The sequence below is a fragment of the Aulonocara sp. 'chitande type north' Nkhata Bay genome, linkage group LG16 (assembly GCF_057382095.1).
Source record: "Aulonocara sp. 'chitande type north' Nkhata Bay isolate Kocher_YH1m ecotype deep benthic linkage group LG16, A_spYH_male_GT1.1, whole genome shotgun sequence".
Taxonomy (NCBI): Eukaryota; Metazoa; Chordata; class Actinopteri; order Cichliformes; family Cichlidae; genus Aulonocara; species Aulonocara sp. 'chitande type north' Nkhata Bay.
In genome coordinates, this window is record NC_141359.1 from 35973212 (window position 1) to 36045300 (window position 72089).

Consider the following 72089-nt stretch of genomic DNA (forward strand, 5'->3'; position numbering starts at 1 on the left):
ATGAAACACATTGAGCCAGAAACAAAAAAAAAAAAATGCAAACACTGGAGCCCGGAAAGCAACAGAACAAAAAACAGGCTCATGACAGGCGCAGGCAGCCAGGAAAAAACAGTTCACAAAAAGCTCAGGGGGCCGGCCGGGAGGCTGACAGCACAATAGTCCAAACCCGGGCAGTTCAGGGGGGCGGCCCGGAGGCTGACGGCCCAAGAGCCCAGAAAACAGTTCAGGAGGCCGGCCGGGCGGGAGGCAGCGACGGCGACCGAGCAGGTCAGGAGGCCGGCCGGGCGGGAGGCAGCGACGGCGACCGAGCAGGTCAGGAGGCCGGCCGGGCGGGAGGCACTGGTGGCGGAGCAGTACAGGGGGCCGTCCATGATGGCGGCGTAGTTTAGAGGGCTGTCCATGACGGCAACGGCGTCCAGTCATCGGCCGGACAGGACGTGCAGGACGAGCAGGCCGGGCAGGACGTGCAGGACGAGCAGGCCGGGCAGGACGTGCAGGACGAGCAGGCCGGGCAGGACGAGCAGGCCGGACAGGAACAGACAGATTGGAGTCCTCAGGGGCAGACAAAACTGAACCCTCGGAGGCTGGACCAGGCGGAGCTGCAGAGGCAGGTGGCCGAACGGGCCCCCCCTCGGACCCTCCAGCGGAGGCAGGTGGCCGAACGGGCCCCCCCTCGGACCCTCCAGCGGAGGCAGGTGGCCGAACGGGCCCCCCCTCGGACCCTCCAGCGGAGGCAGGTGGCCGAACGGGCCCCCCCTCGGACCCTCCAGCGGAGGCAGGTGGCCGAACGGGCCCCCCCTCGGACCCTCCAGCGGAGGCAGGTGGCCGAACGGGCCCCCCCTCGGACCCTCCAGCGGAGGCAGGTGGCCGAACGGGCCCCCCCTCGGACCCTCCAGCGGAGACAGGAGGCTGAAGCAGTCCCTCGGACCCTCCAGCGGAGGCAGATTGCTGGACGGATGACAGAGGAGAGGAGTGACGATGGCGTCGCTTCCTTCTAGATGAGGGAACTGAAACTGGCGGAGATACGGAGACCTCCTCCTCATCCGACCACATGGCCGCCAGGAAAAAGGCAGGCGAACAAGGTCCTGGCTGGTGTGAGGAAGGAGAGGCAGTCTGAGGTAGAGACGAGGCAGGTGGTGAGTGTGTGTTGTCCTGGGGCGGCGGTGAAGAAGTGGAAGTGAAGGTAGAGAGAGCAAGCTCGCCAGCCCTGACTTGCTCCCTCCAGGCAGCTATGGAGCTGCCCAGCACAGTGTCCATAGAAAACTGAGTAAGCCGAGGGTTGCTCCGAATGATGGCATCCACAGCACTTAGCCCAACTGCCATGGTCCTCAAATCATTGGCCTGAGCAATGCAGTCAAGCAGGCGCACCAGCCGCTCCATCTCGCCGTTGAACTCAAAGGAAAAAGAGTCTGCAGGGTCCATTTTCTGGTCGCGATCTTCTGTTAGGCGGGGCTGTGTGCAGGCAGGAATAGGACCCAAGGTGCAGACTCCGGAGACAGACGTGAACTCAAAAAAGGCTTTAATTCTGAACGCAACATGACATAACTTGAAAAACTCAAAATAAACTTATACCGGTGGACAGACAAAACACACAGCAAAATAAACGGTAGATCGCAAAACAGACACTAAGAAACACAGGGCTTAAATACACAGAGGGAGCAATCAGGGAATGGGTAACAGGAGGGAAACACAGCTGGGGCAAATCAGGCCTAACGAGACAAGAGGAAGCAAAACCAGACATATTAACATCACACATGGACTTTCAAAGTAAAACAAGAAACATAGCAGACTCACGGGCAGGCACTATAACAAAGGGAACAGAGACACTGACTGGATGTGGGGATACAGCAGAAAGGGGAGACAGCAACATGGAACCCAGACAGAAAACCAGAACACTAAAACTCTAACCAAACCCCACCCAGAGAACCTAAACTAAGAATAATCCTAAAACCCATAAAGCAAAGCTAGAATATAATGAAATAACAAAATCAAAGAACCAAAAACACAAAAACACTGGGTCAACGACCCAGGGACCCTAACAATATGATTCTCATGCTACCTTCTGTACAGATGCTTTGTCACATTTTCTTCTTGCCGAATTTGGATGTTTGTAACAGATATAATACCTAATAATTTTAAAGTGGCTGTCAGTGTGGCTGTTTCACCTTGCAGCATATGGTAAAAAAATATATATTAATATCTCTATAATTGTCAACTTAAAGTCTGTAAAGATATCAAGTTATGCATCATAAACATTTGAAATCCTGTTCTTTGCTACCCAACGCCCAGTATTCTTTTCTTTTCTCACTTAGGGCCTCCTTAATTTCAAGAAATATGTCTGACATGTATGTATGCATCTACACTTCCATCTCAGACTGCAGGCTTTCTTGTGTGTCCTCCAGTTTTTGATAGTAAAATGGGACACGGATCCCTCAGCAATCAGCTCGCAGTTTGGCTTTATCAGATAGACAGCCTTATTACTTTTTTTTTTTTTTTTTGCCTGTCCCATTTGGCTCTTTTGCCATCAGAATTATTGTCTAAAGGCGAAGAAAGATGCCCAACGTCCCAGCCTTGCCGTAATGGTCTATTTGATTCACCTTTTATTGTTTATTTTATTTTATTTTCACTTGCTAAATATGGGACAGACTTGACTGGGGGAAAGAAAGGGGAGAAAGAAAGAGGGAAAGAGAAACAGCGGAGAAGAGGGACGGGGGCAAAAACCAACAAAATAAGCAGACAAAAAATACATATATCAATCACCTGGATTACCTGTTTAGAAAGAAAAAAAAAAGTGTGTACACCTGTGAGCATGAACGCGCTTGTATTTAAAAGGTTCCTTTATGTAATGATCTGCTAGAGGGTGTGGGGAGCCACAGCCCCGTCCTCCAGGGCATGAAGCAGGTATGGAGGAGATCAAGACTCCAGACATCCAGAGGCCCCCAGAACACAAGAGACCAAGGAAGACCAACAGAGGGGCAGTCACGCCACTGTCCCAGAAAGAGCTGAGGAGAGCCCCAGATGAGGGCTCACTCAGCAGCCGCGGAGCAGAAGCCAGGGGGGTTGCAGTGATGTGCCCGTGAGCTATAACTCTTGAGCTATAAGCCTTATTACTTTTAAGATTAGACTTCAACCTTTAGTTTTTATAGGAAGGTCAGGTGACCTCAAACATCCCCAGTCACAAGGGTCACTAGTCACTTGGGGAAAAAACTATTTTATTATATTGGTGGCTGTGTGTAAAATCGATTGCCAAATTCCTTGTGAACTAGCAAAGGTTATCAATGCCTGTGTGACTGCAGCCTCATGCTGCTACAGGGTCAGAGTGTTTGGGATGCATGCAGCAGCTCTACTCAGCTCCGCTTTTTCAGCACCCGTCATTTATATGCCACTTTTAGATATAATTATCTTTATTCCTAGCATTCATTCACTCTCATCTCTCTCTTTCACATCACCCTCCATAGTACAACCTCCTGCTGTAATTGGTTGAAGGGAGATTAATAGGTTGGTGAGCTGTACTGAAATGAAAGGCAGAGTTTTCAATGTCACGCAAGTGGGTCTCTTACCTGACCAACTTTTGCTGAACACATAACCTGTTCCTGACCATGACAGCTTATGTTCAGAGTTTAGATTCAAAATCAGCTCTAAATGTTTTCATTGATGCTGTTATTTAAAATGCGGTTAAAGTGAGATTTGTATGTGCACGTTGTTACAGCGTACCTTACTAGCATCACAAATTAAGACCAGCTGTAAAGTTACAGCAGTTTAAACTGTGCATCACTTGGTCATTTGGATGTTCATGTATGCACTTGATGATTGTGATGCAGATAATGTATAGATGGTTTTAATGCTTAAATGTTTTAATAGTTGTTAGTCTCTTTAACTTGAAATTACTAGAACACAGGAAACAGACCAAGAAAAGTTAATGTTATTTAAATGTTAGTATCCCATAGTAACATTTGTCCTTCCCATTGTCACTAGAGTGCTTGTTCATAGGGGTTCATCTGTTTTTCATAGGGGTTCATTTTTTTTTTTTTGAGTGTGTCACCAGCTATTACCCAGAGTAAGGTGCACTGAAACAGTCAAGACTGGAGGATATAAAAGGATGAGTGACCTTTTCTAAATCAGCAGGGGGAAAGAAATGACCTGATTCTAGATGGATATCTCACTCGGGCAAAACACAATGTACCACTTTATTCACCCAAGCATCAAAGGGCAAATCAAAATCTAAAATAACACGAAGGTTCTGGGCAGACAACCTGAACCTGAAAACAATCCTACAGGAGCAGTGAGAGTGAAAATTGTGGAATTAGCTACAAATCCACAGTAAAGAGAACAGCATAGATGCATCGTTCACATCGTTCACAGCACATTTTAACCTAGTGTACCTGATTTAACAGTAACATTTAATTTTAAGAACAACTCTAAATGTGCTGCCTTTTTTTTCCAGTCTTTAAAGTACCTGAAAATGCGCGCGCACACACCCAAGGTTTCATTAATCATCCATCTGTTTAACTGAAATTAAGCATAACATGATAAACAGGTCACTGTCAACAAACATCCTTATCGAAACTAAAATCATAAAACTGAATGTCTGTGAAATTTTTAACCAGAACAGGCTGCAGACAGGGTCAAATCCAGGCTCTTTACCGAGCAGTTCTTGTGACATACATCAGTTCCAGACCTGTGTGAGAAACAGCTGCTCTGCATTTGCAACCGAGCCAAATAAATACCGAAAGAGGTTCCAGAAAAACTTTATAAGGAAATCTGGTGTTCTGTCTGTGCAAGAGGGTATGTTTGCATGCATTCAGTTCGCTGTGAAAGGCTCAAATTGCACGTCCACTATTGTAAATCAATTGGCCGTTTTCTTAAGGCTTGAAGAGCGATCAGCAACCATCTTTGATCCACCCTGTCTGCAAAGCACATGTACCATTTTCTATTGTTCACAGACAATCACAATCCTTTGGTCTTTTGAAATAAATAAGCATTAACACAATCTGGGATTGTGCAGTCATATAATTACGTAATGAGAGTAGATGTGCTGCCATGTTTACAAGTTTGTAGGCATGCTAGCTGTGTGGAGTAATGTGGGCAGCTCTGTCAATCCACACTGAAATACCTCTAAAACTCTCAATACTGATTATTTTTTCTTCCCAATGTAAGATTAAATTGTTTTTGAGATTACATGAAAACTATCAATAGGTATTAGTTAGGTCGGAGATCTCAGTTGGCCAATGAAATACCTCCACAAACTTAAAGCAACATAAACTTTTCTTCACACCCTCCAACAGCAAGTATTAAATTCACTTTGGTGAAGAGTCATAAAATGATAACTTACCCTAACATCAAATATATGCATGTTTGTCTCTTTCATGTTGTTGATTCATTGAGAATCTGTGTTGGTCAAAGGAAGGTGTCTCTCTTCTCTTGAATACAATGGAAGTATTCAGCATCTGGTGCTGTGAGAAGTACAATATCAGTCTTAACAACTCAACAGCAGTGTCATGACATGGTTGCCAAAAACAAAAATCCACAGGGCCTGCTGTGAGCAGAATCAAGTAGGAATTATTTGCTGTATAAAGCTCTACACCCACCAGTGAAAGCAAACATGCAGCTAACATTACTATTCAGCCTTGGCGGATGCCATTGATTTTTACATCCTGTCAAGCTTCCTCGTTCACAGTGATGTAGTTGGAGTAGTTCAGTAGAAAGTTTCTAGAAAGAGACACTGCTGCTGAGTTTTTCATATCTATTCCTGAGCAGAACAAAGCCAGTAACATTTAGTTTCATAACAAGAAAAGGCAGACTGCTAATATCTCCAAATCAATATAGATGGATGAATCGCATGATAGGCCAGAGAGAACTTAATTTTAATAGGTCCAAAATTTCAATTTCAGCAATATTTTAGGTTGAGTGAGGCTGCCTCCTACCATCATTTGAACTAAGGGAAAAAACTAGTAGTCAGCAGCTTATTTGTGTTTTGTCAGCATTTTTCTCTTTGTTTCTGTTCCGGGCTATGCTAACTGTAGGAGGATCTACTGTCACCTGTCATGACCCCTGTCATTTTACAGCTTAGAAGACTGAACCTTGAAATGATTTGAGGGGCCAGTTCTGGATGAGACTGTGATGTGTCAAAGTTTGATAATTGATCTTAAGGTTTTAACAAATATATTTAGTTTTAAAATACTAGGAATAGTTTGTTTGTTTTTTAATTGAGTTAATCAGACTTTCACTTTCCATAGGACTTATCAAGTTTATTTATTCTTCTGGGGTTTTTTTAAGCATTTTTAAATACCAAGACATGGGTGTTGCATATGAATCACTAAGTTATGCGGTTACCTTTTCGACTTTGCTCTTTTTGTCAATAAAAATGTTTTTTAATCATAGTTTCTGTTTGTTTATTTAACTCCGTGTCCAGGGATACAGTTTTCAATGTAAAAGTCTGCATGTACAGAAAAAAATTAATTGTTTTTACATAAATAACACAGAGGCTAATTAAGCTTTGAGCAACACTTTGTAGGTTCCTCTAACAGGTTCCCTTTATTATGCAAGGGTTAGCTAGAGGGTTTACGGTAATTGCAAACCTAGGTGAAGCCAATAGATGGCAAAAACAAAAACCTCTATGCCTTCATGGCTACATATCAATATGCGACAGACAAAAACTGTTGGAAGTGAAGTGACACTTCAGACCCAGCAGTCTGCCAGGGTATCCATGTCTACCCCTTCTCAGCCGCAGGCTAAATCTGAACTCATTTATGCCAAGCAGCTCTATTTTGGGTCAACATGGTGACTGGTGTGCACGCAGAGGAAGGCGGACTGTGTCACGATAACTCCAAGAAACATTAGTCAAGAGCTCCAGATGGAGATGCGCTGCAGGCAGGGAAACCTGTCAATTCGACTTATTGTTTCCAAACCCAACCACGCTGCACAAACCTCTTTAAATAACAAACTGTCAGCTACAGCTGAGATCTGTTAGAAGACAAATAATTACTCTAAGCATGTGGCTGATGTATGCTTTTAAAATGTTCAACATTGAGAAAACACACTGACATTGTAAAATATAATTTCTCTAACGTATATTTAATACAGGTGTTGTCCATTTGGTAGCTGGGCTTTAAAATATCTTCTGCTTCAGCGACTCAGTATCTTACATGAGGAAAACGGGATTCAAAGGCAGTAGGAAGGCGTAATAGTATTGTATTTTAATGTGGTAATTATACTACTGACAAGGAGTATAACAGGCGTTCCTTAAAAGCAAAACGTGGGATAAATTATTAATAACAGCAAGGTTTAATTTATGAGAAGCACATAATGTTTTTTGGCTGCAGACGCTCATGAACATTTTTGAAAATTTGGGCCATCTGTTGGGTGGTGGTTTTGTTTTGGGGGTTTTTCAGGGGCAGCACTAGACATTGACATGTTAATACATTGTCAAACCACGTGAATGCTTAGTAAACAGTTGCTTACCTCTTCAATGGAGAAGAAACTGAGCAAACCAGAGTGTAGATCATGTTTCTGATCATCGTGGGAACACAAGTCCAATATTTACTCTGTTTTACCTCTGCTGAGGGAGGCTGCAGAGTCAGGCAAAAACTCTCTGCAATTTTCAGCAATTCATTGTGAAATTCTTTGGTAAAAGATTTATTATAGCTGCTTTAATATAAAATATATATATTGCAGCAAGTTTAGGGTTGCCATTAGTCTTTTGAAATGAATTTAAATGCAGTAATTTTGATAGGTATGTAAAATATTAGGCTTATCAGTTATGTGAAGTAAATGAGATTAAAAGCAGTTTTTGTGCTTTCTAATATTTATTTTTTATTCAATCTTTTAATTCATTTGACAAATAGAACAACATCATCTGCCAAATCCTAATTACAATAAGAGCAAGAGCAAACAGAAAGCACAACTCCCCCCAAAGCGCCAGACCTATACTAAAACTTTGAGGTTTTATGATGTTTTTGCTGGCATCAGCCTGTTTTTAGTACAGTATGATGACATCAGCCTGCTATAGCACCATTGTAACGTCATAGAGCATCATATAAAAAAAATTTAAAAGTGTGTTGTACAACTCTCTCAATACCCTTTCATGTGATATATTACTTCATACTGTTTCTTGACATTTTTTTTCCAATGTCAGCTTTGACCTTGGGCCCTAACAATGTAGGTCAAGGTCAAATGCTTAGCCAACCTAAGTAATCATGTCCCCCAAGGCTTTGTAGTTTGAAGATAATTCATTAAAGTTTTATTGATTTTTACATTTGGTTGGAACTTAACATTGACCCATTTTACCAAAATTAAGTCATCTCGAGCTGATATTATTTACGATTACACATAATTTCAAGACTATTAATATTATCATTATGCTAAACTGCTAACAAACAGACACACAAACAAACAGAACCAATTACATGTTTTCTTTCTTCGAGGGAAGAATAAAGGATTTCTATTCCATTCAACTTAACATTCCTAACAATCTTTTACATGGTATTTTTGTATACTAGAACCAGGTTTTTAGCTTATATTATTGTTTTTATTCTTGAAGGGTTAAAAAAGAACAAAAACAAAAAAAAGTTATATTCTGAGTCTTAAGATGATGGCTCTCAAATCGCTGTCACGTGCAGCTTGGTCTTCATCTAGTACAGTCTGTAACCCTGGGTCTCTACAACTAGAAACCCGTGTAAATACACAAGACAAACATTCCTGCTAATAGCCTGCTGTTAAAATAAATACTGTTGAGCTGGCCTCTCGCCTATGTAACAGATATACCCTTTTCACCGCCCGGTTGCATTCATTGTCTGGCTCAGCGGGGGTTCATATTTCGAAACCTTGGCAGTGCAGTGGCATGTGAAAAATGTCCCAAACGCCAGGAGGACAGGGGGAATACAGAACAATAGGACATGCTAATGTTTAGCGTTTGGTCCTCTATTATCATGCTAACATGGTCCATGAATGTCAGGCTTTGGTTTCAAGGGCGGTATCACTAGAACTGATGTTATTTGGCGAAATTAGTGCCGACAGCATTACGGAACAGAAGAGGACCAAGTAAATTCTTATATGGTCAAATTTACTGTTAAAATAAAAAAGTTTAAAGAAAATAACAAGTCTATAAAATTGACTGACGATGTTTAAACTAACACACAAGGCTTGCTTTACCTGTATCACGTTCCAAAGTTCAGTCAAACTGAATTAAGTGTGGCGTTAAGTCAGAGCTGACTCTTCAGGTGGCTGCTCACTTTTTCTTGATGCTAGCGGCTCAATGCTACATCAGTTGCCACTTGTTTATCATATCTACATTTCTTCAGTCAGTTGTCAACTTACATTTTCAGATGTGTGAGAATCTGGTCTTAAGAAAAACAGTCAAAAATCTGAAGAAACAGAAATGGTTTATTTATTTATAAACCATTTCTGTTTCTTCAGATTTGTTTTCAAACTGTCCTTTATTAGTTACAGACTGTATATAACCACCATGACATTAACATTTGGTTTGTGAAGGATTGATATTTGTATTGTGGTCAATGCCATGTGGGGTTTTTGGAGGCAGAAGTGATAACATTTGGATGGAGGGTGTATTGCTAAAAGCTAGCTAGCTTGGTTAGCAATATGTATCCATAAACTGAATGGAGCCTCACACAGACACAGAAAGACAATTAGTGCTAAAACTTACATACAAAATACTAGAATTCAACTCAGCAAATCATTAGTAACCAGATAAATAAACCCAAAAAGGTTGAGTAATCCAGTTTTGTTGGTTGAAATAGCATAGTTAATAACTTTAAGCCTTAATGAAATTCAAATTGATCCTTTATAAGAACATCAGCATAAAAGATTATATTAGCAATATAGACAAATAGTTTTTCATGCCCGGCTGTCAACAGGTTTATTTCTGCTGTAAAGTTGGACTTTTTTCCAGAGTCTGTGGGGATTGACTCACTTTTAGACCCACTCCCAAGGGACCCCTTGAGGAAATGCAGTTTTTGGCACCAGCTCACTTGGCTTAATTTTTCAGCCACAGATGTTTATCAGACAGTATTGCACATGACCACAAAGCTAAATCACCGGAGGACCTTTGAACAACTGTCTGACAGCCAGCAAAGAACATGCCAAATGTGGTTCACTGTAAATAGAGAAAAGCTTTTTGTCATGTGATAATAGTTCCTTCAACAAATCACTCACAGTTGGGTTCTTTTGCCTCAATAGAGGCTAACAGCCATAAAAATGCCAGAGAAATATACTGTGGTGAGGCAATCACACAGTTCACATGAGGTGTAAGAGTGTGTCATTCACTGTCCCCCATAGGCCGGCGATAATCCCGTTGGCGTTTTATGATCGCCTAAGTGCGTCAGACTGTTTCCATTCCAAACGGATCCTCCAGCCACCTTGTTTCTGTACTCTTAATCCACATATCCAGAGCTCTTTGCGTCCTGGAAAGAGACAGTCGATCATTGGCTGTTGACCAGAGGCAGGGGGAGTGTCACTGAGTGTGAGTCTGCTGAATACTCATATTCAGCAGAGGCAGTTGGATAGGATCCTGTCCACATCTATTTGCTGTGATTACAATTTACACTGTGAGGTCTTGACTGTGAAGTTTGGACGGGGTAAATGTCACACACCCTGATCTGGAAGCTATTGAAATAAATGTATTTTTCAATGAAATTATACATACATACATACATACATACATACATACATACATACATACATACATACATACATACATGTTTTCTGACATTTAATCATTTATTCATGGAAGCAGCAAGGTAAACAGCCAGAATCGTATCAAACTACTTGCCTGGGTGATGAAATTGTTTAGAAACTGAAATTTTAATTCATGAGACCATAAGTAAGCAGGGTGATTGGATCACAGCAAAGTAAATGTAAAGCAAAGGGATGTATCGTGTAAAACATGACCAAACTATGCAGGTTAAAGGTTTAGCATTGATCATAAGAAGAACAAATAATCAAAATTTTTATTTAAATTCAAGTGGAAGCTAAGGTTTGATTGTAATCTAGTGTTACTAGTATCACTCCTACTTGCTTGTCCACTATTTCTGCTGCATTGATTGTTAAAACAACTCTTATTTTAGCAGATGATCTCTGCTAAACACCTCTGGGTTTCAGTAAGGATGTTTCCATAAGCCTATTTGAATCACACGCTTCTTGTGAAACTCACAAGTTTTAAACTTAAACCAGTAAAAATGTGGAACATTGTCTCAGTGTGTGCTATGTAGAACAAAGCATGCAATGCTGTGTGATCCAAGCAGACTTAACCACCCTGCCTATATGCAAGTAAACTCAAACTCAAAAACTGTGTAATTGTGACCTCTAGTGGCTCTACATCATAGCATAGGCTGCTTTGAACACTTGAAATGTGCATCAGTATGTTTTGCTACACTTAAAATTCCAAATAGTTTAGAAATTTATTTGAAATCTAAATTTCTAAACATCTCCAAGCTTAATTTGACCAACCAGCTGCTCTTTGTAGGCACCTGTAGCATCATCATGCAGGTGTAACACAGTCCCTGATCAATAACCTGAAGAAAACTGAAACTGCAGAGTTTTAAATCTTCAGTTTCCTCCAAGTCTGGTTGCGGTGGGATAAATTCATCCATGAGAAATCAATATATAAAAACTTTCAGCAAAGAGGTCGTCAACACACATTTTGAACTCTACAATTCGTCTGGATGGTATTTTCCTCTCAGCTTCATATTAAATTATAAAAAGTCACTAAACAAAGGACATTAATTATTTTCCTCTGTCTGGTTAAGTCTTACTGTTCAGCAGCATAATTCAGTTAAAATCTGTAACATGAAGTACTACTTCCAGGTAATAAACGAAATAAAACAAAAAAAACCATTTACTACAACTGCGATTAATATCATTTGGTCACAGACACACACACTGACTGAAGTCACCTTTTACAGGGCTTAATTTGCTCCGTCAGTTATGGGAATTAATTTCAAACAATGTCTAAAATTCAGTCAGAGTGAATAAACATTACACTTCTTCCTCTTTCAGTCGCTCCCTTAGTGGACACCACAGTAGATCACCATCCAGTCTCACCCCGTCCCTACTATCCTCCTCTATCACACCAACCCTCTGCATGTCCTTTGTGTGTGACATATACTTACTAACTTCGTAAGTCTCACTTAAAACCCTGAACAAGCAAATTTTCTTTCAGTGCAATTTTCCAGAATCAAATAATGGAAACTTTGGTTGGTTTCAACCAACCAATACTCCTACTTGTGCTTTTTATCCAGTTTTTATCCAAAAATATTATTAATTGTCTGTATCTTTGGTATTTGGTAAGATTGCATCCAAAGAAACAGAACATCTCTTGTTGAACTATATTTTGTGAAGGATATGATCTGAAAACTTAACAGTATTATATTCTAAAACCTCCAAAACTGTAAACAAAAAACATCCATAGACCTTTTATTTAGAATTGCATTTACATCTACATTTTATTTTTCATATTTCACACATGATTACAGGCTATAATTCTACCAAGTTGGAAAAGCCATATTCTACCTGATGCTAGGCAATGCCTTCACACTGCAGCATCGGGAAATGCTGCTCTGAGGAGATCTTTTAGTGAGTTTAAAATCCAAAAAGGCGTGATTGGACATCAGCGAGGAAAGAGGTTATCAGAAAAATGTAAACCAAGCAAAAGGAGAATTTACACAGCAGCAACTAAACTTCATGATGGTACAAAAACACAGGAGAGATGCAAAAATGGAAACTTCTCCTTGCAAGTGTTCTCTGGTGTACAGTTAAACCTACAAAAGAAACAAAAGTCAAAGGAGCTTGCAAAGTCCATCTGCATCTTAAGGATAAAGGACACTCTTTCGAGGATGCCAATGTTCACATTTTGGACAGAGAGGACAGATGGTTTGAAAGAGGAGTGAAAGAAGCCATCAATGTCCACTGTGAGCGACTATCTTTGAACAGAGGCGGGGGTTTACGACACCAACTCTCTGCCATCTATAATCCAGTTTTGAGATCCCTTCCCAGACGCCTTAACGCCCACTCACATCCTGGGCCATCTGACCTCAGGAATTTGCATGATAAGGTGGGGCCAGGTTTCACAATGAACACACCCGAAACTCTGGCTGATTGGGACCCACGCCCAGTTTCCCACCTTGGCTCAGGCGATTAGAGGATCATCAGGGGGTCCTTTTGTCCCTCTGTGGGGGGTCACTCCCACTAGGTTTATATCTGGGACTCTCCACCATTTGACCTTAGAACTGAAGAAGCTTCTCGGATGAGAGGTGAAACGTCTTCAAGCAACTTAAAGAAGTCCAGACGCTTTTCTTTGCAAGCTCCTTTGACTACGATGACCTGGATGACTGAGAACCTTCACAGACAAAAGAAACAAAAGTAACCTGGAAGCACCTGTCATGGTGACAAATGTGCAAGTGTAAGGATTTATGTGAGTGTAACAAGGCCCAAGTTGTAATGGAGTATGGAGAGAAAGTTGCCTCAGAAGGGTTACAAATGGGTACAGACGAATCTGCAAGCATGAACTAAGACTTATAAATGTGTGCAGTAATTTGTGTGTAACTTTTGAGGACTCACAAGCACGCACTTCAACAAATGTGTACTTCCAAATCTGAATAAATACTGATTATTTACACAATTTATTAAGTTCAGCTTCACGAATTGTGTCAGTTGTGTTTTGGCAGCAAAATAGGGACCAACACAGTATTAGGCAGGTGGTCGTAATGTTGTACCTGGTGTATGATTTAAATATAGAACAATGGTTTGTATCATAAAAACATAAAATACGTCTCAGTTACAAACAATGTAAATAAGTGTTTTTGACAGTACAGTACAAGTGACCCAGAAACTCAATGGAAAAAGTCTTTGTCCTGGAATTTTAAAAACAGCTTTCACCATATAAGCATATTTGATATTTGACTGCATTGTACAGAACAGTTTTTGCTATAATATGCATTTTAAAACATTAGTTTACTTATATATAATTCATTGTAAAACAATTTTAACTCATCAGAAGAATTATTTTGAAGTGACACAATCTTCCATTCACTTTAATCAGATTAATTTGATCTTGTCTAATAAATTTCTGCCCTTATTGACAGGCTACCAACTTTGATGTTCACTGCTCAAAAATATTAAAGGACAGCATCAAACTATGAGTGGCAGTAGAAGAAGTCTATGAGTAGAGACCCTGGACACTCATATTAAACCCCTTAAGATTGTGTTCTCTCCGTGCATGTCCTACTGGGAGGAGGCCCTGGGGTAGATTATGAAGAGTCTCCACTATAGCAGAATACAACATTACCCAAGAGGGGAAAACTTGTAGTGATGGATTACTGTTTCAACGGGGATGGAAAGCACAGTCAGAATAACCAATGTGTATTCTGCTATTAAATTAGAGCTCAGCAATTATTAATGGATAACCTGGATATTAGTAGGATACTTTTAAATGGTTTGAAATGCTATGCACTGAAACTACAGCAACATAGTTTTATTATTACTGAAAGAAAAATGTTTAAAAAGCAGTGTGAGAAGTAGTTTCATTTTATTCCATTAAACACTCAACTTTTGTGAAACTTCGTGTGTGCTGTAACATCTGTGTTCTCTTCAGTAGTAGTTAAAACTCTACTAACAATATAAACATATTTCATGCTGTCACCTGGTGCCCATACATAGCTATAACACGTATACAACCAATCTCAGTGTATCATCTACAAACTACCAAGACAAAATCATTTCACATGCTTCATTTTTAATTCCTTAAGATTTAGTATGAAACTCTGAGGATAGTCTTTACTTCAGTGCCCTGTTTTGAAAAGCAGAAGGGTATATCTCACACAGTTACATCAAAATTGTGGGAATGTACAAGTGTGTATATACACTGCTCAAAAAATTAAATTCCCTTTACCATTATTTAATTTCATCCTAGCTAAAAAAAAATTACATATGATCTGATCTCAGTTACTTTATAATGTTTTTCAGTTGTGGATACGTTGCATCAACTTCAGGATCTTTAAGAATCTGGAGAAACTGATCGGAGGTCTCTTCACCTTTACTCATCAGAAGATCTATCAGGTTGGTAACAGTTTGTTCTGGGTTAGAGGAGTGCTTCAGATTTCCATATTGTCTGGGAGAGAGGATTCCTTTGGCATGCACACACTGCAGAATAAAGACATCCCCCATCAGGCAGTTAATGAGTTCCACCTTGTGCTCCTTGATCTTTCTCACAGCAGGACCCTGAAAAAGATGACAGTGTATTGTTGATTAGTCTGAAGTAAATGTATTTTTTTTCTAGGCATTTGTATAAATTCTTGATTTTTTTTTTTCTTTTTTTCACTGGTGCCATGTATTCCTCTTTTATCCATGCCAAACTACATTATTAATTACATTTAAAGGAAAATATTTTTCCAGCAAAATACTGAAAGACTGAAAAGTCCAGGTGAGGAGGCTTAATTCACAAAACTTCAGTCCAGAAAAAACAAATTCACCTGTGTGATTAACTGTTTTCACTATTTTTATTATGGAAATGTTATTTATAAAATTTATAAAAAACTCTATATATTCACTTGCTGAATACAGAAGGTGTTCCACCATGTTGTTGTGTTAAATCAAAAGTCAAAACAGTCCTCTCCCAGGAGATTTTAGAGCATGCTTCCACCTGCTGACAAGCTTTATGGAAATGACAATTTCATTTTTCAGCAGGACTTGGCACCTGACCACAGTGCCACAACTCCTATTAAATGACTTGCCAACCGTGATACTATTGTGCTCGACTGGCCAGCCAACTCGCCACACCTGCACCTCATCTTTGGGATAACACCAAACGGAAGTTGAGAAACACCCAAATCAACAGAGAACTGCGAAGGTCACTACCAGGCTTTGGGAACACTCAGCTGAGCTAAATGTCACCCTGCACTGAGCCACTTATTTTGAAGCAGCTCCAACCATGTACCGAGTGGATAAATGCACTCTTTTGTAACAAATCCTTTGACTGACTTTAGACAATATTCTAATCATTTGAGATGCTCTAATTTGTGATTCTTAATGAGCTTTGACCTAAAATTATCACAAAAAGCTTGAAATGTTTCACTTTACATGTTATATCGGTCGAATTTACCTTTTAGAATGAAATGACAAAAATGAACATTCAAATTTTTATATGTTTACAATGATACACTGAGGAGGGCAAATCAGTCTTCTCAGGAAGAATAAACCATGCCCTATAACCATGCCAGTACCGTGGCACATTTAGGAGAAAGAGCTGCATAAGGTAACAAATTCTAAAAACAAAAAATACACTTTGACCTCACAAGTGATTGTGTGCCAGATCATTGGCCAACTAAGAAAATATTACAATTGTTCATTTGAGGTAAGACCTACTATGTGCAATATTTACTAAAACTGTAGGATATCCGTTTTTTTCCCCTGTTTGTGTAGGAAGCATAACTTTAACTTCAACTGACTTATCCCAAAACCATCAATACCATCTTGTGTCAGTGAACACCTCTATGTGTGTTCTTGCCAGTAACACTATTCTTGTACTGTACCTCAGGAGGTGGCTGTGTGTCCTCTACCATACCTGAGAAAAACCATCAGGAATTACTTACTTTCCAAAAGTCTTTTTTTAATCTTGCATAATTTGATTTATGAATTACAGACTAACAAAAAGCAACAACAATAATTACACATTTAAGGTCAAAATATTACCTGTGTTTTCTTGTGGTGCATTCACACTCACTGAGAAATTTATACACTCATCAACATGGACACCTGATATTTTATCAGCACATATAACACCGCCGCCACTTGCAGTGAGATCTGCTTGGGGTTTAATATTTCCTGTAAGAAGCAGAAAAAATAAGAAGAAAAAATTAATTTCCAGCTTGTTGTAATAAAATCTATATAAAAAGACTCAAACTGAAAACAAACTTGAAATATGTTTGAAAATAGCTACTGACTCAACTGAAATACAGCAAAATAGCTGTTTCACTGCTTGTATAATAATGAACTACTACCAAACCAAATTAACTTCAAATTCACTCAAATCGTTTTTATTCCCTATCCTGATGCTTGGTTTGAGCTTCAGCAGCTTGTCTTGAACATGTCTACTTGCCTTAATGCACTGAGATGCTGCCATGTGACTGGCTGAGTAGATGTTTGTATTGACAAGCAGTTGAAAAGGTGTACCTAATATAAAGTGTTAATGAGTGCATTTAATGGTTTCCCTTATATGATTCCACATAGAAAAAAATATAAAAAAAACCTCTTACCAGACAAACTGCTGTCTGCCGGCTGGCTTACTGTTTGAATGTTAATTGAAATGTTTTTTGCAGTTGTGTTTGTAATTTCTCTGCAGGACACAACACTGCTACCATCAGCAAACATGCTTGGAGTGGATGAACCTGGAACTATAAAATAGACATATATATGAATAATGTAATCTCAGCTTTCCTTTGGTGGTAATCTCACAGGCCGAGGCTCATTTTCGGCCCAGACCACACGGGACTTTCACACACCTTCAGCTTCAGTGACGAAAAACTGCTTCAGTTGTGGGAAGTGTCCTTGGTGCTTCCTCAGAGTGTCAATAAAGTTCTGACAGGTATCTTCTCCTTTTTGAATGATTATTTCCAAAAGTTCTCTCATCTGCTCTGAACCACTGCTTTGCTTTATTACCTTTTTATATTCATTCACGGATAGGATATCCCCGCAGTGCTCCAGGATGTACTCAGGGTCACTCGAAAGCCATACGCACAGTCTGTTGAGCTGTGAGTTTAGTTTGTCCGTGGCCTGAAATAGTGCAGACATACTTTGTGGAATTCAACGTTTTTCTTGAGCATGACACAGACTTTAACGCAGTTCGTGTGAGAGACTCAGACTTGTTTGTCCGGATGTGGGTCTGCGTGCATCATACATAGTGAGCTTTTTTTTTTTTTTTTTTTTTTTTTAGCGGTGTTACTATTTCCGAACTTTGAACGGTTTTATCTTTGGCGTAAAATGAAAACTATTCAAACGGAATCGAAAGTGTTTTACTGGGTTAGCCTAATATCAAGGGTCACGTGCTCTGCCCGATTTGGTACTAAATGAATAAACTCAAAACCTCACAAGTAAAGATTCTGGTACCATGCTGGGAAGAAGCTTCTTCTGCTATAATGGTGCCTTTAAGGACTTCTCTTAAAATATGTGCCACATATGGAATAGATTACATGGCAATAGATTGCGTAATTTTCTGTGCGTAAAGGACCAAGCCGTTTACGCCTCTGTACATGCAAACTATTTACAGAGCCTTTACAGAGTAGTGTCTGTCTGTCTCACTACTCCACAAAAGTGAAGGGAGTTAACCCCGAAGGAGGATAAACTTCGGCCCTGGAGGAAGCATCTCCCCTCGCGTCTCCCGACCACGGTCAGGGGACTGACGGCGAGGAATGGTTACAGTAGTATGTATAGGCTAAAATAAAACCGATGTTTCTTAATGCATATCAAGTCGAAATAATATCACTGGTAGAATTACATGGACTGCATTACATGGCAAATACGTGCTGCTTACCTTTGTTGACAGAAATTCAGTCATGACTTGACTCTAAAGCGAGCGATTAAAGTTTAGCAGGAAAAGGAAGGGCCAGGGCTTTTTGTGGTTGTCGTTCTGTGAAATAAAAAAAGTTTCGTTACTTCCTGATTCTGTTGACGTGGCATGCAAACACATCGACAGGCATGCGAACTACAGTATAATACTGGTAACACACAGGCAGCATACTCACATGCCCAGTTAGGATCCCAGCTGGCCCATCTTTAGTTTTCCCCATTGTAAATAAGATGTGAGACAGTTTAGGTTCAGACTACTTTATGAAATCAAACTGAACACAACTTAGAAATCTTGAGAAAATAAACAGCCTGCTTCATCAGAATGGCCTTGTTGATGATGTGACCACATGCTGTTTTTGGAGTTTAAAAAATGTCATAAATGTGCTTAACTCCGGCTGAGCATACTCAGAACTGACTGAGCTGACTGATCAGCTGCTCAGAGTGAGGCTGGGTTTGTTAAGGTGCTTTCTGAAAGTCCAGTTTTATTCTAATTTTACATTTTGCAAAATAATCCAAGAATCAGATTGTGCTGTGTTTGGCTATTGATTGATTTATTGCGTAGTGTTAATTACTCGTTTTTGTTGTTTTGAGGTTTCTCTTCTTTTAAGGTGAAATTAGAATCAGCAGACTAACTGGTGGGTTGCAACTGTGGTCAAGGTCTCTGTTGCTCAGACTGGTATCGAATCCTATCAGAGCTCAGCTGCTTATGTGAATTATGAAATGTACCAATCACGCTGCCTCTTTCTAACTCCCTGTTTCATAAATGTAGATTCTACCTTATGTCAGGTACATGGCGGGTTACAAAGGTGAGCTTCATGAGTCTGATCCCTTCTCTCGGTGTGCATTGTTGCTCCTTGTTGCAAATATGTGCAGTGTTGAGCCACCTTCTCTTTCTTTATATGTTGCTAAGAAAATGGGAAGTAGGTGCAGCAAGCATTTTTCTGCCTTCTGTTCTGTCCTCCTGCAAGATGACACTGCTTCAATAGTGTTGAGGTCCATGTAGGTGATATTAAGGTGTTTTATAGTTGTAGATACTCACTGTTGTACCTCTCTCCTCTCCGTATAAGTTGGCACTTTGAACTAAAACAAACATCACAACATAAAACTTGTTGGACTAATTTTCAGAATAGTTCTTGTGTAAAATTGCATACCTCAGCCTTTTCTCAAGAATGGCTCCTTCCACTGCAACCATTTCTGATGAGGTTTTAGTGAAAAGCAGATAGATCAACTGAAAGGACAGATGCATCTCAGGACCTTATTTTTATCTTGATTCCTAGTTTAGCAGCCTAAAACATCATCTGAGAATGGTCGGATGTATGAGACTGGATTGAAAATGAGTGAAAACGCAGCCAATGTCCAAAAAAAAGGAAAAATAACACGAAAGTCTGGCTCCTTGGGACATCAGCCAGTGATGGTTTCTAACAATTGGCTCAAAATTGTGAATGTATATGTTCTGAATTATATCTATAACTCAGCATTTTTAGAATAGAGAGAGTGATGAAAGGCAAAGGCAAAATGTTTTAACTTGTTTTTCTGTTTCTGTTTTAGCAGTTTAGCTGTTTTCAGATCTGTAATTTTAAATCGAACATATTATGACCACCCTTACTTTAAACCTTTCCTTTGTGTGTTTCAGGGCTTTAGTGGCTTGAGCCAAAAGGCAATATCTGGGCTCTGTATTGGCCCTTTCTTCTTCCTTCCTGCTTCACATGGACCTGTTTGCCCTCACACCCTGTGTTCCACTTGTTTTTCTATTGCTATTTGTAATTCACTGTATTTACAACACTCACATCTCCACACACATGCATACCCTAAAGGAGTGTTCACCTTTTGTCATGGCTCAAAGTTGCCAGGTTGTGACAGTACTGGCTATTATCGAGGTGTTAGCTAGCACTGTTGCTTCCCAGCAACAAGACTGAATCCAGCCTGGAGCCTGTCTGTGAGAGCTCTGGCTTGTCTTTTTGGTACATGGGTTCCTCCCACAGTCCAAACACCTGCATGGGGTTTGGTCCACTGGTGATCCTGAACAGGCTGAGAGTGTGAATGTTTGTCTGTCTCCGTGTTAGTGCTGAGACTGATTAGTGACCTGTCCCGGGTTTACCCCACCTCCCACTGTGACTTGAATAAGTAGAAAAAAATGGATGCATGTATTTTTCCTGCATTAACACAGAAACAAACATGTGGATTTACACGACTTCTCCCTCTGATTTTCCCTCTGATAAACAAACAAAATCTTTTAAACATCACCAGGTTCCGGTATTTTATATCACATTAGCAATTTACATGAAAACAGAAATATGTAACACAAAATAAATTAATATACAACATCTTACTATAATATTATACATTAGTCTTTGAGTGCATACACATGTTAGAAGCTGTTAAAAGCACATGTATTGTTACATCCACAGCGAACGATCACCAAGTCCATACGCTCTGTTGTGAAATGTGGACTCTTCTAGATGTACAGTAGCTGAAATGCAGACATTATGAGGTCTTATGGCAGAAATGCACTGAATCTCATGAATAACATACATAATTCCCCTGTGATACAAACGTGATGCTGTTCATTAACAAACTTGGAGCGATATGGGTGATAAGGCTGTTAGAGATGAGTCACTGTGCAGACGTATGTTTACTGCTCGATGCACTTTTGACAAAAGTAGCGTTTCGCTCCAGCGTTACCGCCCTCCTGCCAGACGTCTGGTTCAGTTCACTCATGTCCACCCCAGAGTCTAAACTGGTCTCTCGACTCTCGACTGGTCTCCGTCTCCTCTGTTGCTCTGACACAGCGTAATGGATCTCAGCTGCAGGCTTGCCCTCCAGTGAGACAAACCAGGCCCGAGGAGGCTGAAGTGAGGAGATATTGGATTGTCCGTGCACCGAGTGCCTGCTGTCCAAGATTTTATGTAACGTCCCGGGCACTGACACTGACTCTGGGAGCCTGGATGTGTTGGTGGAGGTTGCTGTCTGGGAGCCACCTGAAGCTCCAAGCTTGTCTTCAGTTTCTGCTGCCTGGTGCTGGGTCTCAGGCGGACCTTTTGTCTGTGTCTGGGTGAAGTTTTCTTTACTCAAAGGCTCTGTGGCAGCACCATTTGAAGCCCCTGCACGGGGCAGGGTGGCTGACTTGCTCCACTGGGCCTCCTCTGGTTGCTCCTCTAAATGGAAGAAAGCTGGAGTGTGAAGAATTGCAACAGGCTGGTTGTAGAAAAACAAATTATCTGTCAGAGATACAGAAACTCTTTGTTCTGAAGTCTTGTGTGAACACGTCAAATCGTTCAGGTCCGTGTTCAGATCATTCTCCAGCATAATGGCCACAGCACTGGTGTTGGCTATGAAAGAAGCATTGTGTCTACTGTCCCTCTTTTCTTCAGGTTGCTGGTCCTGTGAATGAGAAGCTTTCCCTTCAAAGAGATCATCATCACATGTCGAAGTTTTTTGGTCTTTTGTCGTCACTGGTAGGATCTTTGCTGCTTTAGTTTCACCAGAGGAACACCTGCAGGTAAACCAGGACATTAGTAAATGATTATTTGGGTAAATTTAAGATTAATTTTTTATTCTTTAAAGGAATACGCCACAGAAAACTATCAACAGCTCGTCCCTGATAGTCCTATTGAGCCCAGCAAGTGTGTAAAGGGCAAAGGTTTATGATACACGCGTCATTACCTGTATTATGCAGAACTGGGTGATGCTACATGACCACAGTATGAATATTTGATAGAGGGTTTTCAGTGAAATATTCACTTAAAAGTATATTGTGACTTCTAAGTGATAGCCCATATAGGACATGGTTATACTGAAAGTTAGAGATTGGACAGCACTTTTGAATTAGTGAGCCTTTGTGTGAAGGTTTTTGTTCTGGTCACTATGATCATGTAATTGCAATGTGCATGACATGACAGCGGAGTTGCTGTAAGTAAACTATTGTTCATATCTTTATGATTCAGGGAGTTTGTCTAAGTCTAAGAATATTTTAACCTTCCAGCCATTTTCACTCCTTTGTCATAACATTGTCATTATTAACAAAAGTAAAGCAGCTCAGTGGGCCAAACTGGGATACTTTGTCAGAACTCCAGGCCTCAAGGGTTGATGTGCTGCAGGTTTTAGATGTATCCTTGATCCAACACAACTGATTCAAATGGCTAAATTAACTCCTCAACATGTCTCAAAGTTCTCCAGAGGCCTGGTAATGAACTAGTCATTTGATTCAGGTGTATTGACCCAGGGTGTTATTGTTGGAGTTGCCCAACCCTGTCTTAGATCTCCCTATTGTGAAAATAAAGGACTAAAGGATTCTGCTACATTGCGAAATCCCATCGAAGAGCACAAAGCATTGACCCAGAGCAACTCTGATCCACAGAGTTCCCACATGAAAACCTGCAGGACCCAAATGACCCACTGCAAACATCCTGATACGAGGCATTAAAGGACTTCGCCACAGGTTTCAGGTCCACATCTCAGTAGGTCAGAACTGATGTGTTGGCGCAGGTGGCTCCTACACAGTATACGGCAGGTGGCTCTAATGTTGTAGTTGGATCTAGAGATGGACCGATCCGATATTACGTATCGGTATCGGTCCGATACTGACCTAAATTACTGGATCGGATATCGGAGAAAAATAAAAAATGTAATCCGATCCATTAAATATCACGAAAGCACCTCACAAAACTTGCAACACGCCGTAACTCGCCTCAGAACGTTAGCAGTCGGAGCAGTATGCATCACGTGATAGAGCGGCTGTGGCATGCGGGACCTGTCGGTGGTCTGGATAGCATTTGGAGCTTCGCTAGCAACCCGGCATTTCATCTCCGACAAAGTTATCCCCGAGAGAAGTAAAGCAAGTGTGTAAGTCCATCTCTGAATGTTTGTAAAGCATTCCTGCATTAAGCTTAACAAACGATATATGGAGTGACTGCCTCTTCTTGCTGCTACTTCAATCATGAAACTGCTTAATGATCAGCTGATCGGCTTTTCTGTCGCGAGTCCGTCTCTCTGGTTTGTTTTTGGCCCACTTTGCACCAGAAAGAGGAAACCAGCGGCTGAACAACAGCAGCACGTTTAAGCTTGATCAGCTGTTGTTAGAATTTATTTATTATTACTTTCTACTCGAGGATCTTTTTCTACGTAGCTGACGCTGGTAACTGTGCAGGGGCGGATCTAGCAAAGTTTAGCCAGGGGGGCCGATAGGGCATGAACAGGGAAAAGGGGGCACAAAGACATACTTTTCTTTCTTATTCTCATTTAAAATGTCTAGCTTTTAATAAATAATTATCTGACACCCAAAGTTTTAATTTGATGCAAAATAAATAGAAGTCCATTACTGTATATAGTAACTATTAAGTCTAATATATATACCCTAGTAAGCTATAGTACTTTTTCCTTTGGGAAGGTACCATCTGTGCAGTCTGCAATTTTGTTGAAGAAAGATGTTGAATCTATTTAATATTTCTTGAAAAATAATTGATTTCTGTGCATTTTTTTTTTCACACTGCATCAAATTAAGGTTGATTACGTCGATTAAGCATCATGAGGTGGAGCGTGAGGGGTGGTTCCCTATTTTTTATTTATTTATTTTTGTTGTTGCTGGGAGTTGGAACCCTATTAGTTAGGCTGCTTAATATTTATGCTAAGTACTCTTTAAAATACCAGAACAGGGAGGATGGTGTAGGTTTAAGTTTATTAGATTGATCAGTATTGCTGAACTATGAAATATTTTTTTTTGCATACAGGTATAACAGAATAGCTTTAGTGTAGTTGTTGTTTTAAACTTGAGTATGAACTTATACAAAATGCAGCAAGATATTTAAAAAAAACAGTTTTGTTGATTAAAAAACACTATATCGGATTCATATCGGTATCGGCAAATATCCAAATTTATGATATCGGTATCGGTATCGGACATAAAAAAGTGGTATCGTGCCATCTCTAGTTGGATCTGGTATAGTTTAGTATAAAAGTATTTTTTCTCTTTTCTTTTTACCTGCAATAACATAACCCAACCAGAAGAGAGATGATAATAACGAGTGTCCCTCCAAAGAGAACCATTAGGAAAAAGGAATGCCGTATGATGAAGTCAATGGGAATGGCAAGTTCAAAGAAACCTGAAGAAGATCAGAAGGAGGACTTTTAGAGAGTCCAGAATAGAAAACATAAAATGTGATCAAATATGTAATAATATGTAATATTAGTCGCTGCCTTCCAAGGTTGTGAATAATGAAATTAATACAATGATAAAATCCAATTTTATTAATTATTCCAGTGCAGAAAATATCTGAAAGTCTGTACTGCTAAAAGTGACTTTTACCTCTGTTAGATGACACAGGTGCTGCGATCCAGTAGCCGAGATGAGGAGCTGTGAAAGTCCACACAAGACTTCCATCTACTGATGTCACCTTTCCTAATCCTTTTCTCATCCATGCCCCTGAAGAGACCCAGCAACCCTTTTACACTTATATCCTCTTTTCTCGCACTTATGTTAATGACTTATCAGATGAGTGGGGCGTTAGTATGTGTGTGATTATGATTTCTACTCACCAGTGGTCTGGTTAAAGAACCAGGCTGGAATAACACTCGAAGACTGAAGTCCAAAGCTGTCGGGAATGTTGAGGTTCATCTGCACAGGCCCAGTCACATGTAACTCCGTGTCTCCTGAGAAAAGCTGAACGCTGACAGCTGCCACCGGGCTTAACTCCACACTGACGTATCCTAGAGGACATTAATAAATGTGTAAGAGAAGAGCAGGTTATTATGTGCCCTGGGCAAATTTAGCTCCGACAGCTTTGTTTTTCTTTTCTTGAATAAAAGGTTCATGTAATAATACTTTAGTGTAATACAGCTTTGGTATTGTAGTTTAGTACTGCTTAAATCTGTGTAGAACTTATAAATAATTGTTACCCATTCAAAACTCATGTAACTGTGTAAAGGCCTTAACTGCTTCAAGCCAAAATTTCACGTGTATTTGTCTTTAGAACCACAAGATGGTGCCAAAGTTCATCATGTGAAGGAAAACAAATTCCGTTTTAAGGCAATTTCAAAAACTCCCTCAAAAAAATATATGTGACAAGTAGAAAGTTTGTTTTTATGTTCTTGTGCGGCTCTTCTTGTACTCATGTATTCCCTTTTTGTGCCCCAGTACTTGTCTTCACGCTGTTACTTTCATTTCAACTGCCGTTCTGTCTGTCTGCTAATCATCTGTGGGTTTCAGTGGGAGTGCATCCACAGATCAGCATCCAACGTCTTTTAGATCACACGTTTCTTTTGAGGCTGCCATGTGTAGTAATGTGTCACTTCACATCACTTTTTCCACAACACGAAATTAAAAAATAACTCAAGGAAACTCGATCAATCGTCTCCTGCCGACTTTACCCAGTTAAAAGTAGTTTCCCGGCCTTTGTTGGAGCTGCATTTCATTTTCTGTTTCGTTTCCATGATATTCTGTCAAAATATGCATAGCTTGTGGCTTTGTGGTGACCATTTTACACACTGGTCATAGCGTAGGTCATAGCATAACTTTTTAAATGAATCAACGAAATGTCCATCCAGGGTCAAAAGGAGGGCTGGAGCTTCTCCCAGCTGTCACGGGGCAAAACGTATGGTGCACCTCGGTGTCTACTGTTGCTCCAGTATGAATGCCAAAGTATTCTTTGGAAAGATACTGAACCTTGAGTTGTTCCTGATGGGTTTCAGAGTGTGAATGTGTGTGAATGTTAGATAGAAAGCACTTAGGCATAGAAAAATGTGCTCCTATGAATGAGACTCATAGTATAAAGTGCTTTGAGTGCTCAAGCATGGTAGAAAAGTACTGTAAAAGAAGCAGTCCATTTACCACAGAGAGCTGGCTCAAAAACACCTATGGTCGGTTTAGAATGAACCTAACCTCATGGGAGGAAGCCCAAGTACCTCCAAAGAACATGCACACTCCACAAAGAGACTCCAGCCACTGCTGGGTTTAAACACAGGACCTTTTTGCTCTGAAGCAACCACTGCATCACTTCGCTGCCCCCAAATGCAGACATTATGAAGTATAAAGAAAAAAGTAATGAATGCATTGCACCTGTGAGACACCTGGTAATTCTGACTATGCTATTCATGCTTTTGCAGAACAAAAAATACATCTAAATACCAGATTTATTGCTCATGATGCCTCGAGTGGCCAGGAAGCCCCCCTGCTCTGACGTCAGCCTGGGAATGGTCAGGAAGGCTTTAACAGAGGTGATATTACTGCTGTGTGTCAGGTTCAGCAGGGTTTTAGGAAAACTGACCACAGGCTGGGATGAAGCATCTGCAAAATGATACAAAACATTTGTAAGGACATTACATTTCCCAATAACAGAGAACAGGAGCATCAGTGACTTTAACAGCTTATACAGTACCAGATGTTCTCCCAGTGATCAGGACAGAATCCTCAAAAAGCCAGATGTTCCCTTGATTCACACCCTGAAGTGATAATGTCACTGATGAAAATACTACAGTAGTGACAAAGAGAAAAGGAGGAAAGAACCCAAATTAGCATTAGCACACTATGGTTTACTTTTCTTCCACTAGATGGCAGTGTGGGGTTTTTTTATTCTTCAATGCTAATACTGTCCCCTCAAATGATACAAGCAAAGGGAAAAGCCTTTTTCTGGAAGAGGCTTACAGCAACAATAGCTCAGGTTTAAAGAGGTTTCAATTCAAAGCTTTAGTTAAAAGGAAAAATGTAGCATTGAATGTGGAAGAGGAGCAAAAGAAGCAAACACTCCAGATGTGGGTCAAAAAATAATCCCGGACAGATTGCAGCAGCCAGGAAAAGCTAATTAGGTGTCAAATGCAAGAAAGGTGGAGGAACGTTTGGCCTTGCACAAACAGAGAACGTTCGAAAAGAAGTGCGCATGAATCAAAGTGTTTTCCCTGGTTGCTTTTCATGATGAAATAAAACCCCCACAATTCTCTTCTCTCTCTGCAGTGCTGGTGTAAACATGTGACATTCAGCTATAACCAAAGAATAAATGGTTTGAGCTGAGCTAAATTTCAAAATGAGAGCTAGCATGGGGAAAAAAAACATCCACACAATGTGCAAACACCCTGAACAGATGACATACTTGGCATTTTGTCGGTTTTACAAGGCAGCAGTGTGCAAATGTAGCCGTCATGGCAGGCAACAACTGTGAGAAGCATCCCAGTGTGGTAAGGTATGTGAAGCAAGACCCCACCATCCTCCCCAGAAAGAGCTGTTTTGGTCTTGGTGTAGTTGACGTAGACCTCCACCACTGCCTGGCTCAGGTACTGACGACTCAGCACATCATTCACCTGGACCTTCAAGCTGAAGGTAGAACCTGGGGAAAGAAAACCGATAACTGCAGGTTCACAAAATGATGGGAGCATAGTCATGGCTGCAGCTCTGACAAATGTGACACTTTACATCTGCAAGTTTATAGAAGTTATGATGAGGAGGTAAAAAATATGTAAGAGTGCATCACTGCAACCCCTGAACGAGCAAGTTTCTGATGTTCTCTGAACAAAATGTATCATTTTAAGCTCCATGAACATTAAAAGCTTCAAATACTGAACTTTAATATTTCAGCAGAACAGAGGTGGCTGCAGTGCTAATTAACCTGGACGAGACATTATTGACAAAACAACAAGAAAATTAGTTTACGGAATCCCTCGAGGGCATCAATCAATTAATCCCAGTGGACTGTAAAGATGGGGACACAAATGCTAATATTGAAAGTGGGCAATTAGTCCAGCAAAGCATGCAGTCACAGCAACATTTTGCCACATCAGCATGCAGACAGCTGCCTAGGGTACATATTTTCAATACTGTAATTCTCGTGAGAGTCTCCTAATCATTAAATGTTTCAAGCAGCAGCCACAGAATCCCATTTAGGCACCTTACTCAATTAGCCACTTTCACACTGAATAAACCAATAAAAAGGTTAATGGAGACTTCTAAAGGGCAATGTGTTGCATAACAATACAAAATACTCAGTAATCCATCACAGCCAAACAAGAATCACTGACTAAAGGATGAAGCCGATGCATTAAGCTACACTAATCAAAATATTTATTTAAGCATTGGATTAAATCCATAACACGATTAGATTAGAGTATTTTAGCCTCTTTTAGCTGTTTATTTTTGTTTTAAATCCTCAATACGCAGCCTTGCATACAAGGTCATGTTTAGAGAGACAGTGCTTGATAAAGCCCCGCCCACCCTGGTGAAGAAAACGATTCATGGCTCCCGGCTGCTTTCGTTTTATGCCAACGTATCTCCTTGTCAATTCTGTCTTCTACAGTGAATGCATACAAAATATATATTTAGGCACCTAGGTAAGGTGAGGTAACTGTATTCATACCCATGGGTAAGTTAAATTTGCTTTACGGAAAAAAATGATAGCATTTGGCATCCCTTCAAAAACACAAATACCTAATAAATATAAACCTCACTGTAGCACATATATAGTAATTTAATGTTTCGAATCAAAAACAAAAACAGTTCTTATTTAATTCAGTAACAGCTACAGGGACAAAGCTGTTTTTATAACGCTTATTCCTGCACCTTGGAGATAGAAACCTCCGTCCTGAGGAAAGAAGCTGAAATTCACCCTGTAGAGGATGGGAACCATTTTTAAGGATTGATAAAGTCATCGCTAAACAAGACTGTGGCTCACCTATCAGGTGACTGGACCATCTCACTATCTGATTCAGTGAGTGACTGAGGTCTGACCGAACCATGCCACCAAACAAAAGGATAAAACAGACTCAATAACAGAATGATAAAACAAAGTTCAATTTTTTTGGTCAATGTGGAAATGAGCAAGTTTCCTGAGGCAGTAAAGGTGCTGGTGACCCTTTTTACCAACTGATTTGCAGTTCTGATCAAAGTTCAGTTTTTCATTGATTATGGTGCCAAGATATTTATATGATTGCACTTGCTCTATTTTCTGACTTTTAATTAAGGTGATTCTGACGCCAAGCTCTCATTCACTGCCGGTTGCTGCGTGTGCATGCGCCCAAATGATGTGGTCCATTGGTTAGTCCTGGTAAAAGTCCTTCTGTCAAGACTCAAATTCAGCATTTTTGCTGTCACTATTGTGGCTTCTGAAGCTATTTGTCACTTACACAGAAATCAATTGCTTAGTAATCCTTTTTTTATCCTAATGGGGGGCCATGACTCTCAAAATGAACTTGATGATTTTCCCAGTGAAGTGTGCACTGATGGTGTGACCTCTGTGTAGTGTCTTCTCTGGTCTGCATTCACAACAAAAAGGCAATGGTTAGAATGCTCTCTTTTTAATGTCGTGGGCAATCAGCACAAAATCTCGCAGGAATCCTCCATTATTCTGAGGATTACATTTCCACTTGCAGTGTGATCGTATAGTGGTAAATTTATACAACCAAAATAGAAAAACTTCAACACCATTAACATTGCATGTTAAATTTCCCAAATGAAAGGAATATAGAAATATATTTTAAAGCTGTACATGAAACAATGTAAATTCTCTAAACAGTGTGGCACAGTCACATACCTGCATTCACAACAAAAAGGCAATGGTTAGAATGCTCTCTTTTTAATGTCGTGGGCAATCAGCACAAAATCTAAACGGGAAAGCAACAACAGAGTTAGCTAACTATGCTCCCATTTTGTTTCCTCTCCTCCCAATAAAGAAATCTCACATAAACGTGCACTCAGTTCAACATAAAGACTGGAGAAATGACCCGCAACAAATGATGTATAAACAACAAAAATAATCGGGTCAGACTGTATTACTTTAACAGCCTGCGATATGATTCTTCCTCCCCACGACATTTGCGAATTCCTTACCTCGCAGGAATCCTCCATTATTCTGAGGATTACCCAGAATCCCTTGCCCTTTGTGAATATTGCAGGGTAACTTTTTCGACAGTAGGTGGCGCCAATGTCCCATTTAGCGGGATTTAACTTCAACTCTATTTAACTATGTTACAATGGCACAGATCAAAACAGCCCGAGGCACTCAGATTCTTGTCTTTTTACCATCTTCCCCCCACTGGAAAATGGAATGGACTTTGCATTTGAGACTGGGAAGCTACAGCCATCTTTTATATACAGTCTATGGTCTGGGCTGCAGTGTGGTCATGCACTTTAAATATCTTTCTGATGGTGGGTACAGAAAAACCACGTCATGTGTCTATAAGTGCAGCCACTAATAAATAAATTTCAATTTTAAACTACTGCATTTGTATAAGTTAATCATTTTGAAACACGCTTGGTGATTTTTCTTGCAGGAAAATGTGGACAATTAACAAAGTTCAGAGTAACATTTTTATATTAGCAATTTCTTTACCTACAGTAACTCACTAGCATATAGCTAACAGTAACCAGATGGTGCTAAAATAAATATCTGGCACAGATAATCCAATGCATTTTGTTAGATTTAATTATTTACATATTGTAGACTTTCGTGTCTTCCCCTCCAGTGGACATGGTTTCAGAAGATTCTATGAAGCGCTGCACACTTCAGCTCTGCTCGTCACCAAACAGCAGACAAAGTTTGCTACTACCTATTGAGCTGTTACAGATCCACATATCTGCCATGGTGCCTGATTTCGAGCCTTATTTTCTGTCTCGAATTATCTACGCCTGTGTCTTATTCCCTGAGTTGTTTCCACTTCCCTGATTATCACTTTGTGTATAAATAGTCCTACCCTCCCCTCAGTCCCCTCAGTGAACAGTGTGTGCTGAGCACCCTACCTGATTTCTTCTTTGTATTCTCATTTTGGATTTTATTTTGGACTCTATCAGTCTGCATCATCCCAAATAAAACAGCTCACTTTTGGTTTTAAGTCTGCATCCTGTATGTGGGTCCTCACTCTTGCATTTCCGCACACTATTTTTTTCTATATGAGTTGGAGTAACACGTGACAGGTACCTCAGCCTTTCAGATGAATATCAGAGTTGGGTGTGTAAAAAGGCAGCTAGGTGCTAATGCTCATATCGTATTTTGCTAAGTGGCAAAAAAAATCAATTAATGCATCTTTAAATTGTGACTTTTTCCACAGCCAAGTTCAGCAGTCCAAACACAAGCAGTGGTTCAATGAAGTAAAACAACTCTGTGGATCCATCTTTCTGTCATGGTAGCTTACAAAGCACGAGGATAAAGCAGCACATATTTACTGAAGAAAAAGAAATCAAACGAATGATTGCACAGAATAGCTGTAAACATCTGAGCCCAGTGACCCATATCAAATATAATAAAGCCGCTGAAAAGGAAAATGCTCCATGCAAAGAGCTTACTGTGTACAGATGCAACACTGTGGTAAGAGCTACATTAGCTTCCTTCACCTTATGCACTGTAATAAACACTGTCAACTGAGCTGCACCTCTGGCGTAGCTGGGAAAGTGAGTTTGGGGAGTCGTAAATCTCAACAGCTGGATCATCATCAGTTCTGTAGTTATTTTTCACCATGAGCTCATGAAAATGCCTTCATAACACTTTTTATTAATGGCTAAGTGTTGCTTACTGCCACAGCAGCGATGTAATGCCATAAGCATCTTTCTCTAATGGTGACAAAACCACTCTGACAGCAGCAGCGGATGAAATCGCTGCTGCTTTGATTGCTTATAATCCTGCTTCCAAAGGAGATGCCAAAGGTTTACTGCAAACTCATGAAGCTTTATGCGACCAGCTTTCCCAGTGTTTCACCAAGTGCCAAAGCCAGATAACCACATCAAGCCATATCACTGCCCCGAACAATTCTCTTTGATCAGAGGCAGACAAATGCCCGGAGCTCCTTATTTTCAGCCACAATGAGAAACAAACATGTCCATTTGGCTGTTTTATTATCAACCCACCAAGATACTTACACCAGTGCAGATGGACACGAGGAGACTTGTGTTGGGAGAGGCAGCCTCCGCTTCATGTGTGTTCCGCCTTAGTGGCCAAGCATAACAGAAGGGGGTCACTAAATCTGTAGTGGAGGTGCTTCGTGCCAGATTACTATAATCTCCCCATTTGGCGAACTGAACCAGGTTTATGAAGTGGGCCGTCTGAGGTCAGTGAGTGCAGATGAGAAATGGATTCCATATTGTGTGTACAATGTGGCTGGAATGGTGTTATCATCCTCCGCGGAAAAGTAATAAAGAATTCCACAAAGCTTTACTTTATAAATATGTGCAGATTTGAAGTGAAATATTAAAGTGGGCGATAATGACTGAAAACTCTGTGGCTAAATGCTGACACGCATCACCACATTATCACCTTTTTCTTTTTATCAGACATGACAACAACAATCAGAGATCCACAGGAAGGAACGCAAACATGTTGACTGGTCAGTTTTCAGACCAGACAGATGGTCCCACAGGGACTTATCTCTTGTGCCACCCCCACTCTCCCCCACATTTGTCTGTATGTGTTGGAATTAGGCCACATATTCCACTGATGGACGACAACACAATTAAACCTTTTTAATATGTGGGGTACAACAAGCATAAATCAGCAATATCAAACCGAAGAAAGGTTTAAGACATTAAAAAAAATCACATTGGAGGTTGGTTAGTGAAGTAGGGGCTGATGTCCTAAAATGGTCATGTTTGTCAAATAATTACAACGTTCCCCGAGGCCGAATGATTAAATCGTTAAGTCTGCCGATCTGCTCGTTCTGAAGGGAACAACAATGAAGACATTAATCTCAGTGTGGGTGAAGAGGCCATCTGTATTTGTGGGGGTGGGGGGTGGGGTGTTTTGTTTTTAACTCAAGTGGAAAGTGGGCATTTGTTCCCCCTGAGAGTTTACTTGGAACTGAAGGGACAGGGAAGCTAAGAGGACGTGGTTTTGTCAGGACTCAGCTGCAGGCCTGCAGACGGGGGGAGGGATGGCCAGAGACGACAGCATGCTTGGGTACATTTCCAAGTGTTGTAGTCAACAACACAGACCGGGGGATCATGTGATGGTAATGCACTCCTACATCAGCATGAATAAGTCATGAAATCAGTTGATAAGAGCGAGGTCACAAATCCCTCTTTCAGCTCCTCTGGAAGCAGAAAGTCTGTCACGAAAAGCTCAAGCGTGTCTGCGAGCGAGGGAGAAGAACAGACGAGCTTCCGAATGAGATTCTCCCTTAAATGTCGTGAATTAAAACAGCTCAGCTGGAGACAAATTGAAGAAGTTAAAAAGAAGAATGAGCCTGCTGTAGCGCCAGCAGATGATTTGCATGGAATTATAATCTAGACTGAGCTGATATCGAGAGCTGTCTGAGCTGTATTCCAAGCATGTGTTTGACATGCTTTTTGGCCAAATCCCAGAACACTTTAACATGTTAATACTGTCATAATGTTGTAAATAATGTGCACACGAAATGATCAAATTTGTGCCTGGTGGTGGCGATGCGCTAAAAGGAGACAGATGGAGACACCTTACTCATGAGTTGGCAGCAGGAAGATCCAACATCACTTATTGCTCATGAGCAAATCTGCAGATTTGTGAGAAAATCCTCATACAGATGGTCTAAGCCGGCTCAATAAAGGTTTCTTATAATATGGTACTTGCAGCCTTTTGGGGAAGAAAGATGAAGCATGAATATATAAAAAGAACTGTTAAAAGAAAAGTTATGTTCTCAGGATGTAATGCAGTTCATTTGCTCCTCAAACATTTAACTGAGGACAGAGTGTAAACTTTAAATCGACGTTACACCGACCTGGCCTGGGCTCCAGCGCTTGCTGTTGGAGTTGAAAGGGCTCTTGTTTCCTGGGATCCTGGTTTGAAAAGTTCCCATCATCGGCATGCAGAGGGTGTCCCGCAGCCGGAGTGAACTCAGCCCTTCCACGGCCGCATAAAACCAGCGAGCACAGCAGAGACACGCAAAACAGCAGGCGCATGACTTTCAAAGAGCCTCGTTTTTACTCACCACAGGTCCAGGTTTCATCTACAAAGTACACAAGGACAAAGATGCTCACTCCGCTGCCATCACAACTACTTTTCTGTGAGCCACCCTTCAAACAGCGCAGGAAACTCCGCCCCCTTCCACCGAGAGCCGCTCCATCCATCCATCTAATTTAATGGGTTTAATTCAGTTTTTTATTACATTTTTATTTTTTTGCAAATCAGTTCTTATAAACTTTGACTGACATTATTTTTTTCCAAGGGTTTTTGAAAATTATTATTTTTATCATTATTTATTTATTTAATATAAAGCACAATATTAACCCTAGATATTTCTAAATATTATAAAAAAAAAGCATATTGTTTTTGAATTAACAATAATAGTAAGAGTTTAATAAATAAATAAAATAGTTTTTATTTGTTTTATTTAACTTTTACGCTGACTGTATTAATTCTATAAGCACTGCAAAATGTTTTTATCTCTTTTATTTATTTATTTATTTATATTTCTTTTTATTCTGATGCACTTTTCAAACTTTTCTTTTATGCATGTGATGTCATCATTACTAATATTGCTAGCATTATTGCTGTTAGTACAAGTACTATTTTTTAACCTTATGTAAAAAATTTCAACAAGACATAAAAACTAAAAACATGAAATGGACAAAATGCGTTGATTTGCACTGACAGATGAGCTTAATTAGCACAGACCAATGTCTAAATGATGTTATAAAAAATATATTTGATTATGTTTTAGAAGCAAATGATTTATGTTAAAAAATGAGGACTATATTGATGTTTGAGAGATGTAGAGAACCATATTTGAGTTTCATCACATCATACTTAAGTTTTGCAACCTTCCTCCTATTGTAGCTTTACATTAGAGTCAAAGTTAGTCCTCAGCAGCAGTGTTTTCATCGTGCGCTGGATGGTGTTTTAATTTGATGTGCAAACACTTGCATCATGTGGTTTTTACCACTAGATGGGGATAATGCAATGTCAATTAACGAAGTGACACTTAACGTTTCCGTTTCAGTTACCAGTTCAAAAGACTATCTTGACAACAGCAGTTTAACCTCTGACCCTGAAGGCGGTTACTTCTAAATGAAGTTGTAGTTGCAGTGTGAGCAGTGCTGATAGCAGCAGCAATGATTCAAATCTCAGTTGTAGTTCTAGATGTCTTTATTTAATGGTTATTTATACATTTGTGGAAATTTGCATGTCTATTAAAAGCCTTCATTAAACATTAATTCTGCCTCCGGCGTCTTTTAAAGTTTTCTCTTTCTACTTTTACAGCAATATTTTAATCAGTGATTCAAAATTCGACCACGCTGCACTCTTCCTCTGTATTTGTTCCCGAGTACAGAGGCAAAGCTGTGGGCCAAAGGCCACTGTGCGTGAAGGGGGTAAAAGATAAAGTTTTCAGTCTTTTTTCTATGTGTTTTAAAGTTTGAAATGTAAAGTTTGGGGCTGGAAAGGTCAGCATAACAACACTGTGGTAGTATAGGCTCCGCAGGTTTCTAATTAGGTAAACTGTGGTTGATTTTCCATTTGTTTTCTGCACATTTACAAGTTTTGTTATTTTTCTTTACTTTCAGTGTGGACTTCAGCTTCCTCACTGAATTGTCCAAATCTTTGTTATGTTCTGAGTTCATGTGCAGCTGGGGGGAGACCACTGCTGTCGGGGTGTGCTTGGCTTGTCAAGGTTTCCCAGCAGAACGCTGCATTGTAATCGGATGATCAGTGTTATTCACTTCACCCTGGCAGTCGTTTTAGTCCAGACCATAATTACATTTTTATTTGCTTTTTTTTGTTGTTTTTTCCTGTTTTGTACTCGCTAACAATATCGAGAGATTAAATAAGGTACAAGTCATGCCCTGCTTCACTTCATTATGTCACCTGAAGGTTGGTTTCCTCACTTATGTCCGCCTGCGGAGCTTCCTGTTGCCAAAATATGAGTGAATCCTTCCCCAGCTGCTTTCTTCACCATCATAGCTCTTCTGTGACAGGAGCCTGAGCGAGGCAGTGAGCTGACACATTTGTCCTCCCAGCTCTATTCCCCTCTGACAAAGTATAAATCGGCGTCTAAACACACAAGCACGAGGATGGATGACAGCCCTAGTCTCCAGGATCAATTTGCCACAAATTAGATACAGTAATGGTTCATTTCTCCACATAAATAGCTGCATCTATGGGGACTGTTTTGGAAATCTGCTAGCTTTCACCCTGGAAATCTGTGCCAGCGCTCTGCTCCATCCCTGACTGCTTTCTTCTATTAATCTTATCAGAGCTCAGATAGCGTCTCTCTTTTGTCTTTCTGCACACAATGCTGCAGTTTATTAGTTTCTTTTGATAAAGGAAGAAACACGTCTGTTTAAATTTGTTTTTATCAAACTAAGCTTAACTACTCATTGCCTGAGAAAGAAACTAATATTTTATAACACTAATATTAATAATGTACAATATCAGCCTTAATCAGTGTTGACTGAAGGCAATTACAGTAATGTAGCTAGATTTGTAGGTTTGACAGTGTCTTTACTGTAATCTACAATAAGTTTCTTACTGTAAAAACAGTGTTGTTGTGCATGAAATGTAAATACTGAAGTGTAAGAGTTCCAGCTGTTTTGTTCCAAATGTATTGTAATCACCATAAACAGCTTATTACAGTAAATGTCTATATATATCATAATACAAATATATTTATTACTCCTTCAGGTGACTATTTTTGTTGGCACTATGTAAAGGAAACTGAATTGAATTCAACTGAAGGACAGCTTCTCACTTTGCAGATCCTCTCCCAGGTGCACTTGGCTCAGTTTCTCATCATTTTGAATTTCCAAAATTCTAGGACACGACAGTGAAGTCGGAAAAAAGAGAAACACCCTGAAGGTGAACACTGGCTGGATTTGATTAATCACCACAGGAGTCTTGGTCATGGTGTGTCATTGCCAAATAAACCTTCTAACTGTTCTCCACAGAAACACTGAAAAGCATAGAGGGTGCAGGTGGAGGCTTTGGATCAGGCAGTAGAGTGGGTCATCTACCAGTGGGAAGGTCAGTGGATCGATCTCCTCCAGTCTGCATGTCTGAACCCTGAGTTGCCCCCGATGCATTTATCAGAGTGTGTGTGAATGTTAGAAAAAGTGCTTGGGTGTATGCTGTATGAATGTGTGTGTGATTGAATGAATGAAAAAGCTGTGGCTATACATGTACCAGACCATTTACCTCATATATCCAAAAAAAGAAGAATCGAAATAAATAACATAAATAAAAGAACCATTACAATACTTTAAAAACACTCGAGTTTAAACTCATGTGGTCTTTAAACGCCTCAGCACAAAAGCAGGCATTATCCACACCACCACCTCCTCGAGCTGCAGCAACATTTGACATTGTGTGCTGTATGAGGTATTGTAGCACTCGGGATTCTAGCTTAAATAAAAACTTTGCTTTATACAACAAGCTTTTACTGTCAAAGAAAAACTGAAAAAAGGGGATTTAATTAAGGTCCCTTTGGATTTGTGGGGTTAAATTATGAAACAATTCTGGCATAAATCCAAAGGATGTGTAATTATTCTTATGTTTTTGGTGGTTTGCGGTCAGTATTTTCACCTGAGATGTATCTGTAGTCAAGTGTATTTGCAATATTTCGCAAAAAATATATATTTATCTTCTTACACTGATGTGAAGCTACAATTTCAATTTCTTGCCAGTAACAATTAACAGGTCTGGTGGGCTGAAGAGTATATATATATATATATATATACTTTTACCAATATCACAAGTGGTGGATCTTTAAGTACTTTGAGCTTTGGTGACTAATTTCCCGTTAATTGTTCGCTGTCATTTTGAAAAAAAAAAAAGGTGGCGACACCAGCGGGTGGAGCGGATTAAAATGTAGGGCTTTGCAGCTGTGCTCTCTTTCAAAATACCAAGGCTGGACCAGAGGCAACACACTGACGTGAGTGTGTAAGACAGGAAAAATGACAAAGTGATAGACAGCGTGTCACGCAGTGAATAAGCCCTTGCCTGGAGGTGCATGACTTGCCATTAATACTGACAACATCAGCATGGCTTTTGGGGTCTGCTGACATGCCGTGGAATATTATTGCAAGATAATAAAGACTTAAAAGGAAGTTTTAAAACAATGGCAAAGAAGAACGCTGATCGCGCTACTCCAGAGGAGACATTGCAGGACGTTACATCAGGGCTCTGTTGAAACAGACTTTCTAGGTCTTCACGGGAGTTTTCAGAGCTTTCCAAACTCCACATCTGCTTTTGGAAAACTAACTGGATTTTTTTTTTAATTTAAGTCAAAAAGTAAGAAGCCTAAGATTGAGTTTGGACAATTTCATGTCAATTACAGGCATACATTTTGAGAACATTAGAAGTTTCTCTGATTTCTAATCTTTACTTGCGTGCCAAAAAGGGATACATGTTGACATGTGAATATTAATGAGAGTGGGCTCGATGTTAAAAACTGTCATACAGAGACAACTGATGAAGCGTTTCATCAAGACTGCCAACTGCCAGGGTGATGATGCCGATACAAGCACATGAGGCCACTGAATGGTTTGATAACTAAAGTGTAGAAGGGGCTTTTTATCACCAACATCAAAACACATATTGAAGTAATACCATTGGTCCGTAAAGAGTGTTTCCTTCTGACAACAGAGTTGGACCTGGAGAACCAATGCCCAAATACCCGTGGGCTAATCTGTTCTAGCCTACAGGTAATGGTCATTGTTTCTCTGTATCCTTTGTATCTCTCTTAGTATTGTCTTTCATCTGAATCAAGTCCTGCAGTGTTTGGCTGGTGATGCTAACACAGGCAGCTGTGGCTTGCAGCGTTTCCATCCATGCTTATTTAATCCATGCTTATGATGCTGGTATCTTTTGACACATTTTTAAAATGCATTTTAATACATTTTTTATGACAAATACAGTCATATGAAAAAAGTTTTGACAGGACTCTATGCAGTCATGTGGAAAATGAACTACACCCCATGACAAACCTTCAGCAGTAATAATGAAGTAGTCTAATTTCTCGGCACTGTCCCAAAGATGATGCGATGGAGTGTTTTTTTCCCTGTGTTTTAGTTCTTACCACCATGCGTATATTAGTAAATCAGATTCTGAACCACAGGGCTTTTTCAGTATACATACAATTAGTATTTAGTATTTAGTATTTATTTATTTATTGTCATTGTCAAGAACAATGAAATTGCATTTGGGGCTTCCATACAACCCAAAAAAAAGAAGAAAATAATAAATACCCCTTAAAACCCAAGTGTACATATTTAACCCAGTGTGACTCCAATGCAATAAGACAATCCTTAGCAATAATGTTCGTAGAAATTCAGACAAAGACCTGAGAAACATGACAAAATACAACAATGCAACCCATTCAATATTATTGTACTGTGAGATATGATATCAGATATGATAGTTATCTATTTAAGAAAGAGGGGGGGGGGGGGGGGGCAGGAGGGGGAAGAGAATAAAGATATGATGCACCAATGCAGACCAGTTCATTGCTATTAAGAAGTTGGATATGGTTATTGTCCGTGAGAGGGGGGCAGAGAGTTCAGGAGCCTCACAGCCTGTGGATACAGGCTGTTGGCCAGTCTGGATGTTCTGGCCTGTATAGACCTGTACCTTCTCCCTGAGGGCAGCAGATGGAAAAGGTGGCGCGCAGGGTGATGTTGGTCCCGCAGGATACTGTGCACCCTCCTCAGACAGCGAGTGGGGAAGATATTACTGATCTCTGGCAGACTTGTTCCAATAATTCTGCCAGCTTCTTTCACCACCCGCTGGAGTGCTTGCTGATCGGCCTTGGTGCAGCTGGGGAACCACACTAGAAATCCATACGTCAGAACACTGCTGATGGCACAGTTGTAGAAGTTCAACATCAGAGATCTGGGAATGTGTGCGCTCCGCAGTCTCCTCAGGTAGTAGAGGCGCTGTTGGGCCTTCCGTGCAACTGAGGTGATATGGTTGCCCCAGGACAGGTCCTCGGTCACAGTTACCCCCAAGAATTTAAAACTGCTCACCCTCTCCACCGCCTCACTGCCAATGAAGAGAGGCAGATGGTTGTTATGACCCCTCTTCCGGAAATCTACAATGATCTCCTTGGTCTTTTTGGTGTTTAAGACCAAGTTATTGTCGTGGCACCATGACTCTAGTTGTTGCACCTCTGTCCTATAGTTTGTCTCATCATTGTTGGATATAAGTCCGAGCACTGTGGTGTCATCTGCAAACTTAACAATGAGATTGGACGCGCAGGAGGAAATACAGTCATGGGTGAAGAGAGTGTATAGCAGAGGGCTCAGAACACACCCCTGAGGGGCACCGGTGTTGACCACAAGGGTGGAAGAGGTGTTCTTACCCACTCTGACACTCTGTCTACGGTTAGTGAGGAAGTCCACAATCCAGTTGCACAGAGAGGAGTTAAGTCCCAGTTGGTGGAGTTTGGGACGGAGTTTGTATGGCCGGATGGTATTAAAAGCCGAGCTGTAGTCTACAAAGAGGAGCCGTGCATAGGTGTTCCTGTGTTCCAAGTGCTTCAGTAATGTGTGCAGCACTGTGGCGATCGCATCCTCGGTTGACCGGTTCTCCCTGTATGCAAACTGGTGCGAGTCCAGGGATGGTGGAAAAGCAGCTCTGATGTGTTTAATGACCAGTCTCTCCAGGCATTTGGCGGGAATGGGGGTGAGTGCCACAGGTCTGAAATCGTTCAGACATGTGACATTTGACTGTTTTGGGATGGGAACGATGGTTGCTGCTTTGAAACAGGATGGTACCAGTGAACAGGACAGCGAGGTGTTATATATAGAGGTGAAGACGTCCGCCAGGTCCGCAGCACAGTCTTTTAGCACCCGGCCCAGCACTCCATCCGGCCCGGCCGCCTTCCTGGTGTTAATGCTCCGGAACACACGCCTCAGCTCATGAGTGCTCAGGACCGGAGCAGGGTCGGTTGAGGGGAGAGGGGACAGGACAGGGTCGGTGTTCTCCCTGTCAAAACGGGCATAAAAGAGATTTAGATCCTCAGCCAGAGTAGAACTGTCGGCTGAGGGTGATGGTGTTCTTCTTTTGTAGTCCGTGATAGCCCTGATGCCCTCCCAGACCTGCCTTGGGTTTGTGTTGTTCTCAAACCTGGCCTCGATACGCCTCCTGTGCTGCTGCTTGGCAGTCTTGATGCCTCTTCTCAGGTTGGCCCTGGCAGCACTGTATGCCTCCTGGTCCCCGGATTTGAAAGCGTTGTTCCTTGTTCGAATAAGTTGTTGAACTCCGTGTGTCATCCAGGGTGGATTATTAGGGAACACATGGAATCGTTTCCAAGTTGTTACATTGTCCACACAGAAACAGATGTAGTCCAAGACAGTGGAGGTGTAACTGTCCAATGCGACACGATTGTCAGTGTCCTGCACCTTGAATACATCCCAGTCTGTGCAGTGGAAACAGTCCTGAAGCATCGGAATAGCATCCTGCGGCCATGTTCTCACGGTTTTGGTTGTAATCCCAGTGCTCTTGATCTTTTGTGTGTATATTGGGTGTAGCAGAAGGGAGAGATGGTCTGACAGACCCAGGTGGGGATAAGCCTGGGCTCTGTACGCATTCGCCATGTTGGTGTACACCTGGTCCAACGTTGTATCTCCTCTGGTAGCACACTTCACATTACGGTGGAAATTGTGAAGTACAGATTTCAGGTCCGCGTGGTTAAAATCCCCAGCCGCAATAAAGACACTGTCCGGGTGTGCTACCAGGCTGTTATTGATGCTGCTGCTCAATTGTGCTAACGCTAGCTTAGCATTAGCATCTGGTGGAATGTAAACAGCGCAAATGTAAACGGCAGAAAATTCCCGAGGGAGATAATCTACATATCATTTGTACTCTGCTACTATATAAAGAAAAATGGGAGTTATATAAAGCTTTAACAGGACTGTATAGATTGCTGTGAAAACTTGGTTTTATACTCTCTGTGGCACAGCCAGTCCTAGATCTTGGTCCCGTGTTGAGGAATGAAACTCAAGTATTTTATTGTCCCATCCTTGTTGGCATTTGTGGAATAGCACTCCATCCTCCCATTCAAATATGATGATTGCTAGACTCAAAAATCACGATGGTGATGAGCACAGAGCTAAAGTCGAGGCTTCAAAATGGGATTTCACAAACCTGTGGCTGACACAGCATGGGTACCCTCATATATGAGCTCCTAAGCATATTTCTTAGGTTACTTAAATATCACTAAAACAATTTTGTGATCTTGCGGTGAAATACCAGCTGATAGTGACAAACCACATCTGGCATTGTCACACTTCAGTACAACTATGAAAAGATTGCCTTAGCACTGGCCTGTGAAAATGATCAAGTACCTTTTTTTTTCTCTTAAAGCCATTTTCCTCCCATTTCTGGGAAATGGCATCACTGTGGCTTACGACTAACTATGACCTTCAACATGCCCGGGATATGTCTGATCAGTGTCTTTCACCCTCATTTCTGGATATCTCTCTGGAACTAATAAAGGCATTAAAATGCCCTTCTGTATTACATAAGCACTATATCAGAACTCAGTCTTGCCCACAAGGCAATATTTCACCATGCCAGTGGTGAAATTTAGCCCCGTGGTGATGGCCCACAGAAGTGTTTGTTAGCTGTCTCTGACTTGACATCCTGAACTCCATTTCACACTGTGGACGTGCATAAAGGAAAGTTTTCCTCAAACTGCAATTAAACCACCAAGGAAGTGGTGTTACTGAACATGGAAGAGTGAGCTCCTTTAGCAGTAACCATCAGCAACTCCTGCTCTGTAACAAGAGAACGTGACAAGACTTTTTAACCCTCCCCCCACAGCAGATTTAAGAAAGGTACGTCTGCTTCAGGGCGGAAAGGTGAGACGAGGAGGGAGGCCTGTCTCTTTACTTACTTAATCTGTGGGTAGATTTATATTTTATGGGCCTAGTGCAGGATAGACTGAAGTATTTTGGGTAAATGAAGTTACACTGTGCATGCTATGTTTTTTGCAAGAAATGCCAGGCTAACTGAGTTAATGTATATTGAATGAGTCTCATTTAAGGAGCATAGCACAAGCTGGACACATCGACCCTGCAGATCGTTGGGTATTCTCTGTGCGAACACCCCTTCTTATATTAGCTTATACTTTCACCGCAGCCTCTAAACAGGAGCAAATTTACATCGGCTTTCAGTGCACTCCAAAGTGTTATGATTTATCCATCGTGAGACATGAAACTCATCCCCTAAGGCTTTTGTTGATTAAAATGTTTGTTGATTGCTTGTTAAACAACTTTTTTCTCAGCAGGGGTGGGTGCTGAGCCTTTCATTGTTTGGTCTCTGAAATGAAGTGGATTTGGAGATTAGGAGAAAAGATGAGGACAAGAACAGAACATTAATTGATGTTTTCGCACAAAAAGCTCATTTACATCAGCGCTGAATACTGACATATATAAAACAGAAATAACAGGGTTTAGAGTAGATATGTGTCCTGAATGATTTATAGAGCTGGCGTGTTGAGCATCAGCTGCGATGCTTCAGACTGGTGTGACGCTGCAGCAAGCTGCTGCAGCTGACTTCCTGAGAGGAGTTTGTAGACTCTCATCCAATTGCATTGTCAAGGACAGCTGCCTCATTTCCATAAAGCCTTCAAGAAGAATTCAAGGTCTGTTTTCCAGCATGCTGGATTTAATCTTTAACAACCAAGACCTGGGTGTTCAAATATGTCTTACCTCTGCCAAGGTTTATCTTCACATACGTCTTTTTTTGTGCATTTTTTATTTATTTTTTTTGCATGTTTGTATTTCTGGTCAGGAATGTTGGATGAGCAGCGACACAAGTCAAGGTCTCTTTTTACAAATTCCAATAGGTGCTTTAAATCACAATAATAAAAAGCAGGTGTTGAATATTCACTTGATGACAACAGCAGGTTTGCCAAACATTGCAGTTCCTGCATTGGCCACTAGAGCCTGGCTACATGTTTACAGCTGTGAACAAAACACTCTTGGATCTCCACAGGTAAAACTAATTGAACTTGACTGGTCTCTGAAACAAGTTCAGCAAATCCACGATACTGTTTTGTTATCAGGCTGGGCTTAACTGTACCCGAACATCGTCAAGACACGTGGGTATCTGACACATCTCTAGCAAGCAGGCTTAGCTTACTTGCAAAGTTCAAGGCTAAGGCAATATTTTTTAGCATTACCAAGGAGTATCACAGTAAATCGGTAGATCTCACCCCACTCAGCACAGTGAAGAGACGTATTTCTAACAGAGCTTAAATTCATCATCAGAAGGTGAGCACAAAGGGTCAGTTCAGAGGTCCGTGTGCCTGCCTGTTTTTTGTGATCGTGCAGACTCATCCTCAGAAAGTTTACATTACAATGCACCAATTACACATGTAACCTCATCCAGAACATATCAAGGCTTTACAGCTGATCGCAAAATATCCAGGAGGGAGGACAAAAATTAAAACACTGACTGCAAAAGTGTCATCCTCTCAGAGATCCACATCAAATTCTCAAATATTCTCACCACACTCAAAGTTTGTAAAGGTAGACTGCATTGACATGGGCTTGGTTTTACTCACCTGTGGCAATAGGACTGAAACCACCTGAATCCAAAGATTAAAACCTTGATGATATTCTGTTGTGGCATGGACACGGACAGCTGGAGATACGAGGCAGAGTAGTCATTCCTGTTATCCTTCTTGATAACAGGGGCCTGGGCTAACTGTATAGCTGGTAGATTAAAATGTAAATTCTCACGAGAGAAATTCACGCGGTCACAAAAAGCAGGCAGGGATACAAATGTCCAGCCGGAACGTCAAGTCACTCGGATCCAAGGAGACCCTAGTGGACTCATGGATTCAAAAAGTATAAGAAAAGCCAATCCAAAGCATCCTCAAGATAAAAAGTGTGTTTCCAGGCTTTCCTAGTTTGATTCATTTCCTCAACATCTGTGCGACTTCTTGTACCTCCACCCGTTTGCTGTTACCTGCTGAAGAGTTTTGAAGAATAATTATTTAAAATATCTCAAAGAGACATGTTTTTGTTTTTGTAGGAGCTCCCGTGTTTAATTAATACTGAGCCACCACACTGCACATTATATTAGTGTTATTCACACTGACAGTGTAACAACAAGCCTAGTTCCTCTTTCTGCACCCTAAGCTGAGCATTCCAATTCCAGGGTTAATTACCAGCCTTTTAATGTTTTCACCCTGTGAGTGAATGTGTGAGTACTTCAAAGTGTGGTCCTGGAGACACCTGCTGTAGTTTGGAGTACTTTAGATCTGGGTTTAATGTTAAATGAAAACATCCTTCTGGGTGGGGTAGAAGGTAAATTGTCACAGCCTGGGGGATCAGCAAGGCACTGATCATTATGCTCCTATCTCTTGCTCTCTTTCTCTCTCTTTGTTTCTCTCTCTCTCTCCTGTTTTGCCGGGGCGGAACTCATGGTGGGTTCACGCCCTGGGCCCACGCCTCCCTGTATTGGAAATACCTGGACCTCATCAAGACCAGCTTCTGTCAGTCTGCCCCAGGGCAGCTGTGGCTACAACCGTAGCTTGCCTCCACCAGTGTGTGAATGTGAGAGTGAATGAATAGTGGCATTGTAAAGCGCTTTGGGTGCTTTGAAAAGCGCTATATAAATCCAATCCATTATTATTATTATTATTATTATTATTATTCAACAATATCAAACATAATGAATAGAACATAATGCAACAGATGGTATGGCTCCCACAGTGCCTTGATATTATATGAAAAGATGGGAGCAAGTAACACACTCTGAATCCACACAAGAATTGAAGCAAGTCCTTCAAGACACGTGGGAAAACTTCCTGTCAAGGTACCTTGAAAAAGTTCACTTGTACCCAAGAAAAGTGAGAAAGAGCAAAAGGTGCTCACAGAAGTATAGTTTGTGAAATTGTTGTTAACAGCAACTTCACTGATACATAAAAGCATCCTCTCACTGTTCTTTTAGTGCCTAAGATCTGTGCACATGCTGCAAATGCTTATGCATTAGTAAACAGCTGCCTGACCCAAACCAGCTGCGGTCACAGGTCAGGTCTTTGTTATTAGAGAACCGATTAGACCCTCTAAAACCTTTAGTCCAAACATTTAAACTTTGGGAAAATTAGCACCTCTAATTTCCTTTTTGGTGTGAGTGTGAACACGTTTGTCCGACTATGTGTGTTAGCCCTAACTATAAGATGATTGGTAGGCTCCAGGCCCTTGTGACCCTGAGCTGGATAAGTGGTTCAGAGAATGGATGGATGCAGTATTTGGCATTTCTTTTAAAGTCTATCTTTTCTTAGCCTCTCCTCCAAAATAGTACCCCACTCTGCATTCCCAAGCACTTAGAGGTACTGTATATTAAAACCAGCTGATGATCCTTTGCCCTGTGCACACAGATAGATCAGCATGTGGATTCTGAGAGTGCAGATAAAGGCATACACTAGAATATGTGGTTGTTGAAGATCTAAGGCAAAAATCCATCGATTTATTTGTGTGATTTCATCTGCGGAACAATATTTGTTTCTCGTGAGTCGATGGGGGATGAAAGCTGAAGACCAGAGAAAATCTGATGGTGTTTTATTAAAATAAAAGTATGGAAACAGCACATTTTTAAAATAATAATTTGATATAAGCTTTGAAGGAGGCCTTACAGATGATTGTTATGAAACTAATGTTGTCTAAAGGGAATTTTTCAAGTATTGATTTTGCTGTGGTATTACAATAATTGCTTTAAAATTGACATTCTCTTACTCAGTGGGTTGTGCCGACATCACTGATAATGTGTGTTCTGCTTTTCAATTCCACTCCATGTCTAAGCTGAGCTGCAGAACAGATGAAGTTCTATCCAAACTACAGGGAAGTCAAATTTAATTAATTTCCTTAATTGTCAAAAATTGATGAAACACAGCTATATGTGCGTTCACGATAAAAGCTTTGTTTAACAGGGCTCCTGCAGGGAATGGGCTCGGGCAAAGTCAATTTAGAATTTTAAAAATTAGCTGTGACTGCTTATTTATTAAATTATTCAAAAATCAAATTATGGAATATAAAAAAAAATTGAAAATTAATTTGAACAGCCGCCGTTTGTCCTTACTGAACAAAAAGGTCAAACGAGATTTAAAAAGTGAATTAGTCAGCAACGGGACACACATGGACTGATGGGTATTAGAGCCACAACTGTGGCCTTAAGTAGAAATCTGTTTGACACAATATTAACAACAGGAGGACCACCTGGTCTTGTCTTCCTGTTGTTAATATTGTGGCCACGGGTTTGACACTATGGCATTATTATTTTGTTGTAGGACTCCCAGTATAAAAAGTCTGGGAAAAAACGAGATGAAATTGCTCACAAACAGGGTTTCACACCAAAAACCTCCTTTTATTGATTTAGCTATCAATTTAGCCACGGTGGCTAAATTGATAGCCATGGTGGTCCATAGTTTGCATGAAGACTTGGCAAAATGAACTCACCATTTCATTCTTAGCGAGATAGTGAAAGTTGAAAAAGTGTGACGCAAACAGGGAAACGGGACTTGTTTGCTTTCTCACTGTTTCTCTGCATTTTTCACAGTTTCACTACCACTCTGAGAGTACTAGGTCACTAATTCACCTGTAATTTGCAGCATTGTCATCGCAAACATTCAAAGAAGACCCTTTTTTAGTGCAGCAACTGATTTCACATCAATTATCAGCAATCAACTCCAGCAACTACACATTTTTCCCAGCAACCACTGGTTGACAGAATGTTGCTAACTGGTTTCTAGACCTGTGTGACTGAGGCCGTATGTCCTGCACTGAAAAGTGAAGCAAAGTACCTTAAGTTTTGTTAAGTACCAACAGCAACTCCTGTTCTGAAAAAGAGGTCAGACTGTACAGGCGTCTAAGGGAAAACAACTCATCTCGTCAGATCAAAGTCTTCAGTAAACACATTAATCTTTTTAAGTCTCAAGTAGTGGTTTCATTTCTTATTTAACACAACATGATTTTTCAGTTTATACTCAACATGTTAGCCAAAAACATCAATGAAGTAGTTAACATTAATTTACTTTGTCCCATCATTGCACAATCAGAGCCACAAGATTGCAAAAAACCAAAATGGTCATCTAGAGACTTTAAAAGTGGGACGTGGGTGGCATCACTGGGGCATGTTCCTGTAATATTCTCATGCTGAAGTATAAATATTCATAAAGTCAGATTTAGAAGAGTTTTAGTCCACACTCTGGTTCGTAAATAATTGTACAAAAGAAACATTTTTGTTGTTCCTGTAATAAGAGAGACAGAAGAAAGTCTTAATAATGTGATTTTTTTAGCCTCAAATTTAGATTTCAGATTCAAATGTTGTAATCAAACAGGAAATCATCATTTTATAGAGCACAGTGTAGAAAGTTACACTTAGTTATTCGAACAATTCTATCTTTTGGTCCTTTTTGGTGACTTCCCACCTTTGTCATTCTGGCAGTGATACACTAAAATTCTGCAAAACTGAACTGGATCTCTCCATCAGGATGTGCGTTTTAATGCGTTCGTCCTTTATTTTGTTGTAAGGGTTTAGGGTTAGATAAAGTGGCCTAGTGGATTTCAATGAAGTGAAGACAATGACTAACATGTGAATGGAAACATTCTTACAAGCGTGTACGCACTGTTAGTAAATGAGGCCAATTGCTCTTCGTCATGTCCCTGCTTTTATCAGTCCCACCAGATAACAGAGAGAGGCTGGAAGCCATGAAGAAGGCACCGCCACTATAAATAATTCCACTTGGAGACTGGACTGTTTATAGCATCAGCTCCACAATTCAGTAACCAGGACAAGCGTCTGAGTATATTTTACCAGGGCAGATAGAAAAGGGACAATAAGCTTCCGAGCTTTTCTTCTTAAATTGAATTGTGAAGCAATGTACCTCATGAAAAAAGCATAAAATTGCAGAGTATTTGCTGTAATATGTTCACCTAATTAGAAATAGATTTGTGAGTTCTCTGAGTTTCTGATTTATGAGACAGTGCATTGCACAATGTTGAGTAATCCCAAAGCACAGTTTTCTTTTTTTGTACTTCTTTTATTTTACTTTATAGCTGGATAATGTAAAGACATACTCTCATGGCAACAGCGTAAACTTAATAAGGTGAAATATCCTGTAAGGTTTTGGTACTGTTCAGTGAATAAGTGAAAGCAACAAACGTTCTTTTCTTCTGCCACTTAACAGAGGCAAATGCTGCCGATCGTCTCAGGCACAACAGGGCCAGCGGCGGACACTTGCAGGTATCACAGGCTGCTCATCTCTCCATGGGGAAAACAGGGCATTGCAAACATATCTTCTCCTTCTTGTCTCGGTTCTTATATGTTAGAACTTGGCACAGGGTAAGTGCTGGTCCCTCTGTTTATCTCTTCAAGGCTGAGGTGCTGGCACAATAAATTCCACCCAGGTGTATTGTAAAAGTGATCTTCCTTTATATCAGGAAACACTGCAGCAGTTTTGCTCTGACACATATATCTTGGTTTCGGTCTTTGAAAAGGATAGGCGATAAGCCAAATGGGGCAGAGAAACAGGCCAGCTGCAGGTGCTGCTCAAGATGGAACTGTTCCAAACTGGCGAGTCCTTCGCTGTGGATCATGTGCTATAATTAGACTGCAAATTGACTGAACATGCTGTCGGTGAAATATGTGTTTTCATGCAGCTAACATTGGGGCATATTAACTCAAACAGAGCTTCAAATGGTCCTTTTGTTCCGGTTTTCCGACACAGACGGTTTACACACTGCAGGCTCCCAACATCTGATTTGAAGATGTTCCTGAATATGGATGAGTGGCTCAAAGCAGGAAAACAAAATCAAAACATTAAACTTACTGGCCAGAAAACAGTGACATAAAACAGCAGCAATCTAGGCCTTGGGAGAATTGCAGTCATTTTATATTTACGGATTGGTTTGTCAATAAAAGCAGCAAAAAAGCATTGAAAGGATGTTAAAAAAGACGGCTCTGTCAGACATCCAAACAAGGTTTGCTTTTGGCTGTAAAGTGAAAATTGAAAAACCATTTTTCAGGTCATTGAAAATACGCTGAGAGAAAGACTTTCCGTTAAATGTGGCTGTCAAGTTAAAGAAACTCCCTTCCGTTCATTTTCATAAGCACTTATCCTGTCTGGTTCACTCAGATATCTCAGCAGCTTGTAAAACTTCACACACCAGACTGGAGCATGCACTTCTTGGATCAGCTGTGCCCTACAGCAAGTAGTCTTATTTGTCAGACAGGTGCATAAAAGATGATACAAAGCCATCTACATCACAAGCACAGTGCCATTCAAAGTGACCACATCTATAACTCCAGTATCCAGATTGATTTTGCACTTCATAGCAGGCTGTAAACCTGCTTTTTAATGCCATAAAGTTGGACGTTTTAAAAATGGAGCCAGCTACAAGTGGCCACTGGACGAACTACAGCTTTTGGAGCTGCGCTGACTGCTTTTTAGCAAGTTTGTTGTGGGACAGGAATCTTTTCTTCTGTCTTTATTATTCAGGTAATTTAAACTTGTTACTGAGATAGACTTATGCTACAATCCTAGCCTGCACCGTAGCAGTTAGGGGTGGGTGAATTATTTCAAATCTTGATAGCATAGAGACCAATGCTGGTATAGATATTGAAACAATGCTTCACTACTTTGCTCCCATTCATCAGAAAGTAGACATGACTGTGCCAACACTCCAAACTTTGCTTCGCCCCCTCCTCCCTTCTCTGTTGTGTTTAATTGTCCTGCAGTCATGTGACTCAGCAGCTCTTAAGTAACAAAAGTGATTTAAAGACAGACGTGTATAGATTCCAGGTCTCCGAAAAAACGAGTTTCAAAATAAAAGACGACTGAAAGGTGTTTTATTGCGCTAGCTAATTATTCTGGAAAGTAAAACTCACTCTGTAATTAAACTGTGTTCAAATTTAATGGGGATTCATCTCACAAATCATGACACACCACTCTCCCATACATAAACTTTTTAAATAAGTGTCAGTAATGGTATTAGAATTACTAGCCCATACGATCAGCTCTGTTTCGCACACTACAAGCAACAGGTTATGCTCCAGATTAGAGTTAGGGGTATGAAATTAGGGAATACTTACCTGTCAGTTCTCCAGAAAAGCTGAAAGAATAAAAACTAAAACGGTCTTTTAAACATTCATTTAATTATAATCCATCAGATTCTCCCAGGTCTTAGTGACACAGAGTGTTGATAAATCTGTTCACTGAAACGATCGCCATTTTTTCTCTCTTTCCAGACTTCAAATAGACTAAATTTCATTAAAAAATCAGCTCAATCTCAGTCTTACTAACCACAATGTTTTAAAGAACACACACATTCATACAGTGGTTTTAATACTAAACTGCTTTTTTGTCTCACATCTGGAGCAGCTGTGCTGTTTCACACTGTATCACGTGTTTAATCTCCTTGTACTTTTAATGGAATCGTCTTGATGCATTCTCAATCATCCAGGAAAGTAAATCTCCAAAAGTTGATTCTGTTCATCTGGACGTACCGTTTTGTGGGAGAAACGTTTCGTCACTCATCCAAGTGACTTCTTCAGTCTCAGCTGACTGCAGGTTTCCCTAAAACTTATAAACAGTACATTTGCATAATGACTGAAACCAGCCCACTGAGGGAAGAATGGGCTGGAAGGTCAGTTCAAACAACCTCTGGCGAAGCAGATGGCACAACACAGAAGAGCTACCTCGTCAGGCCAGGACTCTGCAGTCTATTTACACCTACAGGCCAGTGGACACTCTTTCAATGATGAGGATGTAACATCCTGGACAGGGAGGGACGCTGGTTTGAGCGCGGAGTCAAGGAGGACATTTCTGTGAAAAGGGAAAGACCATCTCTGAATCGAGGAGGGGGCCTAAGGGTTCATCTTTCACCATCTTACAATGCTTTGATTGCAGCCATTCCCCAACTCTCTGTGAATGGTACTCATGGCCATTGATCAGTGGTCTTTGGTCAGTGGGTTTTGGTCAGTGGTTGTTGATCAATGGTCATGAGAATTTGCATAATTATGATTAAGGAACTGACCTCCCAGCCCATTGTTCCTTCAGTGGGCTGGTTTCAGTCATTATGCAAATGTACTGTTTATAAGATTGGGGAAACCTGCAGTCAGCTGAGACTGAAGAAGTCACTTGGATGAGTGACGAAACGTTTCTCCCAGAAAACGCTACGTCCAGATGAACAGAATCAACTTTTGGAGTTTTAATGGAATCATTTCTACTTTGTTTATAAAAACAGAGGCTCTGCTGCCAGCACACTTATCCATTATTGTGATTGGTCAGATGCTGCCATCGCCAAGATATCCCAGGTATGCTGACTTTGCTTCATAGTACAGGGCACTGGTGTGTGAGAGAAGCAACAGGAAAGGGAGTTAGTCCTTTACTAAAAGTTGTTATTATTAAACGAGAAAGAAGAGCCGCCCAGTGAAAAGTGAGCTTAGTAATGATTAAATAAATAAGATTTATTTATTAGTACGGTCATCAGAAAACTACTAATCTGCCAGAAGGGGCCACCGCAGCAAGCAGGTCTGCATGTTTTCACTATCCTTTCACAGGGATATCCTCCTGACATCTATTCATTCTCTGCCACTTATCCTTTTCAGGGTCTCTGGAACATATCCCAGCTGTCTTGGGGCGAGAGGCAGGGTACAAAGCATATAGTTCAATAATGTCCATTACAGAGGACATAATGAATAGGCTGGTTCTCAGCAGGATATGAGTCTCCAGCTGGAACTGAACCAGTGACTTTTTGCAATCGGCTAACCACTACACCATCGTAGGCACGGTCCCACCTGTCCAGCAACAACACACGAGAGGTGTGGCAGGGAATGCAAGACATCATCAACCACAGAGGCAGTACTGCGAAAACAGAAAACCCGAGTGGGCAGCTGGCAGAGGAAATAAACAGCTTCTTCGCCCGCTTTGAAACACCACAACAGCAACACTCATCTGCTTCAGCCCTGCTCCTATCCTCATCCTCACCTGGTTCCTGCACCGCTCCACTCACTGTAACAGAGCACGATGTCAGACGTGTGCTCCTAGCAGTGAACCCCAGGAAGGCGGCCGGTCCAGATGGAGTACCTGGCAAGGTACTAAGAGCATGCGCACACCAGCTCACCCTCATCTTCACCAGACTCTTCAACCTCTCACTGGATCAGGCAGCCATCCCATCCTGTCTAAAATCAGCCACAATCATCCTAGTGCCGAAGAAGTCTCCCATCTCCAGCCTGAATGATTACCGCCTTGTGGCCCTCACACCGGTAATCATGAAATGCTTTGAGAGACTAGTCCTTCAGCACATCAAGGATTACCTCCCCCCAAAATTCGACCCCCACCAGTTTGCATACCGTGCAAACAGATCCACAGAAGACGCCATCGCCACAGCCCTCCACGCTGTGCTGAGTCACCTAGAGCAGCGGCAAAGCTACGTCCGAATGCTCTTTGTGGACTACAGCTCAGCCTTTAATACAATCATCCCGGACATCCTCATCACCAAACTGGTCACTCTTGGCCTCCCTCCTCTCACATGTGCCTGGATAAAGGATTTCCTCACAAACCGGCCCCAGACTGTAAGACTTGGTCCTCATCTCTCCTCCACTCGCACACTGAGCACAGGCTCCCCACAGGGCTGTGTGCTGAGCCCCCTCCTGTATTCTCTCTACACCCACGACTGCAGTTCGACCCACAACAACACTCTCATCATCAAGTTTGCTGATGACACCACGGTAGTCGGACTCATCTCGAAGGGAGACGAGGCAGAGTACAGAGAGGAAGTCCTGAAGCTGGCAGCATGGTGTTCAGAAAACAACCTGGCACTGAACACTAAGAAAACCAAAGAGCTCATTGTTGACTTCAGGAGACACAGCACCTATTTGGCCCCCCTCTACATCAACGGGGAGTGTGTGGAGAGGGTCCACACTTTCCGGTTCCTTGGTGTCCTCATCTCTGCTGACATCTCCTGGACAGGAAACATCTCAGCGGTCATCAAGAAGGCCCAACAGCGGCTGCACTTCCTGAGAGTCCTCAGGAAGTACAAGCTGAACTCCAACCTGCTGCTGACCTTCTACCACTCGTCCATTGAGAGCCTGCTAACCTACTGCATCACGGTATGGTACAGCAGCTGCACCAAAGCAGATAGAGTGAGGCTTCAGAGTGTGGTCAAGACAGCACAAAAGATCATCGGCTGCCCTCTCCCCTCCCTGATGGACATTTATTCCTCCCGCTGCCTCAGCAGAGCAGCAAACATTATCAAGGACAGCTCCCACCCTGGCTTCAACATGTTCAGCCTGCTTCCCTCAGGGAAGCGCTACACGTGCATCAACACAAAAACCCACAGACTCAAAAACAGTTTCTTCCCTAAAGCGATAACCACCCTGAACTCACACATGCACAGATAACACAGCCCCCCACTTCCCACTTCCTCTATGGACCACCACTGTGCAATACCAATTCTATGTGCAATAACTCAACTGTATATACATAACACTATTTATTACATATTACTTACGTCTTGTATATTGTACATTTTATATATATATATTAGGGGTGCAACGATATTCGTATCGATATTGAACCGTTCGATACAGTGCTTTCGGTTCGGTACGCATATGTATTGAACAATACAACATTTGTAATTTATTTTATCAACTTTCCTTCCGACGATGCTGTCTGTGTTGAGCGCTCAGTGAATCTGCGTTCGACTACTCCGCCTAGGCTGCACTGTCGAGCGCAGATCCACTGAGCGCTCAACACAGACAGCATAGTCAGAAGGAAGAGCGCAGGGCAAGCTAGCAAGACAGAAGTTAAGCTCTCCTTGCAAGATGGACCTCCCCCACCCTCATTCAGATCTGGCGTTTGGAATTATTTTGGTTTTCATGTGACGTATGACCCTGAAGGTAAGCGAGTCATGGACTAAAGTAAAACAGTATGTTGGATGTGCCATGCAATGCTCAATTACATTGGTGGGAACTAGTGTGTTAGCGCAGTTAGCTCGTTAACTGTTGGCCGTCTAGCCCCACACACGGGGCGATTGGCGGTAGCTCGTTAACGGAGATTTGCCGTGTTGTGGCGTTAAGGTTATTTCAACGAGATTAACCTGAAAGCACTAGTGGGAACACAACGAATATGACTGCACATTTACGCAGACATCATCCTAGTGCAAAGACCAAAACAACAAGCATGCTACTAACTTTAGCCGAGTCATTTAGACAGCTGTTAGCACATGATTCTCCTTATGCTGCTGAGAATATAGCCCAGAAGAAGCGGATAGTATAGCTTTTATTTTGGAAAGAGACATTTCTCTGTAATAAACTCTCTTTTCCAAAGATGAGTGATTCCTCAATCAGATACAGGGCTTGCAATATCGCTAGCCCGACGTCCTGGAGCTAGCGATTTTTTTCAGTCGGGCTACCAAAATCTATCTCTGCCCTGCCCGTCGGGCTATTGTAGGAAGGAAAAATATATGTCAATGCTTTTGCATTCTTTCAGAAATGTAGCTGGGTAATTATGTCATTGGCATCGGTGAGCCACTGTCAATATGTGACATATTGAAATCGCGTTTGAATTTGCGCTTGTTTTTTTGCTTTCACTTTGCAATCGCGCGAACTGTGTATAGAGAGCGACAGCACTGATCTGTGAGTGATGATAATTTGTGCACCAATTCCTCTGACATCGTCTTATCAATCGTTAGCTTACTATGCAAACATGACAAGTGAAATCTCCTGCAGCTTAAACATGTGAGAGGTTGATCGCGCAGAGAATCGCTGAGCTTATGTGAGTCCGTGTGTAAAAGCATTTCAGTTCTGCTGAGCCAAATAAGACAGGTCAGGGTGAAGAAGTGACAGCCAAAGAAAAGCTTACCACAAAACGGAGAAGTTATGACAAATCAGACTATAAGGCAAAAAGAAAGTGCAGCTTTATGGTTTCATGGACAAAAGAATTTCTGTGGCTGCAATATGACGAGCTAAATAACCAGGGCTGCACATAAGTGGTCCGCAGGTGCGCATTCGCTGTCAAAATAAAAAACACGCACAAGGGTTAGGGTTAAATTTAAAAACTGTACTTTTGAGTTAAAATATATATTTATAATTTTAATAAATGACAAATTAAAAAGGCATGAACATTTTTTTTGTATCGAAAAAATATCGAACCGTGACACCAAAGTATCGAACCGAACCGTGAATTTTGTGTATCGTTGCACCCCTAATATATATATATATATATGTTTTTCCCTATGTTAATACTGTCCATATGTACATAGCGCTGCAGAACTGTAATTCTTGCATGAAGCATAGTCTGCACTGCAGTCGTTATGTTCTCCTAACAGCAGATATATACTTTTTGTTGTAACAGTCTTTGGAAACGGCACCACTCTAATATCTTTTCCCCTCTCAACACACCAAAGAACTCCCAGAAGGCAAGATATCAAAACAGACATTGCAGGAAAGAAGCCTTTCAAATTGAATCGTAATGGGCTTTCAAGCATTTGGTGAGCGTCATCGACTCCAGAGCTGAGAATCAGGACAGGGATGAGTCCATCTGAAGTACACAGTTTTGAAGTTTTGAAAATTCACAGTCACACAGTGGCTTTCGGTCTCAGTGGCAGCTGTTTGGATGTATGAGATGCAATCACAGGACGTCATATGACCAACATTATATATAATTTACCTTGAACTGTTCGCCACAGTATTGTATTTTCTATTGCCTGTGGCTGCTCTGAAGGTATTCTTTGGGAATAAAAAAAAGGGAAAACAGGTAAAAGAAGAGTTCATATCCTTGCTTGTATTTACTAAAACTGCATTCACTGTATGTTTGTCTGTAGTTTCTGCTGTTCCTCATTTCCTTTTTCATTAAAATAAAATCATGCAATTTGTTATGAGCAGATTTATATGAGCACGTTTCATGACAGGAGGGTCTATAGTGATTTTTAAAGAAAAATGTGCTGGTCCAGCTCACATAGAGTACAAAGGTGATTGGATTGTGAATATCAGGGTGAATCAATACCACTGTCACAGAAACACTTAGGAATAATCACCGCAGTCACCGAGCAGCAGGAAGAACAAATCATTATCATTTTTCGCTGGGGATTGTCATCCTCTTCTCCAACCTGCTAGTTCAATAACATGAAGAATAGAAGCGGGCATGTGTGGCACTCCCATCGTTTTGATTTATTTAACAGATAATGGGAAACAAACGAAAAGGCATAGCAGTGGAGACTTTTGTCTATACAGAAAGAGAAAAGGAAGATGGTTAGTCTGTGGTGTGTCGGAGCATTATTCTCTGTGATGACAACAGTTGGTTTTGTGTGTTAGTGGGGGTTCTTGTCACCGCAGCTTCTCACAGTCATCCACAAAACCAATTATAGCAATTTTGAGAAGAAACCATATTTACAGATGTATTCATGTGCAGTTATGTGAGAAATGAAACCAATAAGCCTGGTAATGTCTGCTAAAGATTGCGACTGTCATGCCTCCAGAGTTTGCACTCTCTCTTGTTATGTATCATGTTTGCTTTGACTTGGCTGTGCCCTCTGATGTAGGACTCACCAGGAAGTGAGAGTAAAGTGTAGGAAGCTATGTTGAGGATAAAGTCAGAGTTTGCATGTTACAGAGAAGGCTGTCTCTTTACCCAGCAAGCACTGCTGAACACTTAACCTGATCCACAGCCGGTTATATTCAGATATTCAGATACATTTAGAGTTTGAGTCACTGATTGTTTTAATAGCAGCAAGTTTTGAGTGTTATATGGATTTGTCTTTTCATAAATGCAACCCGTTGAGCTGTAATCGAGCCGAACGAAGCCCTGCTGTAACGTTACAGCAGCAAGTGATTCTGTGTCTCCTTTTTAAGGCTATGGGAGAGTGAAACACCTGAACACTCTGATTAACCTGTAACGCTTAAATGGAATCAGTTTAAAGTATCTAATATTAGTGCAGCTGTCATATTTAATATGCACAGCACTGAGTGCAGCAAAATAGATATTTTTTGCTTGGTGAGCTCGTAATGATCATGAATTCAGTGTTACCAATTTTCTGCAGCATTACTCTGATGCCTTATTTGTGACAACCATGTTATATTTTACTGTTATATTTGTCATGTTCCTTGTACATATTTATCACCTGCTCCTCTGATAACGTCTCTGGCTGGAGTGGTCGGCACTCAGCTGATGGATTTCGTGCAGAAGAAGAGGCAAATGACACATCAGACATCCCTGTTTACGCAAGTGTTCACAGAGCCTTTTGGAGAAAGTCTGGGGTTGGGACAGGTTTTGTTAAGCCAGTTATTCCAAATAAAGCCTGCCTATGTTGAACTTACTTTAGAGTACACTCTTCTAGTTTCAGCACCTTAATAGACCAGCACACGCGCTCTTAATGAACAGTTGATCAAGTCTGATCTGACCCGTCACACCTTTCTATCTGCGCTGGGTCCAGCAGTTCCACCTTCGCTACAGCCTCACATTTTACTTCTGCTTTATTGCCTCATGTCTGTATTTTGGTCCACCACCCTTCAACTTCAAAACCTAAAAGATATTTCTTAAAAAAGGGGCCAAACTTCTAAGGATAAGTCCATCATGCCACATTTGCTTTTCTTCATGGATAAACTCCATAAATGTATAGGTTCGCATAAATAAATACTTTGCCTGTCTGTATTTTAATCTAAGCAGAAACATCACCTTAAATAAAGTCAAACTTTATGTTTAAATAAAATGTGAATTTGTCTGCTTTGAGAGAACAGTAAGAAAATGGAATGCCCCCCACCTTAAAGCTGTTATAAAGATGGGGTCTATGCAAAGATAGCAGAACCATTTTTATGCTTTTTCATGGGAACTTTTTTTTGGAGTCAGCCTCAGTAGGCACTTCCATGTTGGCTTCACTTCACATTCGAGGTTCCCACTTGTTCACAGTTTTAAAGTCCATCCCAAATTTTAGGATGTTTCAGTCAGGTAATTTTTTACAAATGAACTTACCAACCACACTATGAATGTGGTGAAAATAAAAAGACAGCTTTATATAAAGGTATCCTTACAAGCTGAAGTAATTAAAGTCCAGCTGCTTTTTCTCTTAAAAGACATAATCATCCTTAGAGCTTTAATAACCATCATCCCACTTCAAACCTTAACGTATTTAATGCTCTTCCTTTCAACACTTCCATTTACCAATTTGCTTACATAAATTCAAATTCAAATTGAAATTCAAATTCAAATTCAAATTTTATTCGTCACGTACACAGTCATACACAGTACGATATGTAGTGAAATGCTTGGACAACTGCTCGTGACCTAAAGAAAACAAAAAAGGAAAAGGCTATGAATAAGATAGGAAAAATTAAAAAGGGTAAATTTAACTAAGAAGGAATAAAATGTAAATTAAGGTTAAAAATGAAATAACTGTACAACACAAATTAGAATGAAGGGTAAATTTAACTGGGAAGAATAAGATAAAATATATAAATTAAAGTTGAAAATAAAATAACTGTACAACAAAATACACAATATAGAACTATATAAGAATGTATGAAGAAATCTAAATATAAATAAATATATACACAATAACAGCAGCTGTACAAGTATTAACCGGAAATGAAGAATATAGTGACCAGTGTTGTGCAAAAAAACAATGTGTGCAAAACACAACTTAATGCTGAAATGGCATCTTTAAAGTCATAAAATGTATCAAAGCGCACTGAAGCAAAACCTTTAATCAATTCTTGCTCAGAGAGAGCGTCTTTGTTTGGCCATGGTAATAAAATTTGCTTGACAGAAAATGGACTGCACAGATAGCAGCTGACCTCGCCTTTCCTTGTAATGAAATTTCCAGGCACAGACCTGAGTGCGATCTACCACGGCCAGAGTGAGTCGAGACCGGAATGTGAGCTCACCTAATTTGATGAACACTGGCGTGATCCAAAACAGATGCAGTGCCTTTGAAGCCCCAGCACCACCTAAAACAGGCCACCAGCTGTTTGGATATATTGCGGTCTGGTAACTTGATTATACAACAGAACATTTTTTTTGGCCAAGCATAGACACGTAACCAGTGTGAGTGTGAAAACACGTGTTCAAATTACCTATGATGTGCTGGCAACACATTGATAAAACGGATGCTTCCAAAGGGACAGTTCGCTCAAATTAAGCCAGAGGAAAATTATATATCCCAGTTACGCAGAAAGTGTCGTTTTGGACGGAACTCGTGATGTTTTTAATGGCACACTGATAAAAGGCAGGTGCAACAAATATAATTAAAGATGATCAAATGAATGACTCAACTCTTGTTTCCAGCCTGAGACGGACCACCTGTTCTGTGAAGGCATTTCTGGTCGTTTTTCCAATTAAGCATCCACAGGTGAGGCGTTTTTTTTGGCCATGGGATGCGCAAGTTGCTGTGCAGTGCTTCACTTTGTTGTGTTGTACTTGCAATTTATATTGGGCCTCTTTACTTAGATCGACAAGTGAATCATTGCTTAATAAATGGAGCTTTGTCATCGTGGATACATAGGGGATCCACTGAAGCACGCACCAGTAATGTGGCACTTTTAAACGGTCATGACAGGAGCACTTAAAAGAAGGTTCAGTGAATCACAAGTAGTTCAAATCTTCAAGATGCATGGATATATGTTTCATATATGTTAACTTTGCTGACGTGTTCAGAGCGACTGTAGCAGTTGAAGTATGAGGGTGAAAAAAAGCAAAGCTCGAAGTGGTTTTTATCTCAGAGCCTGTGTAGGAAATCTTTGTTTTGTGATTTACTCAAAGGCTTTCCCAGCACAGGAAGGTCACGCTGGAGCGCTGCGTGGAAGGAGACTTCTGCAGAGATGAACGCTGGAGATTAATCTTGTGACCTTGCTTTACCTAATCAAATCAACTGCGTCCTAATTTGCAATAACAGAGGAGGACATTATGATGTATGCTGATTTGCTTGGTTATTAGTAACCGCATTTTTTGTCCTGCATAGCAAAGATGGGTAGAATGACACAGCGTGTACAGTTAGTAGAAAAAAGTTTTACCTTTACTGTTGAGGACAGACAATGCTCTCAATCATCCATCCATCCATCCATCTTCATCCGCTTTATCCGGGGCCGGGTCGCGGGGGCAGCAGCCTAAGCAAAGAGGCCCAGACCTCCCTCTCCCCAGCCACCTCCTCCAGCTTATCCGGGGGAATACCAAAGCGTGTCCTGGGTCTGCCCCTCTGCTCTCAATCATCACACTGTAAAGAAGAGAGAGAGACAGAAATGTCTTGGCTCAGTCTCGAGTCTCCAGCATTGAGTCTTATTCATAGTGGTCAGTCATCTTAACGTAAGATGGAACAGACTTGAAATAGCTCACACAGATTTTCTACCTCAGTTGAATTTCTCTTTCTTTTCTTGCCCGTTTTACCTAACATGACAAAGTTGAGCAAATATAGGTCGCAGTCTTTAAAACAGGGTGTTTAGGACTATAGATATGTAGGACTGGTAAAATTAATTAATCCTTTGACGTTACATGGTTTGGAGTTTGAAAAATTGTAAATAATAAGATGACAATATTGACTCGTACAATCATTTTGCATGCAGGTTTTCAAATGGCCATTTGAGGCTGGTTTCAGTTCACAAAGACTCGCAGTATAAAATGTCCAATGACGCGGGAGTAAAACTTGTTTTGGTCTCTATATATCATTTCCCAAGGAAATTGATCCAAATACTAACATAGATACCAACAATGGTATCACAGTATCACATCGATACATTTTTTCATCCTAAATTTTCAGTATGAATCCCACTGAACTGTGTTAAATACATTAGTATTATCATTTTTTTTTAAATGAAAACCATACCTCAAACATGCACTATGAAAAATGCATGAACCTTTTTCTGTTGACTGTCACATCAGTTCTTTATAGCCTATAGCACACTTAAACAACAGAAGCTGACCTAGAATCCTTTAAAGGCAGGCACATTTATATTAATGGTCTCTAAAAAAAATACAGTAACAATATATAAGAAAAGATGACAGTTTTTTTTTTTTTTTTTACTGTGTTAACTAATCATTGTGAAGGGTAAAAATCACGTCACTGGTGTTTGGTGTTCATTAAAATGGGTACAGAAATTGTTAAATGTACAATGATTCAGCTCATAAATCATAACACACTGCTCTCCCCTACATAAGTTCCCTTTATAGGTTAAAAGTATCAGTATCGTCAATATTGCCCTTCAATTTTAATTTATTAAAAATGTATTAATTCAGTTTTTAATTCTAGTATTTTTTGTAGAGAGGCTGGAGTTACAAGCCAGTGGCTGACGCTGTGCTAAACAGACTATCTTGAATTACACAAGGTTTGAGATGCATGGCTTCTCTATTACATTCAGCTCATTTATAGGCAGAAGACAACTCCGAGCAATTTTAACATGACAATACAATTTATTGTTTTTCATTACAATCTCAGAAGAAGACAAAAACAGGGGATTTTACTGACTTCAAAGTGTTCACTGTGCAGCTCTATAAAATTGAAGGGTACTCACAGAGCCTGTGCAAGTAAGATATTAAAAGTTAGTCCAGCACAGTGGACTAACAATAGACAAGTCAACAAAACGAGACGATAAGGTCATGGAAAGACAAGAGCTTGTAAAAGTTTCCTAAGCACACTTGGGCAACTTGCTTCAAAGTTGGTGCTGTATCCTGATTATAACAACAAAAATGAAGGAAAGATATGAAGAGAACATTATAAACTTTATCTCTCCTTAAAGGAGGTATCGTCCAGACTAAGGTGAAAATGCGGCACTACTAGAAGTCCTAAATCGATCCTCTGTGAATTTGCCTTATTGCAGTGCATGTTTATTGCTACAGTAAAGGTGCTCTTCTACTGAAAGGACTATGGCAATAAAGTTAATATCCTACATTCTTGAGATAGAGACATATGTCAGAGACACACGGGGACTGGAAGCTAATGCTAGCTTCAAATGGCCCTCGGGTGCATGAACACAAATACATAATTGAGGAGAAAGATGTGGCACATTGCTGGATGAGATGGTGCAATGTCATCCCAAGAATAATAACAGCGTGCCTTGAGCAACCCTGAATCTGGGTGAGGTGCAATGTTATCCGTCAGCCTAAATCTCGTCTGTGAAGCTCTGAATTATTTTTTACAAACATTTTAAGCTAACATATTGAATACCAGGTAATCAAACTATGAACTAAAATCACTGAAATAATTTACAGAACTACAAATGCAGCTGCAAATAAATTAATTTGGCAGTAAAAGAAAATATTTTTATCCTGTTTGCTCTATAGAAAAAGAAGCTTTTCTCCTTAGAAAGAGTACGTTTAGACTTTGGAGAGAGTGAAGTGTTGAGTATTTATTTTGTTTAATTATGTTTTACCAATTAATCAGAACTGAAGAGAGTTCATACTTAATCAAATGTGCTGTTTAACCATCTAGACCAGGGGTCGGCAACCTGCGGCTCCGGAGCCACATGCGCCTCTTTAGTCCTTATACTGCGGCTCCACGTGGTTTGGGAAAATAAATTAGAAGTATTTAGCTGAAGTGTATTTTATTTATGTTAGTTCTTTTTAAACTTGTAGTTCTAAATTGGAAGATTGTGATATTGAAATATAAAAATACAATTATATTTTATCATTTTTTCATCGCTCAAAATAAGCGTCACACTCGCGGAACTAACTACAACTATTCTCCACCGTGAACTATGTTAAAAACAAACACCGCTCACGCCTCACAGATGACAGCTTACAGTCCTGCGTAACGATGAAAGTGACTTCGTACAGCCCCGAGTTGCAGACGCCGTGCGCAGAGGTTCAGGAGCAGAACTCCCATTATAAACATACCACGGCAGACCCGACGATGTTTGCATGAACATGCTTTTCACCATCTCTTTATTGACCACTTTTCACACACGGTTGCTGTACGCACACAGCCGGCTGTAGCTTTTCAGCTCACAGCCTGACACACACCAACACAACAGCATAGATAGCACAGACGTGAAGGTGGCGAGGCGTGATTGCGGGTGCAGCTCAGCGGTGCTGCAGACCACGCCTTGCCACACACATTAACCAGGTAAAATACATATTTAGGCAGAATATTGCAAATATCTTTTTCTTTTTTTTTTTTTTTTGCTTTTTTTTCCAATTGTTTTTTAAAAGTCAGGTCAAGGCTCCAAAAGCCCAAAGGCGATATAAGGGTGGTACATTACATAAACAAAATGTAATTTTTTCTGTAGCACTTCATAGATTTCATAAGCAACACACTTGAGTTATTCACACAAAGCATAAAGGTAAAAAACAATATATACAGTGTTATCTTCATTTTAGATATCAAATCAGAATCAGAATCAGAATCAGAATCAGAATGGGTTTATTGCCAGATGTTGAGGTTTACAACATTAGGAAATTGCTGCGGTGCTTCAGTGCAGACAATAAGAATTAAAGTGCTATGTAGAAAGAAAGATATGTGCATGAGATATACATGAGATATATACATGAGAATAAGAATTATGAGTGCTACGTAGAAAGATATATACATGAGTGCAGGTGGTGATCAGTGCCAAACATATATACATGAGAATAAGAATTAAGAGTGCTACGTTGAAAGATATATACATGAGTGCAGGTGGTGATCAGTGCCAGACATGAAATGATGCAGTGACACAGCGTAGGGTCATGTGTTAGTGGCGGGGACAGTCATGTGGTTATTGTTCATGTGTCCAACAGCAGAGGGGAAGAAACTGTTCTTGTGGCGAGAGGTTCTGGTGCGAATGGACCGGAGCCTCCTGCCTGAGGGGAGCAGGTCAAACAGACTGTGTCCAGGGTGAGAAGGGTCAGCTGAGATCCGGGCTGCACGCCGCAGTGTCCTGGAGGTGTACAGGTCCTGCAGAGATGGGAGTCTGCAGCCAATCACCTTCTCAGCAGAGCGCACAACACGCTGCAGTCTCTGTTTGTCCCTGATAGTGGCTCCAGCGTACCACACGGTGATGGAGGAGGTGAGGATGGACTCGATGATTGCAGTGTAGAATTGCATCATCATCCGTGTTGGCAGGTTGAATTTCTTCAGCTGCCTCAGGAAGTACATCCTCTGCTGGGCTTTCTTGATGACGGAGGTGATGGTGGGCTCCCACTTCAGGTCCTGGGTGATGGTGGTACCCAGGAAGCGGAATGAGTCCACAGAGGTGATGGGGGTGTCAGTCAGGATGATGGGGGGGAGTGGGGCTGTGTGCTTCCTGAAGTCCACAATAATCTCCACTGTCTTCTGGGCATTCAGCACCAGGTTGTTGTGGCTGCACCAAGACACCAGACGTTCAACCTCCCTCCTGTAGGCAGACTCATCCCCGTCAGAGATGAGCCCAATGACGGTGGTGTCATCTGCAAACTTGATTAGCTTGACAGACTGGTGGGTGGAGGTGCAGCAGTTGGTGTACAGGGAGAAGAGCAGAGGAGAAAGAACACAGCCCTGAGGGGAGCCGGTGCTGATGGTCCGGGAGTCCGAGACATTCTTCCCCAGCCTCACGTGCTGCTTCCTGTCCGTCAGGAAGTCAGTGATCCACCGGCAGATGGGATCAGGCACATTCATCTGGGAAAGCTTGCCTCGGAGATGGTCTGGAACGTATAAGTATAAGTATAAGTAAAAAGTATATTTGCGGCTCCCAGTGTTCTCGTTTGCGTGGAAACCGGGTCCAAATGGCTCTTTGGGTGTGAAAGGTTGCTGACCCCTGATCTAGACTAATATGTGTTTTTTTAAGCACAAAAACTCCATTTGAATTCTGGACAGTGGTACAGTTGGGAGTTATAGAAGGAAAATAGATCTTACATGTGATCAAAGAACATTTGGTTCTAATTTTTTTACTTAATTTGTAAGCTGCATGTGTCATTTACCAAGCAGATTTAATGCTATTAAGGTCTCTGTTTTAACAAAAACATCCATCTCTCTTAAACCGTAGGCAAGTGGTTTTTATTACCTGTCTTTACCCACCTCCAGTGTCTCCGACAAAAAACATTTATAACAAAATTGTGGCCAGCAGATACTTCTGAGTTCCAAGGATTACAAAACCAATAATAAATAAATCACAAAAGATTTGGTATAGTTGATGTTCTAGTGGAGTTGAAACATTGCCATTTTAAAAGCTGTTAGACTGATTATGTTGCATGTATTTTCACTCCTTTAAATGTGCACAGGTACGACTCAAAGTGCTCTTTGGAACTTTAAAGCTTCTCTGTTTCAAAGCCGACCTACTGGTGCTGACAGATCAATCAATAGATTGATTGATTGATTGATTCCCCCCGCCCCCCCTCCCCGACCTTACACACACAACACAGACATCACATGGGGATACAGGTCGGAGATCGGTAGCATTACAGAAAACAAACACTATACACTACAATGGGAAAGTACAAGAGGAAAAAGAGAGAGACCTCTACTCATGCTGGGGTCCTGGGAGGACAGCATGAGAACAGGAAACAAAAAAACTCCTCTGCATAAAAAAGCACATAAATGTCCACAGCACAACATTATGGAACACGTGACAAGCCACAGGGTTGGGTGGGGGGTGAGGAGTAATCCGGAGCAAACACAGCAGCCATCCTGCCCAGCGCTACTATTCCAGCGCCGGCTCAGACCCGCCGTGTTCCCAGGAGGGAACAAGCATCGAAGGCGTTTGGAAAGGGAGGGGGGATGAGTCTAAACGCAGTCGTTATCAGGGTGTTTTTGTTCGGCTCCAGCCTTGAGACTGCAGCTGGCGCCGAAAGGGTATCTGCATGAAGTGATGGTGCTAATATGAATTTCAAAGCTGTTCTAACAGTCCAACACTGGTCTCTCAATCTCCCATTGGAGAGCCATGAGCTTCTCCATGATGTTATCAAACTTGCACTCTGTGATGTTGTCATTCTTGTGCTCAAAGAGCCGATTCTGAGAACTCACGACCACAATGAGCTTCTCCAAGATGTGATACAGTTTGCACTCAGAGATCTTACTCTGAGTATTCACGGCAGCCGTAAGCTTCTCCAAGATCTTATCCATGCTGCACTCAATGAGCCCATTTTGAGAAACTCACACCTCTTCCCATCGTTTCAATCCCAGCGGGCAGCCTTGTGGGGGTTTGAACAGCCGGTTCCACTTTCTTAATTCTTCGATAAGTCAGGGCCAAGCCAGCTCCGATCAGCAAGAACCCCGTTACCATGGTTCCGAATAGATATCTTCAGCACTCAGGCTCACCCAAGCCCAAACTTCTCATTGAGAAAAGGGTGTCAGTTGCATTTAGGGACCAGTTGATCAAATCCATAATTTCTCTTTTAGGTTTTAGAGAACAGACTGTGAGAGAGTGTTCCAGGGAAAAGTAATACAAAAAACACGAGACTAGACAAGGACATAAGAGGCTAAGCAGGGAAGCTAAGGGAGAGGAGAAAAGTGCGACTGACTTCGTCAAGAGCAAGAGATGTTTTCATCGATCAGCTTCAATGTGGTTTCATTTTCCTGGTAACAAAAATGTAATGAACAGTTTTAGTTATTATAGTTCTACAATTGCATGAATTCAGAACAAATATGATATTACTGGAATGAAAATGCAGCGCTGACATATGAAATCATAAATGGCACACTGTAGAAAAAATTAATAAAAGATCCATTAAAAAAAGATACAGTGTATTGTTTTAAAATTTCTGTATCTATTTACAGAAACCTCTGTTGAAAAATGTACTGACATAAAATTACCAGGACATTTTCCTTTTTTTTTTCAGTGTAAAAAAATGAATGAAATAAATTACTAACACTCATTCAGGCTCATTTATATAAATATTAGGATAATATAGATTTTCTTTCCTGTATCCCAGAAAAGACTTTTTTTTTCTTACAGCTGATAAAAAACACAAGTTAAAGACAAAAAACAAGCAGACATTAAACAGCTTACATGCAGATTTGGGGGTTCTAGAAATCCTTTAAATCACTCTTTTTATAGTCAAGGTTGTAATGCTCAGAGTGCTCACACACATCATGCTGTCACGTCTCTTCACACAGGTTGTGGGACACTTTTGTGAAGTCTTACCTTGGAAAGGTGTATAACTCAGAAGAAAGTAAGTATGGTTCCCATAAAAGTTCCCAAATTGTTTTTAAAGCAACCTGCTGAAGATTTCTGCTGATTTTTTGTCAGTACGAGAACCACAAAAGTACTACCATTTTGTTCTATTATAATCAGGAGTAATCAGACGTTACTACAACTGATGTCTCCAAAACCGGACATACCAGAACAATCAGGGTAAATACCAAAAAACATGCCCGAGGTTTAAGCTCAGCCTCTTCTGTGCAATCTCTGAGGAGTAATAAGGAGGAATGTCACACTTGCAGCACTTGAAAACATCTGAAAGTAAGTTTAATTCACATAGGGTTCCTGTGGTGCAGTGATTGATGCCTTGTTAGTCACTACACCCTGTACTTTGATTACACCACTCACGCATCTACTGGCCTGGCCTGTGACACAGATATGTATGTCCCTGTTTTAGAAAGCTATTAGGTAAGCACTGACCTAAAGCAGGTCACCTCGTTTATTGGCTATCTGAAGCGTAGTACATCTGAAAATGTGATTTACTACACCGATGCATGCCACTTTCTGTCATTGTGTTATTGAATCTTGGGTATTGATTTAAGTCCACTGCTCTCCAAAATCTAGACTCATGTATAGATAGCATTTACACTTGCACTTAACAGGCTCCTATTAATCTCTGTAGGGAGAGTTCCTGCCTGAAGGTGGGAGGGGTGGGCGGTGCGATGAGAAACTGCACGATCCAAAATACTTTGTTGAAACTGCAATTTTCATTTCTTTGATCGCTGGGCATGTCCAAAATACAAGCCACTCTGAGCCTATTCAGTATTCCATGCAAGTCGAAGCACAAACAGACCACTCAAAACTCATCACAATTTACAAATATGAATTCTCAGAGGTACACCTCGTACTCTTAAATATCCAGCCACAGAATGAAATGATGGTGAGTGAGAGTAACAGTCTGAGTTTAAACCAATGAAGCAGTAGCTAATGAGCCAGCAATTGCCGGAGAAATACAGCAGGAGGTTAATAGAAGCCTTTCTCCTTGCTGTACCTGTGGAGCTGAGATGGAGATTATAGTTTTCAGAAAGGGTGTAATGATGAACTGCTCCTCATCCTGTGGGAAAGCAAAGTGCCTTCACGTCTCAGTGAGATTAATGAGAACAATGCAGGAACCCATAGTTCACGGTTTACTTACAAAACACCTGCTGAGAGGCGTGGCTCAGAAAGCTGACTAAAAGAGGAGATAACTACTCTTTGAATTCAGAACTAACCAGTTCTTTATTCAGCAAAATTCTGTGTCCTGCATTAATATTTTTAATAAACTACATACAACACCCACTTATTGTCATTATGGTGGATACATTTTGGCATTGAAACACCTATTTGGTAAGCGCTTACTATTCCTGGAAGACCTTAAAACATCAAACAGAGACACTGTAGTAGATGGACCTTACCAAAAGGGTTGACGACTGTCCTGTTTTAGCCAGGACATCCCATGAAATTAGCAAAATTGGTTTGTCCTTTATTGTACCTTAAAGGTCCCGTATAGTCACCGTCACCTGCAATGCCACATTCTGACCAACAGATGGCCCTCTTACAAATACCAAATCTAATTTGACCACAATTGTATCAGATGAGTGCTCGTGTCCAGTTACAGACCTCAGTGACGTCCTGTCACTTTCGCCAGATGTGAGGAGTAATGGGTGAATAAAAATAATAAGGCTGCATAGCATAATAAACTGGATAATTGAAGGCCCTGTTTACAGTATTTTATTTGAACTTTTTTTATTTTTCGCTTATTTTCCCAAAGGAAATATCCATGTGATTTCTGTTATTATTTACTGTGTTTTTCTTTATTGTTTTTGATGGTGCATTTATTATACTGAATACTAACATTTTACTGCATTTTTATTATTAGAATATTAACCTACAGTGCATATTTCCACTGCTGGCTGCATTGTGCTCCTGGCATGCCAGAGTGTCCCTTATATCAGTGTTTCCCAACCACTATGTGAAGATTATCTGGTTCCACTGATTAGTACTCTAAGCGATCGGCGTGAGTAACGGGCAGAACAATTACATTATCTTCCACTAGAAGTCAGTACAAATACCTGCTCTAATTAAATGGGTTGCCAACGGGCAGTAAAACAGAACAAAATAAAGAAGAAATTACGTAATAGTCAATCTGATCTGAGTCCTAGCTTTTTAGAGGCCTTGAACAATCTGACCCCTTGTTGAATAAAAACAAGACATAGGAGGGAAAAACTATTTCTTCACAAGGCTAAACCTTTTCTTGTCAGTATTTCAACAGAGAATATTAGTGTTCTGCATTAAGGGCCACCACTGGCACAAATGCCACATTTCTCTTGGTTTTTAAACCAAGTTTCCCAGTTTTTCCTAGCTGGAATAATTCATTGTTTTAGCACAGATGACTAAAGGGCAGCAGCAGAAATGTCTGAAAAGATTGAGCATATCAGTATCCATGAAGTTATACAGATTTTGACATGAGGCTGGTTATCGTCTCGTTCAAGGACACTTTGATTCAGCTAAGCACATTCACAGTTTCAGCGAATCAAACTGTGACCTTCCTTGGGAGTCCCTCTGCCACCTGCTCCCCGCGCTTTCCAAATGGTCCGAACTGTCCAAATCTATGAGACCTGAGACTTTGGGTTAGTGAACTGTACATGGGGTTAGAGAACATAACGATCCGGGAACAACCCCAACTGTCATACACCATAAATGGTGTTGTCATTTAAGGCCAGTGTAAAGTTACGTCCTACACAGAGCAAAGACAGAAGTTTCTCAAAGGTAAAACAAAAGAGACATTGGAAAAGGAAAAAAGGGACCATTTCATTAAACCTGCAGTCAGTCAGTATTTTTTTGGTAATAGGGGAACTCACGGAGGAGCATTGGAGTGTTTTTTTAGCTTTGAAACACATACAAATACAGATGTGCTGAAAATTCATGCCTAAAGATTTTTCAGCATCAGCAACCTGTGCATAGGTCTTGTATTTGCAGCCTTTCTTTCTCGTAGTTGTTGGAATGTGGGTTTATCAGCCTTGACTCTATTGTGTCATCATCTCCAAATTTAAAGTGCACATCCAATTAAGGTTTTCATTCATCTAGTGAACGTGACTTGTGCTATGGCTGAAAGCGCCATTTCAATTCTCAAAACAATATATGCTAAAAAATGAGCTCTTACAAAACACAATTAGGCCAATTTAGGTTAAGTGAAAACAAAGTGGATACTGTCAGAAGAGAAAAATGCTTTTTGAATTGTGACATATTGAAACTAATCATTTTATAATGAAATAGTTGATGGCATACTTTTTTTTATTTTATTATCATCAATGTTCCTATTTGCATTGCATTAAAAACAAATTAAAAATAAACTTGGTTGGACAGACTTTCTTAGCTGGATAGAAAACTATAAAGCCACAATGGCGTCAGGCTAATTTGATTTAAATTCAGGCACAACTTGCAGATTAACTCAACCAAGATAGGTTGTATGGTGAACAATCTGACACAATTAAGGACATATTATTGTCCACACCTCCCAACAAACATATATGTACATGAAAATAAAATATATGTAAAAGCTCACTGGACATTGAAATA

General features: G+C 40.7%; 2 protein-coding genes across 4 annotated transcripts; both read right to left on the bottom strand.

Moving 5' to 3' along the window:
* Positions 1–12457: 12457 nt before the first annotated feature.
* Positions 12458–18685, bottom strand: LOC147312006 (uncharacterized). Its single transcript, XM_086267339.1, has 6 exons — positions 18539–18685; positions 17511–17781; positions 17265–17402; positions 16702–16833; positions 16542–16573; positions 12458–15231 (listed from the first exon to the last, which is right to left on the bottom strand). The coding sequence occupies exons 1-6, from the start codon at positions 18560–18562 to the stop codon at positions 14956–14958; spliced, it is 873 nt and encodes a 290-aa protein (XP_086123465.1). The 5' UTR covers positions 18563–18685; the 3' UTR covers positions 12458–14955.
* Positions 18686–20816: 2131 nt separating this feature from the next.
* LOC147312007 (protein FAM171B-like) lies at positions 20817–34516 on the bottom strand. 3 transcript variants are annotated; one of them, XM_086266873.1, is made up of 8 exons: positions 34228–34516; positions 27651–27884; positions 26943–27035; positions 26693–26851; positions 25105–25275; positions 24875–24991; positions 24551–24671; positions 20817–22066 (listed from the first exon to the last, which is right to left on the bottom strand). In XM_086266873.1, the coding sequence occupies exons 1-8, from the start codon at positions 34406–34408 to the stop codon at positions 21187–21189; spliced, it is 1956 nt and encodes a 651-aa protein (XP_086122999.1). In that variant the 5' UTR covers positions 34409–34516; the 3' UTR covers positions 20817–21186. The 3 variants fall into 3 exon arrangements, with proteins under 3 accessions (XP_086122999.1, XP_086123000.1, XP_086123001.1); XM_086266874.1 differs by lacking the exon at positions 34228–34516 and adding an exon at positions 30377–33269; XM_086266875.1 differs by lacking the exon at positions 26943–27035.
* Between the last annotated feature and the right edge of the window lie 37573 nt (positions 34517–72089).

What these genes read in the sequence shown, in the direction of transcription:
- LOC147312007 (XM_086266873.1), bottom strand. Translation starts at nt 34,408, where the DNA reads ATGCGCCTGCTGTTTTGCGTGTCTCTGCTGTGCTCGCTGGTTTTATGC. An exon ending in TAAAACCGACAAAATGCCAA is followed by an intron (nt 27,036 to 27,650) that starts GTATGTCATCTG and finishes TCACTACTGTAG; the next exon opens with TATTTTCATCAGTGACATTA. An exon ending in CATCATGAGCAATAAATCTG is followed by an intron (nt 25,276 to 26,692) that starts GTATTTAGATGT and finishes AATGTCCTCTAG; the next exon opens with GATACGTCAGTGTGGAGTTA.
- LOC147312006 (XM_086267339.1), bottom strand. Translation starts at nt 18,562, where the DNA reads ATGACTGAATTTCTGTCAACAAAG. An exon ending in CTGAATTTCTGTCAACAAAG is followed by an intron (nt 17,782 to 18,538) that starts GTAAGCAGCACG and finishes GCACTATTTCAG; the next exon opens with GCCACGGACAAACTAAACTC. An exon ending in ACACACAGCCACCTCCTGAG is followed by an intron (nt 15,232 to 16,541) that starts GTACAGTACAAG and finishes CATCTTTTTCAG; the next exon opens with GGTCCTGCTGTGAGAAAGAT.